Source organism: Mya arenaria, chromosome 7 (genome assembly GCF_026914265.1).
Source record: "Mya arenaria isolate MELC-2E11 chromosome 7, ASM2691426v1".
Taxonomy (NCBI): domain Eukaryota; kingdom Metazoa; phylum Mollusca; class Bivalvia; order Myida; family Myidae; genus Mya; species Mya arenaria.
Genome location: NC_069128.1, coordinates 17,104,613 through 17,173,928, shown reverse-complemented (window position 1 = coordinate 17,173,928; position 69,316 = coordinate 17,104,613). Strand labels below are relative to the sequence as shown.

Sequence of the window (69,316 nt, the reverse complement as noted above, 5' to 3'; positions counted from 1 at the left end):
AAAATTTGAAGGAACACTACCATATCGATCCAACATCGGAATCTCTGAAAAGAATTCCCTTTTGTCACTTTGCTTTGCGATATGGCCATTTTGTAAAAAAATCGAATTATTGATTTATTAATATTTCTTTTACATTTTATTTAGTTTATATATAGTAAATTACAGCCTTTGAATATATGAGCGATTTCCCCAACGCAACACATAATCGGTGTCTTAGTAAAGAGACTACTTCATACTTGAAATACACTGAAATATAATTCATAACAGACTGGAGAATAGAAAATTGGGTCGTTGGAAACATCCGTTTCCTCGAGGTAACGGCTCGGTCACCCACGACCTCGAGCGATTGCAGTTATACTGTCCTATGAACAAACTTCTTCCTACAGCGGAACATTACACTATGAACACAGTTCCGCCTTCCATGGAATGTTACATTACTTTTCCCCTCAGAAGACTCATCCCAAGTTTTGGCCTGGGAACTTGTGGGTAAGGCAACTCCGATTCAGCAATTGTCTTTATCCCACCGCTGCCACCATTTGTAATGTGCGCGGCCAAACACACAACAGATCCCTTCAGTCTCATATATATAGTATATTCTCCATACACACGGAGACCGGGTTATGCTAATTTGCATATTTCCAAACAAGTACACCGACATACTATGAACGCACTTTCGTTTACACACAACGTTACAATATCAAGGAAAACGTTCAATAAATTGGGTGCAGTATAAGTGTATTACCCTGCAATTTATCCGCATTATCTGTTACAGAACAGTAACGTCCATTTGTATTGCTGCCGTTCCAATATTGGAATTAATATTAAGATGTAAGCAAAGAAAACCCTCTCAAACAGCGTACAACGATAGTTGAAAATGTAAAACAACAACGATTTCTTTTCATTTAGTGTATTATGCAATTTTAATTACTACAATCTAACAACAAAAAGTATTTTCCATATAAAATTTTAAAGGTAATGTAAGTCACTGACATTGGAATTCATATTGTACAAAAAAGAACCATCATAGACTGTTGATATGTACAAATAAAACATTCACAAATAAACAAATAATTATATCACCAGATAGCAAAGATATGGAATAATTTTGTGAACATGAAAATATTTGGTTAAGCATTTTTACCATTATAATTAACCAAGGTGAACAATACTAAAATTGTTTGGATTATTTTTCAAAATATATCACAGAACACATGTATTTTGATCTCAATGAATACTGATTATAAGTTTTTAGTAAAACATGAAGCATGGATTGTCATATATACATATTTATACTTTTCTGAAAAAGAAATGTCCCCAGTTAATAAAAAATATCAAGTAATGTACGCAACTGAGAACATTATCTAAATCATGTGTAATTAAAAAGTAAAGATAAGAAAACATATATATGTTGTTGTTTTCAAATTCTTATTTATTTGTTGTTGTTTTTTATTATTCTTAACGAAAATTCCAAGGTAATCTAGTGTAACAAAGATTGTTTAATATGCCAAAACCAATTGAGAACATTTTTTACCTAACATTTCCGGATAATTGCTGCAGTATTTTGCCTTTATATAAAGTTATTGACAAAAAAAGTAACAGTTAAAACATACATTAGATTTTGCATCCTTGCTAGGCTGTGAGTTGAGCGAGTTATTAAGTGTTTACCGTATTGAATTTTTGAAACAACTTGGGGCTTGGTGATTTCTTGCAAACATTTTTTGTAACAATTTTTTTTTCTTATATTCAAAATTTGTGTAAGATAACAACGTAGTTTCAACTAATAAGGTTATAATTAATTACGCTTGATTTTTATGGATAGTTTTTCTTCCTTTTTATCAAGTGTAACCAACCATTTACTAATTATAGCATCAACTGCGTCATTACTTTAACTATTTAAAGAAAAGCTATTCAGCATTAAATTTTAGTTAAGAGTATTTTAGCATCATACTAGCAAACACAATATTTTCCTATAAGGATATGAATAATGTCCTAAAAATTGGCCAATAAATTGTAATAGTGAGAAAAAGTAATAAAATATGACATTTAAATATCAAACTTGGGAGTTAATCAATTAAAAAAACAGGATAGGAAATACTAATTTCTTCAAATAATTTCTCCCACATTTTATTTGTGAGTAATTAAATACGACTATTTCTAAAAAATTAAATGCACGTATATAGAAAAACAACATTTTTTATGAGACCCTGAAGTTTAAAGCAAATGCACACAAATAAAAAATTGCACAATTTTAACAATATTTTACAAATATTTAACAAGTGAGCATTTGTCATATACTAAAAACAGAAAACTACATGTGGTCATTCGATACGAAATTTATTACACGTTTTCTAATATTAATAATAAAATGCTTGGCTGCCATGTTATAGATTTTAATATGAGTTTTAATCAATCTTAGAAAACATGTTAAATAAATTGCGTATTGAATAACAATGAATGTGTTTATATCATAAATACTGTAAACTTGATGAATAACAGCGCTACACGAATGAAAGTTGCTGTATAGTGGGTACATTTTCAACGCTATTAATACATGACATTACATCACAAGCTATTACGCTAGTTATTTATGAAAAATATATAACAACACTTTTTCATTATAGCCATGTCATTTATGATATAAACAAAACAAATTTTAAAACAAATTTGTAAATCACAGGAATATGTACATGTAATTTTAAAAACAATGTATTGCATTCATATTGATCCAAAGCAAACTATTTCAATGATATTAAGAAATCGGACCCACAAATATTTTTACACATTTTTTTCTTAACATAAAATCCTTTCAAAAGATTTCTAAAATCATATGGGTTCAAGGTTCACACATTTGTGTATCCGATAACTCTTAGATAAGTCAATAATTGAAACATTTTACTTTGAATCACTCTGACCTAAACTTTAAAATGCATCAAATAAACACATAATCTTTTATTAACAAAACAGTTTTAATATCAAATGATATGTATATATTATATATAATACTCTGTATATTTTGATTGTCTATATGTTAAAGCTAATCAAGATTATAAAGTCTGTATACACACACCTTGCCATGTAAAATTATTCTGTATTTATGTACAATGTATAGATTTACAACATCTTACGTAAACAATACAAGTTGAGTGAGATTCAATTCACATGGTCAAACTTGAGTATTCAACAAAATTTCATATTTACAAAAAATAACAAAATGTTGGTGTATCGAGTCTCAGCTATGTCAAAAGTGACGTAATCATTAAAATGCAAACACAATTTAAAAACTAGTGATGAAAACATCCTTAGAATGTTACAAAACGAAGAAAGTATTTAAAAAGGGAGATAACAAAAATGATAGAATTAGTACAAAACAACTATACCAAGCATTACCTCCCTTTGAACATGTTGGTGATTTATGTGAATAAAAGATTTGGTTCAATATGTCAAAAAGGGTCAAATGCTTTGGTTTAATATGTCAAAAAGGGTCAAATGCTTTGGTTTAATATGTCAAAAAGGTTAAATGCTGTACAAAAAATGTAAGTCAATTTGGAGCAATCAATAAAATCGCAAAATCAATCCAAAAAACATTCTGGTAAATTAATCATACACATTATGTTAAATGAAAATGAAAAAAGAACACATTTTTTATTAAATCCTTGAGTTTCTCATATGAGTGACAATGATACACATATATGGTATATATAAAAAGAAAATATTTCATTCCATTTCTTTTTATGACAAATATAAGTTCTTTTTAGCATGAACATTAAGAACAGATTTTATTAAGGTCTAATATTCTTCACCTTAAAAAATGTATTTTAAATAATATTGGACAAAAATAAAAAATGCTAGCAGACCTTTTTATATATCACATGAATTGTAAGTTACTTTCAGTATTCATTAACACTTCCAGATCTCAGCTACCATAAATCTGACAATATATATTCATTACAATGTCAAATTAAAAAAAAATAGTGAAATAAAAGAAATATGAGAACATTGCGTATTTTCCATTCTTTGGCTGAACAGCTCAACACTTACTTAAAATTTACAGGCTGATCTGATAGTTTTGCCTAAAACTATACAATCTGATTTGAAACATGCACTCACTATTTAACTGAAATTATTTGATGTTAAAATACAATTATTTCATAAGCATACAGGGTCACAAGGCATCGGAAACTCACACATCACCACCTTAAAATAAAAGAACTCAATATCTGCTCCTATTCATGTATTATATGCACATATTGAGTTCTTGTTCTAAGCTGATAATATTTGAGTATCATATACCTCAAGTTCGGAACAATAATTTACAATTAAAATGTAAGTATCTTAATAAAAATTAAGCGATTGTTCATGCTCCATACTCTATGATTTTATCATCGGGGGGCACACCATGACCGCTTGTCCGTTGATGATCGCGGGTGGGGGGTAATCTACATCTCCAGTGGAGTGACCGCCATTGCTTGACCCTTCAGACTCATCCAGGCTGACCTCTCCTAAACTGTCCACTGACATGTCAGTGTGATCTTGACCACTGGATACTGGCGAAAAGCTTGGCATGTGGTCACTAGGAATTGGAGACAGACTTGGGAACTGGCTGCTGGACATGGGTGAAAGATTGGCCATCGCATTTCTGTAAATGTACATAGAACTTACATTAATTATATGTTGAAATATTATCGATATGATTTATACTAGGGATGCAAACGAATATTCGAATATTCGAATATTCGATCGAACGTTTGGTATTCGAATGTCAAAATAGGTATTCGAATATTCGATGTTTTTGTTGAAATAATAAATTAATACACTTTTTGCCTACAACTGTCATCTTCGTCTGTCTTGTTTTTACAACGACCCCTAATGCCATAGGTGTGAACTTGATGACACAATACACGCGTCATATCGGATATATCGCCGGGAACTATAAACAGTCCCCGTAATTTTGCATTTACTGGCTGTTAGACAAGTGACATAAAACACATTCCAATTATTTTGGGTACATTTAAATGCCAGAACGAGGCTGCAAGTCCCACGTTGGCGCATATCGTCATTTAACCGGGACAAACGCAATTCCCTGATCTTATTTTGCATTTTTTTACAAAAATGAACGCAGAAGTTTGTTTTCTTTGTTAAAGATATATTGCTTTTTCTTGGGATATATTTTGTAAATGGGAAATTCAGAGGCTAATTTGTGGAACAATAAGGGTCCGTCGCGTGTACCGAATACGACCAGGAAGGGTAACAGGGCCCCCACTATTACTTTAGTGAATAATAATAGTTTACTACAATTCTTAAAGGTTCATTTTGGTGTTCGAATATTCGAATATTCGATCGAAAGAATTACCGAATATTCGAATATCACTTTTGCCATTCGTTTGCATCCCTAATTTATACTAATTCATTTTTGCTCAATTGTAAAGACATCTGAAATCTGATATGAAATCCTCTCAAGTCTTATTTCCTGGACCAAAACCTGTGTGCTTTTTGAAAGCCCATTAGAAAGTATCTCTGAAGGAGCTCAAACCCACAACCTTTATGGTGAGAGGCAGACACTTATAAAAACATGTTCTAAATATAAAGGGAAGATATATTTCACAGTGAAATGATGATGCACTATCTTTTTTTACTCTTATCTCCAAAAGTTTTAGCTTAACACCTTCATCAGTAGAGCGTAGGCATTTACATGTATTTTTTTTTTCTTACATATTACAAATACGCTAAAGCCCTAAAATTTGAACTATATACTTACATGTCCATTTTTCCAACCATGGAGGCGGCAAAGTCTTTCGCATGGGTCAACATGTGTGAATCTCGGATCGACTTTCGACTGTATGATTTCCCGCAAACCTCACAGCTGAATGGACGCTGCTAAAAAAAAGAAAATCATCATAAAAATATTGTTTAAGTTTATAATCTTAACCCATAGCATTCATCAAAATTAAACTATCCAATAAAAAGAGCCTCAATTCTTGGCATCAAATATTTCAACGAGTCTTGCTATATAAAAATAAAATCCAGAGTTTGAGCAAGCCCAGTATTGGTACCCAAATTTACCCAGCTTCAACATTTTATCTATCCTAGCATATTATGTTTAATAAATTTGGGAAAAAACATCACAAAGATCACAAACTAACCTGAGTGTGTTGGAACAAGTGCTGTTTCAGGTTTGACTGGCATTTGAATCTCATGCTACAGAACTCACACGCGTAGGGTGTTTCGCCCGTGTGTTTGCGCATGTGCGTCTGCAGGCCAGAGGATATCTTGAACGTCGCCTGTAAACCACCAAGGTCAAAATTGTTATTAGAATTATTATATCATTCTAAAACTTTGCATTTAAAATTGAACCTATACATATTGTTTGTGAGATTCCTGGACAGAAAAAAAAGAGTTCAACACATGCTTATAGCTTTTTTTAATATTTTAATATTGTAGATCAATTTTGGCATAAACTGTGTTAAGCTCTAACTTACCCCGCAGACTTCACACTTGAACGGTTTCTCGCCTGTGTGTATTCTCATGTGAACCTTGAGAGTACACTTGTGTCGGAATCTTCGCTGACACGTGTGACACTCAAATGGTATGTCGCTCTCGTCGTGAACCCGCATGTGCTGTCTAAAGTTGCCTGCGTCATGGAATGATCTGAAAATATATAGAATTTTAATTATCACACTGATTATTTTCTTTTTTTTAAATTTCACAGACCTTGAGGCTTTAGACATATAATGGCCACATACTGTTGTATGTAAGAACAATTTAAGATAAATTTAATTTAATTAAATAAGTTTACTAAAATTGATATTAATTTGCCCAGGCTCGAATGATCTATTACAGAAATCATGTTAAATAAATTTCGTAATAAATAACTACTCTTCTGATATCCTCTTCTTAAAGGAAGATTCACATAGATTCTTTTCGTGTTCACTTCTTCATATTATAGCAGTTATCGCATTAGCATTTGTCTTTTGGATGGACAAGCTTGCATTCATATACTTCTGCATGGCATTACATTTTTAAACAATATCTGCTGTATCAAACCAAAATTCGAGAAAGCCTGAAAGCGTTTTACCTGTGCAGGGCTTGCAGGCTTGTGCTAATTTCGACCACCATGGTTAAATAAAATAAGCAATTCTTCTGCACAGCGTTAAATAAAGTGACAGAGCAAGCCCCGAAAGCATTTTACTATTGCAGGGCTTGCTGGCTTATGCTTACATTTGTATTTCAACCACTGTAATATAGATTCGCAAAATGAATGACATCTATCATAATACCATTTTATTTATACATACCTTTCACATTGGTTGCATTGAAATCGCTTCACGATGTGATCTTTCTTCACGTGTTTTGTCAGGTGCTCGATGTGGAAGAATGCTGAGTTACACATTCGACAGACGTTCCGGTACTCCCCACTATACTTTTCAAACTCACCGGGCTGAAATTGTAGAAAGAGATGAGGAAATTGTATTGGTCAACTATGTAATGTGCATGTGATCGACGTTTAAAAATTTATTTAACAACAAACAACTAATATCAAATGCCAAATTTAATCAACATTTCTGCCATATTAGTAGGTATAAATAGACCGAGTGATGTAATGCTTATGTTTATAGAGATTTTTCTAATTAATAAATGAAATAGAAGTAGTGATAATAATAATAAAAATAATAATATTTTTGTCAAGATGAAATACTCACAACAATCTCACAGCAGACAAGCAGAGAGTCAACAATGGTCTGGATCTGTTCATTGTCTTTGACGAGAAACTTCATAGGGTTGTCTTCTGTTCCATATTCTGCCTCTGTGTCAGTAACTGGTGGTTGGATCGGAAAGAGTTTCTTGAGCGTATCGATGATTGCGTCTGGCGATGCCGTACTTATGTGACTGCGTAGAGCCGGAATATCATCCAGGCTAGGAATAACTGTTCTGTCGACGACTTGACCTACCGAGCTTTCTCTACCTTTCTTTCGTCGCCCAGGCGTTGGTTTGGGGTCTAAAAGTGGGGAGGGAGGTAAAAAGGGCATTCCTGTTGGGAAGCCTTTGAATCCTGCCATAAATGGGGACGGCATCATTCCACTTTTTGAGAAGTAGTCAAGAGCTGAGTTTGGGAATTCCGGCACACGGTAAGGCGATCTGATCTCTTGTTTTATGTCAGGGGTTTCTTGCTTTACTTTTACAAGATTATCATTTTTGTCATTTGTCACTGGAGTTACATTGTTATTCAGGTTTTTCATTGCCATATAGCTATTGTTCAACATTGCGCTCTGCATTAAAGCATGGAATTGCATCAACTGTGTGTTTGTTTGCATTAAATTCGGGCTCGGAAATTGCGGCTGCTTCTTCATCATCATTTCATAGAAATTTTTCAGTTGTGGAGTTGACATACCGGCTAGCAAAGGATTTGGCAGAAAACCGGACGGTGAAAACCCTGGTTGTGTTACAGCGGGAATTTTCAAATTCAATGGCGTAAACTCTTTCCTTTCGTTCTTGGGGAATGCACCATTTGTCAAATTGACTGGTTCAAAACTCATACCATTCTGGACTGGTTTCACTTTTTGTTCTGGACTAGACCTTGCACTTAAATCCATTGGACTGTCTGTTTCGAAAGTTTGCTTACTTGAACTTGATAGATCTAATGGTGAACAGTCCAAAACTTCCGACTTGACAACGTCTGATCTCATCCTTTTACTCGAGTATTCTTCCACATATTCATCTTCATCATTAACGTCAAGTTTTTCACATTTTATTGGAACATATTTTTTTCTTCTGTTTTTTCGTCCACTGCCGCTGAAAGAATTTGGTGGTGTTGAATATGAAGAGGAATTCTGAATTTTTGGTGTTGAAACTAGACCATGTTGTGACAAAGTTACAGCTGTGTTTGAAGATAAATTGGCAGGAAAAGGTGAAAATGGAATTGGCGAAACATGAGTGTTCATATGGTAACTGCTTGCAGCTCTTTTCAGTATTTCTGTAGCAGAAATTGGAGAGACTGATCTTGCACCAATTTCAGAACTGTTCTCCAATTTATCTGTAATCACCATCTTCACTGGTTGTGCGTCTTCTTCGCTATCCTCTTCACTTGTTTGAGCTTCATTCACTCTCAAAGAAAGATCAGTGGCTTCGCAAGTATCACTGTTGACCCTCTCTGTTGGACTAGTCTTATCATGTAGAATTGTCGACAACACATTGTTCATATTTGACCTCTTTCTTTTACTTGCCCCCTTAATCGGCGTTATATCCTCTGTTCCGCATTTCGCCGTCCCCATTGACAAATCAATGACTAGTTTATCTTCCTCATCATCTTCATCATAATCGATGTCTCCAGTCATTTTTTCTTTCTTCACATCAACATTAAAATTCTTACCACCAAACCTGTTTGCAAAATCAATCATCCCATTTTCGGGCTCAAGAATGTAGCTATACTTCATAGAGTCATATTCCTTTTCCTCCTTAACAACCCCATTTTGTAATTCCATCTTCAGACTCATGGCAACATTTCGGGCATTTTCCTCTTGCACCATTTTGTCCATCTGTAGACTGGTTAAGTTTTTCAGACCAGAATCCAATCTAGGAATTGCCTCTAGTGTGTACTGGTAGGCAGTAGACTGGTTTCCCTCCATCAGTCAAATCCAGAAGAAAAACTAATTGTTTGGTTTAAGTTGATCTATCTGAAAAATAAACAGAAAAATAAAACTTTATTTCATTTAATCTTGGTCCTGTGATTTCATGAGCACCAACCGAACTGCCTATGGGGTACAATCATTAAAAGCTCTTTAAATCTTAATAATTATAATTATCTCAGTGAAAAGGCTCAGCCCAAGACGATGGGCTTTATCTATGGAGTTATGTCCCCTTGCGCAGAGCCCAGTCTGTTATATGTACCTTAGGCAGTATTCAATATAATTCTTATCCTCAGATAAGCCTCGGTGATTCCATTCAGTTATTTTTAAGTTCAAACAAAACACTCTGATTCTACTCTCAAACTTAAGTTCGATCTAATTTGATATTATAATGATTATATACTAACCAAGATTAATTTCATATGAACCGAGCATCACCATCAAATAATATAGCTTAAATGATTAGGTATCGAAAATAATTACTAGTCTCAGAATGACCATTTTTAGCTTTACCTTATTTTATGACAGTGTAGAAGATAAGCCTAATTAATTACGAGAAAAAGCTTTGTGTCTTAAAAGTACATCAACAGAAATGCCATGAGTTCTAATATAAATATTTATATACATATTGTGTAATGTCTTTTATTCTTTCTTTCAAAGGCAAAATATTCACCACTGACCATTACAAATTACAAATAAACAACTTAGTTACTTAATTAAGACATTCTTAGACTACAATAATTTAATAATAATTATAAAATATAATAATAAAATATAAAAATAATAATAATAATAACAATATGTAGGAAAAGCTTGAATATGTATTTTAAGAAATAAGTATATAAAACCAACTATAAAATAATCTATAATGTTAATAATTTTGGAATAATGGTTCAAAGTCATGTATATTGTATCAAATTACAATATCAAATTAATATTTTTTTTTAATAATTTCATCTTAGAATGATGTCTTACTTTCACAATATCTTCAATGAATGTTAATGTTTCAAATAGTTAAGTACAATATATTATCAAAAACCAGATAAAATATATATTATTATACCAAAAATATATTTACCTAATTAAAAAAGTTCACTAAGAGCACAAAATTGTAAATATATATCCACTTCTTTATCTATCAATTAAATGACCAGAGCACAAGTTGTGATGGACTTTCATTGAGTTCAAAATCTTATATGGCTTCAAGTAACATATGCTTCAATATTTATCCTTAGGTCTGGATAGTGAAAGCTGTGAACAACACCTGTTATAACTAATTTCGAAGTAATCATGACTTAAAAAGCTCAAAAATGACTGTTACAAACAATTCACATTGGCTTGAGTTTAAGCTCACAAGATCTGCTCACTGATGTGTCATAAATACATAGATTAACTTTTCTAAGTAAATGTCATAACTCATAAAAGATCATATTGAACTCACAAATCTACTCAGATTTTATAATTGGTGGAGTTATACTGTTAGATGGTACAATTATTTTTTTTAAATTTAATTTTGTTTGATATATTCTGGTATTTACCTTAAAAATAACAGTAAAGGATTAGTTTGATTTCTTTTATTAAGGTCAGCTTCCTCATAAAACATGCACCTTTTAAGTCACAAGTTGAAAAAAATAAAGATTAGCAAGTGTAATTTGCAAGTAGGTATCTAAGTTTGTAAAATAAACATTCAAAGGACTGTGTGTAATAAATCCCAAATACTCTTTTTTTTTTTCTTGATGAATTCAACAATTTTTACAAAGAAAATACCATTAAACACATTAAAAACTGCAAAAGTTTAAAAAAAAAAGTTTTAGTATAATGTCAGAAGCTGGGTCGGTCTTGGTTTATCCAGCATTTATTGCAAAAAATATTGAACAAAGTTAAATAAGCATTTGAGGTACAGAAATGCGTAATATACATACAAAATAAGGAGAGATGAAATGCATAAACAGTCAGTAAATCACAGAATTGAGAATTAACCATAATTGGTTTTGCTAAGTCTCTCTTCTGAGGGCCGGTTTTAAGTCATTTCCTATCTACCTAAGTTTAGTTTGATCTCACTGAACAAATGGTATAATAATTAAAAAAATATCTTAAATAGACATTGGTTTGATTCAATATTCATACTTTTATTTTTAAAACACTTCTACATTCCTTTTAATTTGACTATGAATAAAATAAGAAGTCAACTTAAGTAATTGGAATTGACTTATGATGCTTTATAAATACTGCCCCAGGACTACTAAAATGCTCACTATGGCTTCATATATTTCAAGATTTTAGGAAAAAGGCTTTATAACTCTTTCCAGCTCAATTCATTATTTTAATATTTTGTTTATGACTTTGCAAACCTTGGCAGTGTAAGTTTATTTTTATTTTTAATTTGAACCAAAAATCTTTCAGGGAAATAATCATTTAACTTAAAACATTCTTCTTCAATAACAAAAAAGTTGTGGTACTGTAGTTTTCCACTGTATGTATTCCTTTATTAAACATTCTTTAAATTTATAATTTCACCTTGGGGTTAAAATACAAAATTTGTTTCAATTGTCATTCTCACAGTGGAAAATAGCCTACAGACATTGTGAACACTATTAAACGAGGTCTGTTATTTGTTAACAATTTCAAACATATAAGATATAGATCTATAACATCATTTCAATGTCATGTTTTTTATCATTTGACAAAAAAACAAATTTACAAATGATGAATTTTAACAAACCTTGATGATACAATGCAACATGCAGGCAAACTATTCATTGACAAGATTTAGCTCAAAACCTATTGAAATATACTTTTATACTGATTTGGAAGTGATTTTTTAACAACTTGTTTTGAAATTACCTGTAATATACAGTAAACGATACATCCCAAATTGATAAAGAACTACCCATCAGCTAAAGAGTAATTTATGATATCATAAAACCAAGTTCACTTATATAATCCAGTAGTTTTGCTAATATATATTTTCATTGCAGCTTCTTTTATTTATTTTTTGCCTCTTTTAGGATCTCAATTATAATTTTATGATGGGTCGATTGTTCAGAACTAAAGATAACAACATGATTTATGACATCATTGTTAATTTTATTCAGTTGAGGGTTTAACTCCCTTTCCATCTTGCGAACCAAATATTCCCTTCATTTTCACCCTGAATCCAGTATAACAAATAGTATTTAATTTTATTGTCCGAATAATCGGCCTTAATTGAATAATGCCAAATTTTGAGTTTTTGCTCACAGCTAGCTAGCCTACCACCATCTCAAGCCCTCCTTCAACAGGTCCAAAATACAGCCCCCAAAAAGATTGGCTGAGCTCTCTAACTGTACAGACAACTTAACTTTCTACAATTCTTATTATGATGATTAATACAATAAATTGTTATATTAGAAATAACTGGAATTAATTCTTTTGAAAGATCAGCCAATTTAAATTAGAGAATACTTTGTGCCTAGGAATTTAAAAAAAAGTTTTAATATGAACGTATATTTTGTGCGATGTACCTCCTCTGTTTACATAGTATAATGCAGATTGCAGCTTTTTGTAAAAATAACAAACTGATTAACATTATAATATCAAAACTAATGAGGTGTTTGCATAGTTTATCTTCATGTATCGTAGTTTGCAAAGACTATTTAACATCTTGCGGGCACTACTAAACAATTACATATTATTTTTATATTACTTAAGAAAAATCCATATTTCATACAGAGCACCATATAAATATCATTCGTAATTTCCAGTAATATGAACACTCCTCAGTTCTTGTATAAAGGCCTCTAATTACCCACCTATTTACAGGAAATTTGAAATGCGATACCAATCCATATATATATCTGCAGACAAATCTATATTTCATACCTGACCATCATAATAATACTCACTTACAACCAGAAACCATCGTAAACCCAATAGTCAATACTAACTCCATTTTCCACAACATGTGTACACTCGAGGTCAAGTCCTTCTTTCATAAATGTTCCAAACAGTATTTATTACTTTGAGTAGGATATTCATACGAGAAATATTATGTTTAATAAAAAAAAAAAATATGTTAAAATATACATTAACATGTGTATATGCTTGAGGTTAAGTCCTTTTTTCATAAATGTTCCAAATTGAAACAGTATTTATCACTTTGAGTAGAATATTCATCCCAGAGTGTTATGTTTAATAAAAAAAATGCGAAAAAATAAACATGTTGAAATAAACAAATATACATTAAACACTTAAAGGGACTGTACACCAGATTGGCACCAAAAGAAGTTATTTTTCTGTAACGAATCTCAGGACAATTATTAAAAAAAAATGTTTAACTCTTTCATATCATAATTGTAAAAAAAATACCAAAATGAAAAAAAAAATCAAGGCGGAGACCGGGTTCGAACTGGTGTCGCCAAAATTGCAGTCCAGTGTTGTATCCACTGAGCTACGAAGGCTTCCCCTAAACAGTTGGAATATTTAAACTATAAACCTAACTTGGTAATATCACGTGATAACAACGACTAGCCAATCACACATGAGGAATGCATGGACATACCTAGTAATCTTTTTTTAATGGAAAAGACTGTGAAAATAAATTAATTGTAAACTATGTGGTTCTTCAGTAAGTAAGTTTCAATGCATTGTACACAACGATACCAAGATTATGTCAGTTTTCGAGAACTTTTTTTTTTTTTTTTTTTTTTTTTTTTTTTTTCGCGATTTCATTATACAGAGTACAGCCCCTTTAAGTTCCAAAGTTCTTTCACAAAATGTCTAAATATTATTAAATAACTCAAAATCTGAATAGGTAATTTGTTTGTTTGCATTTAATTCCTAATTATTGAGAAAAACCTTATAAATTATACACTTGACCTCAAACGTCCTTTTGCACGAAATAAGCAAATATGATTTATCAACTCAAAATCTGAGTTTGCCAAAGCAAAAATGTATAGAGCTCCAAACTCCTTAAGCACAAAATAACCAAATTATAACTAATTTGAGTAAATAATGCTTACCATCAAAGCAATAATATATAATTCCTAAACATACGAAAAAAGATACAAGCACTGTGAGTTGTGTTGAGATTTAAACTATTAGACAAATATAAGGATATTATTCACATTATTCATTGTAATAGGATATTTTAAAAATGTGTCTGTCTTCTATGGAAGGCCATATATTGTACTACTCACAAAAACTTGAAGATGAATTATTCAATCCACGGTCGCCTTACAATTGTCATTGCGTACATTACAATTTATCTAAAATGAGTTGTTTAAGTATAATTGTACAGCCATTAACGTTTAAGTCATGGTGCTAAGGGACAAGTTTAAGATTTTATCTTAAGTACAGATTGGTCAGATGCACTTTAGCTATAAGTTTTGAAAAAAAATCAAAATGAGAGATTAATGATGTTTTAAGTACAAATATTTTTTATGGCAGTTGATGTTAAAAGAATTATGTTATATTATAAAATGTTATAATATATTGTTAAAATGTAGCAAAAATTGCAAATAATAAATATCAAACAGTAACAATATTCTTAAATTGAACATTTTGCAATATAAGAATACTACATGTAGAAGAAAATAAAAAAAGGTATGCCGTTTAATACATTGAGAGACCAGGATGAAGCAATTACGTAGGCGAAATATTTAAATGGTACCCAGGCAGTTGTCAGCCCTCAACTCGCTGTCTTTGCATCGTTCGTGTGCATACATCCGTAGCCAAATTCTATCGCATATTATACTCACAACGAAGCACCCATTTCTTTTGTACGTCTAAACAGATTTTATAACAAAGACTGAATAGTGTATCATTAGAGAATTGAAACTCGGTATTCCCTAATTTGGATGAATATGCGTTTTAATGAATACAGCTAATACACTTGAAGGTTATGAGTATACTTAAGATTTAAAACGCAAAAATGTTATACAATATCGCAAACAGCTTTATTGCTGAACGAAAATCAGCTGTATAGACACAAAGTGTTTAAAAGCTAGATTTTAAAACCTCAGCGATCAAATTTCTATTTTAAATATATTCAATGAGTTTATACTACTGAAATTTTTTCATGATAAAAACACATGTATTTTATATCCGTCTGCCATTTAAGATATCATTTGCTGCATATTATTCATATGTTAAGTAAACTTAAAGTATCATAATATATATTATTGCAAATAATGAGTACATTTAGCCAATTATAACAATAATTCATAAATGAAAATAAATAACATCACAGAAAAACACTACATACTATACATGGATTTATATAATTATAACTGTGTAAAAATAAAATCATAAAAAAATCTAATAAAAACATTTTTTAAGAAATCTTAAAATCAAATATACAAGATCTGTCACAAAATATATTAATCCACACTAAGCATCATCTTTTAAAAACACAGATGCCAAAGCAAATATTTAAAATTTACCTATCAACATTAACCAAATATATAATATCTTTTTCACAAAATGCAGAAAACAATATAAATTTAAATCTAATTCCAAAACAGAAATAACAATCTACAGTATTAGTATTACCAAAATAAGTTAAAATAAACACATACCCATCCCAAAAGGCTTCAATCTTCCTTTCAGAAAATTTGTTTTATTAAATGTTTATTTTCAATCAATGCGTTCCTCTACGACTTCTTATACAAACTGGCATGAAATACTCATAAAAATGTCCAGTCTGTGAACTGACCATTAAGCATATATTAAATGCCACAATTCAAAAGCCCTATAAAATCAATTTTGTAATTCAGAAAAGAAATTGCATTAGCAAAGTAAACAGTAAAATAAATATTCTATACTCACAATTAAACCACTGAATAGTTTTCTTCCAATTATTCAATCCCTGGACTACCCGATAATAGTACTACATGTTATGGTCAAATGCTGACCAGAAGACCATATCACTAAACAATGTTATTAGTTTGAAGATTAAACAATTTACCCCCAGGCCAAAAGATTGGTCTATTCAAACTCATTCCAATGTATTGTTCAGTCATGGACTTGGGAATTGACCATTACAAAGAAAGCTGTGAAAAATAGTGTTAAAAACATGACCATTGTGTTTCGTTGTTGCGTTACCGTGGTGAAGCAAGTTTAAATTTGCTTCAATATGAGTACAGGTGCTAAATATATTGGAAAAACGCAGACTGCTCAGTCGCAACAGTGTCAAATACGGCCATAACTGGCGTCAAATTGCCTCAGTGGTCAAGTTAGCTGAGACTTTGCTGCGGCCAGTACTTTGTTATAACTACTATTATGTATTCTTGGTAACAAAGATTACAGTTTTAGCAGATTTGAAAAAATGATATTTAAAACTCACTGGCAAATAGCACTGTTCATGAAGGCAATGAATTGTGGAAAAATCCCGATAACCAAATTTTGTGAAGCCAAACAAAAGCCCCCAAAAATTGTTTTAAAATTACTCTGTCATTTTAAAGGTTATTTACCATAATATAATTATATATATATATTTTGTTCATCTATTTGATATTTGAAGTGGGAGATTTAAAATTTGATGGGTGGGACTTAAAAATTGTCTCTCAGTGCAAGATTTGATGGGTGATTTTGTCCATCTATGTGATTTGAACGGGGTACAGGGGAGATTTTGTCCTTTAATGTGAAATTCGATGGGAGTGATATTGTTCCATTTACTATTACAGTCATGTTGTCACCATGACATGATACATGAAAAATTTATATGTATATGTAGACGATGTACTTGGTACAAGTCTGAATAAAATGACTGTTCTGTTCTGTCTGGTAAACAGACATTAGCCCCAATGTTGAATGAGGTATTTATATATATGCAGGGGGGCTATTGTTTGGGGGGGCTATTGTCTGGGAGGGCTATCATCCGGGGGGGATATGGTCCTAGGGGCTAATGTCTGGGGGGGCAATCATCCGGGGGGATATCATCCTACACTCATGTTGAATATGTCCTATGTACTTTAAGCATGATAATTGTGCAGTCATTCTTAAAGCTATAGCTCTATTGTTGGATGTCAATTTCCTCCTCGATGACACTTGAACTAAGTATTCGGTGCCAAAAAAGTGTAATACTCTAAATTAGAGTGAACAGATAGAAAATTGTGGCAAAGAGCAAGAAAATTGTGTACCCACTAGCCGGGCTCAAACCAGAAAACCTTAGCATGGAAAGAAATGGCCATTCAAACCATTTTCCAAGTTCATCAAGAGCTATGCCCCATTTCATTAAAACTCAAAGTCTTTAGATCGTAATTTTTCAGGCCGCCAGGTGTTTTTGGAATACACTGTCTGCATTTCAATAAAAATATCATGAGGGCATTTATCGCGTACATTCTGCCTTAGCTTTAATGATGTACCTGAGCACTCTTCAGCAGCTATGTATAACATGATTTTAACATTAAAAGATGTTTTTTCAATAAAGATAAAGAAAATGAAGTAATTTCCGAAAAATATTGAGTGGTCATTTCATGACAAGGAAATTGCCTAAATTAATATACCATTGACATTATGATAAAAAAATACTTGAGATGTCTTATGAATACCTCCCTAGATTACATCTGCTTGTTCTGGCAAGTTTTAAGATGAAAAATACTGTGATTTAGCATTCATTGCCAAATCTTATTCAACAATATCATTATGAATCATGCATAGCCCAGTGGTCAGTTTAATGACAACCTCTTTGAGTCCAGGTGATAATTGAGCTTTTCAAAGCCGGAATAAAGGAATTCATAAACTTGTGAAATTCTTTCAATGGCTGACAATCAAAGGCTAGTAATTAAAGTACTTCGGTTTAGCATATCAATAGAAATCTCTCAAAACAACAAAGGTTACAAAACATGTTTCTTTGATTACATAACATTAATTATTCATGTCATTGCAAGATCACGGAGTCCTTAGCTCTTCATAACAAAAGCATTATTGAATACCAATGAAGAGAATAGGATAAAAGAACATAATAAATCCACCTAAAACAACCAAAGCTTGACCAGTCAGCCATAACAGGTGTGAATACCAGAAATTCAACAGTTATGCAATGTTATCTCAGTTTATCTGAGGTAAATCAAAGGTATTCATGTAGACCATTGCTTGATAGACCCAATGGCTATATGACTAAAAACACACTGCTATAATGTGACCATTGACTACTGAAGCACAACACTTTGAAAACAACAACATTTTGCTCACCTTTTACTAGAGTTATTAGCATGTAATCCTTGTTCCTTATATATCTTGTACATTGAATTTGTGGTCTAGTGTTAACACACTTGACTGTCAATCCAGGGGTTGCAGGTTCCATTCCCCACCGCAACACTAAAAAATACAAATCATTTTCCGGCAGCTACTTTAAATGGGGGTCCCTTGTGCAAGTGCTTTACGCTGGTGCACATTAAAGAAACCTGCATATCACGAATAAAGTTTGAAACCAGGGTAGCTCTAACCAGGGTCACATTTTGTCTAAGCACTATAAGGCTCCAAAAACATAAAATGGCTAACCATCATATCGGAGCACTCGTCAAATGGGCAAAGCGGTAGTCGAGAATAAATAAGCTTACACACCCACACCAGGTACTGCATTTATAAGGCATCTTAAGTCATTTTCTTAAAATTTTCACAGTAAAAATTAAAAGATATGTATTACTGTTTTTAACATAAAAGCTGTTCAATAAGGGGCTTGGGTTGGCTGTTGAGCTTATCTGACCTCACCATGGGCTCTGACCATTCGCCCAGCAATCCACCATGGATGATTGACAGAGGACAGGTTTTTCCATTCAATGATAAGGTTGCCTGTTTGGTGAGCAAAATTGCTACCTCCGAAAATGCCTGAGAAAGAAAAAAGTTAATTTTTAGTACTATGTCAGTAGCTCATTCTTTTTAAAGAACTCAAAGCAATGCATTGAAACACTGTTGTGATTATCATTATAATCATTTCCTTTAAAAGTCTTAAAACTCTTCAATATATAAATATTACACAGTTTATACCTATATACATGTACAAATAATAAGCTTAAAGTAATCCTGTCAAAGGGATTGTAATTTGTTTGAGAAACCGGGCCCAGGCAGGTACCGGTAAGAGTGCAGTCTATAGAATGAAAACACATAAACATCTAAGAAATCTTAATTAAAAAAAGAAATATGCTTTTTTAGAGTTTAATAAATACTTTAAACATATTTAGTTTAATTTTCTAATCGTACTGAAACATCAAAAATAGGATATTTGTTTGTTAACTCGAAATATATTATACAGAATAAGCACCAAGAGCTATATTTACCTTTCAGGTCTTCACGAGGTGAAATCTTGCACTGAAACAAACAATTTTCTTTTTATTAAATGCCTTAAAAGGATATATGAAATTATGGTTGATTGTATTTTTCAGGAAATCATGCGTATTGTATGGGAATTCAGTTTTTATTTCAATGATAAATCTTTAAATATCAGCGGATAGCATAAAATAAAATGTTTTCCTAATGATTTAACTCGGTGTAATCTGCTATATACTTATGGCATTTGTTGTAGAACATTATATTTTTTCCCTGCGAGGTAAGAAGGTTTTGAAATTAGAACCTGTCACTAAACAATTTGCCAAGCCATAAGTTAGACACAATGTTTGTTTTCTCTAACAGGTTGGAAAGTTGAGAATTTTGATTTTGAACGTGACACAAAACATTAAATCAATAAGGTATGGCCCAAGATAGTTGAAATTTGAACGGGATGTTAAACTATCAATAAATTCACCATGGCACTTAGTTTGGTGTTACTGAGCATGTAGGTAAGGTTTGAAACATGAACGTGATGTAAAACATGAAGTAATTAGTGTATGGCCTGTAGCTGAAATTTGAACCGGATCTTAAACAATCAATACATTTGCCACAGCATTAGTAAGATCATAAACAAGACTTATAGATCAGACATGAACAGCCAACAATTGCTATAACAAATAATTTAATTACTGAAAAGGTATTAAAGATTTCCTTTGAAATATAGGTTCCCATTCAATATTTATTTCTCCATAAAAGCTTTGAACGCTGATTAGATCAGCACAGAGCAGGAAAACCAATTTAACGACCATAAGGTTGCCGGTGGTCAGGTTGACCATATCTGGCCGCGAAATGATATCTGAGTTATATGCTTGGCTGGTTATTTAGTAATACTTACTCACCATAAGATCTTAAATAAATTGCTTGAGGATTATACAAACCTTTGAGGCATTGAGGTGTTTCTAATGAATTCAGACAGATTGGTTAGATGAATGTATTGACCAAATTGCCCATGTCATTTTCATGATTATCTAAGATTTTGTTCAAGTACCACAAGCACTTATTTAATTTCTTGAACAGTTTACCCTTTCCTTCATACAAAAGTGGCCATATTTGCCACCCCTAGTTTATCCCCTTGTTATAAAACTTAGTGTTAAAAGCATATATATATAAGGCTTTGGATGAAGGAAAATGTTAAAAGAGTCTTGAATAGACACACAATATAATATGATCATCATTTTAGATACAGAAGGTTTACATCAATATCTGCCAGAGAATCTTTTTCACACACACGCACGAAGCATGAACGCACACACACACGCACGCACACACACATTTTATTTTGTCATAGTAACATTATGTTACAAAGAGGATTCTTTCTAAAAATGATCTGAAATACGAGGCTGAAACCGTAATTTTCAGGATTTTTTGGTTCTCTTATGCCGACTGATATAAATCTTACACATTTTGGAGTATTTCTATGATTTTGCTCCTTTTTTCATGTTAGGCTTGGTGAAAAAGGATAACAGTGTTATTGAAAGCTTCTTTTCACAATATACTACTAATAGGTACTTTAATTTTTATTTCCTCCATGTTGGTGAACAGTATAAATCTCACTCTTTTTCTGAACCACACTCACACATGACCTCAGACAATCTGCGCTTATTAACAGTAGTGTGATATACCATTCGCTATATTTTGATTCTGATAAACTAATTAACAAAACTGCATAAAATTACAAAATGAGTTCCTCATTACAGGGAGAAAGTTTAGACAAATAAGGAAAGCCGAAATTCTGACATTTACTGTTTATGTTCCTCAATTTATGCATTTTTGTTTGAAACAAAAGTGTCCTTTAGTGTCTTGATTTCAACCTCCAAATGTACTTATTGTTTAATGTAACCGTATATCATATACATTTAATGTTCGTAAGCTTAAAACTGTAAAAGGAAATATCATTACAAGTACATGGAATAAATTTTTGTGTATATTATATTCACAATATTTTGTGATTTATTTATATTTCATAATTTGCCTCACTCTTGTGTGTAAAGTGTTAATCCGAAGCCACTACGCTTGCTTTTAAGTTTCTTTAGGCATACTTATAAAGAAAAAGACAACAATCGGTTTAAAATAATTCGAATCACAAATGTTTGAAAATTAGATTAAAGATCTAATATCAAATTTAAACTTAAGGTCACAAAAAGTATATAAGGATGGTTAAAATTCAGATTGAAAAGAAACAATGAGGTTATTATTTGTTTAATTATTTATTAAAATTGTACAAAACAAGTCATTGTTCATGGAGAAAAGAAGAACAAAAGGAAAACCCATCACGTTTTTTTTTTTTGCTAAACACATAATCATTGTTGTTTTTTGTTGAATTTCAAAAGGAAAATTAATACACATATTTTTGTTAACCTAAATTTGAGGTGTAAATGAGAGACTGTCTTTCCGTTGTATTTTTTTTCTTTTAATGTTTACACATCAAATTACTACGTAAACCATATGTTGCAATCAATTAATAATAATAAACTAATTTACCGTTAGCCTTGCTTCTATTGCTACATGTCACCAGTGAGTCTCACCAAGTTCCATGCAGTTTTGATCTAATTATCTAATAACTTCTGTACATTGTCTGCTTCTGCATACTTGTTGGCCCTTGCTAAGGCGTCACATGACACATTAGGCAATTTAGCCCTATCAGCTTGGTGTCATTTATGAATACATGGTTTAGAAGAGTATGTATTTATATTAAGCCTGTTTAACTATTTATAAAAACATCCTAATTTGTCAAAAGTGACACAAACTTTCCCTTTTTCAAGGGTATAAGTTTTGGCAAGAGTTTACAATTGTTCCACCACTTAAAATGCTGATATTTTTCCGCTCATAATTCACTTTTTTGCACCTGATATTTATATTATTCTATACGGTAAGAGATAGGTAAGCATGATTTATTATGATGGTATTGGTAAGTTGTTTTTTTAAATTATTAAGAGGCAGATTTGCTCTGGTAATTTCTCAAAAAAAGTTTTGTGGCTATTTAAGTTTGGAATAATGAGCTGGTCATTCATGATTGACCCTGTGGCTTCCAAATTGATGAAAAAAAATGGGAAAATTCAAAATCATGCAAATATAACTTATATTTTAATATAAGAAACAACAACATTTTCTGTTTTGAAGTAGCTTATTCTGCAAGTGTGAAAACAGTATTAAGGCAGATATGACACTAGGATAATTTCAAGTAATCTGTATGACTTTGATTGTTCATGAAACAGCTCCCAGGGCCCGGGGGTCCTACATCGTTTGACTGTCTTCATGTTAATGTTAATAAATAATATAAATACACAGTTTTGCCTGTCTGCTATACCATGCAGCACCGTGTCTGAAAGTAAAACTGAATATATAATATGTTCAAGCTGACAATCCATGAAGTTATTTAATACAAGGGAGGCAACTAAAATACATTCATCAATCATGCAGTTGAACGATTACTTCCCTTATTTATAAATTTGCCATTTCATTCAAAGAATAATTGTAAACAAACAGAACGCTACGCAGGTAAGTTTTCAAAGTAATTTCAGTTAGCTGGACAAACAATGGATTATATTAGCAGTTCAGAGTTCACATCTATTTTCATCCGACCATGATTTATCAATTGTCGTATTTTTTTAACAAATAATGCAGAGTTCAGAAATGAATAAAAATCGACCACATTCGTTCATTATACTCTATACCTATACTGGTTGACGGTACATTTCCGAACAGGGCACAAATCCCGAACACCTGCTGAAATACGCGTTTGTCTACCGTGATCGATTATTCGATTATCTAGATCAATACAGAGGCTTGCCTTGGTCACACTTGCGAAGTTTCATCTTGTTTTGTTAAGTATTTTTCTAAAAAAATGCCATTCAAAGTTTATACGCTTAAAGATCAAAATGTAGCACACGGGAAATGACGTCAGATGACGCACGCGCCTCTTTAGGTTTTGCAGTTATGTTGACCTACATTCAAGATATTTATAAATAGAAATCACGCTTTACATTTGAATTGCATGTTTTAAAAAACATTGGAAGCAATAAATAACTTCGCAGCTAAGTGTTTACTGAATATAGCATACTTATTAATCATAATTGTATGACCATTTATTTTCACGTTGCAAGTGTTCAGTATTTGTGCCCTCCAAAGCATAAATTTAAGGGTGATTTACTGTCCATAAAATGAATGATTTTTGACATAAAATTGATGAGATCGTGACTATGTACTTTGACAGATGTTGTGACATTAACCAAACATGTTTCATACGAAATTTTAACTTACTTCAACAAAAACTCTCCAAGATAATTGTGAAAAACCTCAAAAAGTGTTCGGATTTGTGACCTTAGCCAGTAGACTATATAGGGTTTAAGCCAAAAAGAACAGGGTGCTTAGTGTTAAAAGGCACTTTGTATCGAGCTATGAAGAATTAGAATTTTGATAGCCAAATATGTAACGTTTGTATGTAACCTGTATCTTGGACCAATAATACACCTACTCCCAGCTAGTATTCGTTAGATGAAAACATAAGAAATATTTAATGTTCTTAACAACTAATCTACATGTATATAGGCCCAAGAGTGCTATTCAAAAAGACAAGGTCAGGGTGCCTTCCAGGGAACGTTCCATAACTATTTAGTTAAAACCCTTAATCAGATGCAAATGGAAATTTTGTTGTTTAAACCATTTTGATCAGTGATGTTCAAGACGTAAACAATCAAGCCAAGTCACTGAGCTTATCAAAAATCCCCCTGTTGGAAGCATTATGTAAAAAAGTATCCCCGCAAAAAACATTAAGCAGACTGCAAAACTCTTCGACTTTATGATTATGTACATACTAAATGAGTTGGCTTAAACATTGTTTACTGAAAAAAATGCCATTTTTAATATTGTCTGTTTCAGGTATAGGCTTTTATAAAGAGGATGGCAGATTTTATCGAAAGCATGGAAGACTGGCAAGGAGAGAGAAATCTGGTTGACTGTAACCGCTTCATGTTTCAAAACCAGATCAATTGTGATGTTACCTTTCTGCTTGGCTTGAAGCGGGAAGCAATCTCAGCACACAAGTACATGCTTGTGTGTCGCAGTTCAGTTTTCCAGTCCATTTTCTGTGGAACCATTGCTGGAGACAAAAATACTATACCAGTGTCGGATGTAGAGCCGGACACATTTAGAGGGCTACTGCTGTAAGCTTGTGTTTTTATCCTAGGCCACATTTAATAAATAGCTTCTTTGGCATAACGCCCCAAAAAGTATTCATTAAGTGTGGCCCTTTCTCTTATAATTGAAAAACAGTTTTAACAATAAACTTAAAACTTAACAAAAATTCTGTATAATAATTGGCTTATTTATTTTAGGAAGAAAACATATTTTCATAGCTTAACGAATGCTTACTAGCAGTTTTGCTTTGTTGTCATCAATGTTGTGTAAAAACTGAATAAAGTTTACCATACATGTAACTCATAAACCATTGATCATTATGAAATAAAACTTGGTACAAAATGAAAATATACATATGTTATCTGCAGCATAAAATGTATTTTTTCTTCCAGGTTCTTCTTTTTTTTCCCCTACATCATGTGACCATATTATCATGTAACAATTGGCAGATTTTTCAGAACTTAGTTAAAAATAACAACATTGTTAACTGTGTTGTTGTAATGTTTTAATATCATACCCCATTCATTATAGTTATAACTAATATGTCTTATTGTCTACAGATACATTTACACAGATGAAGTAAAAGTTGATGACAGTAATGTGAAGGACTTGCTGTATGCGGCCAAGAAGTATGCTGTCAAGGGGCTGGTGGAGCAGTGTCTTAACTTCCTCCATTCGTCAATAACAGTAGATAATGTCTGCACAATACTTGAAATGGTATGTCCTATTGTGTTAAAAAATTGACCTGATTTATTGGCTTCTCTGTTTTCCTGGAAAAAAAGTTGTGTTATTGTGATAGGCATTATTGTGATAGGCGATATTGTGACAGGCGTTATTCTGATAGATGTTATTGTGATCGCTGTTATTGTGATAGGCGTTATTCTGATAGATGTTATTGTGATAGACGTTATTATTATAGCCTTGGTGTCGTTGTCAGCGACAGCCATGTGTTTGTGCAAACCTTGGCTGTATTTCAAAAACTTCTCAAGATATTCAATTCAAACTTGGTACATATTATTTATGTTGTCAAAGACAATATGAATGTACAACAAAGCCAATAGCTCAACGGCCCTTTTGTTTAATCTCAGTTATGAAAGCAGCTGGAAGCTGATCTGCATCACTCATAAGTCTGATTCTTGGGTAGAAATAGTACATTTTAGAGCAGCTAATTAATATACTGGGCCCTTGGTGGTGCACAAACATACAATGTCTGATGAAAACTGGACACAGTACCTAACGGTAATACAGGTCTCTACTTCTCAGTTTACACATTTGCTGTATGACAAGAAACATTGTGTTATACTGTATTTATGTGATATTTATCAGTTTTCTGGAGAGAGAAAAAAATCTAGGTATTGTCACAGCCTAGGTGTGGTTGACTTCGGCCTCGAATCTTTGACTTTGACAAATGTCATCAAGTTTGAATCTTTACAGAAATTCATATGAAACTTTAAATAGAAGCAATACAAACATGTGTTCCAAGGTTTATAACTTGGGCTTTATTTTTTTTCAAGTTATGACACTTGCTCAACTGAAAAAAAAAAACCTGACAAGCATTAGTGTTGCTCTGTTACACATTGTTTGCATACCAATAGGAAGCAACATAATAACAGTAAACAAGTCTACAAACATTTCACATCCAAAAATTTACAATTATAAATGATAACATAATTTTGTATACTTTTTTCTTTCAGGTACACATGTATAATGGCAAAAACATTGAGGGAAAGTGTATAAGCTTTGTTCATGAACATGCCAAGGAGGTTCTCAAATCCCGCACATTCACAAAACTGTGCCAGACGTGCGTGCAACAGATTATTCAATCAGACGAGATGATACTTGATGAGAAGACAGTTTTGGAGGCAGTGCTGAAGTGGGCGGAGTTAGAGTGTCGGAGGCGGAACTTGTCAGTGAGTGAAGGGAGATATTAAATTTTTACATTAGCCCAACATGTTTTTGTAGGACCTCCTCCCCATCAACTCCTCCACCCCACCAATGAAGCTTTTTCAAGGTTATCTGCCTGTATAACGAGGAACAAACAAAACAATCTTTGACTACATTTAACTGTTTAACATATGAAAAATGCAAGTAAAACCTTTTTAAAATAATGGGAGTTTCATAAACAATCATAATTTGGGTTGAAAAAAACAAAAAACAATTATATATAATGTAGTAACATTGATAGTGTATTCCTAAAAATTATTATGCAAACTTTTTTAATGAGAGTTAGTTTAACTGTGATAAAGTATATAGAAGAAAAAGATACAATTTGTATCATATTATTGAATTATGAGTTCTGATTACGATTCAAATCTGTTATATTTCAATTTTTCTTTTGAGAAAATTGACATTTATTTTACATGAATTGCTTGGCTTTATGACATTATTGGTTATTTCAGTTCTTACTCTGATTGGACAAGTACAATTTGGAAACAAAATTTACATGAATAAAACATGAATATCCGCTGTTCTTTTCACTAATGTTAAATGCCGCTAACAAATTTTTCTCCATGATTTAATCTGAAATATACTTTAAATTCAAAAGAATAGAAACAAAAAATAGATATATCATATGTAAGTATAAGGAGTGATTTGTATCTTTCATGCGTTCATGCAGATGCAGTATGAATTCTCAGGTGCAATAATAATAATAAAACCAGCGCACAGCTCTTTGTCGAATCCTTTATCACATTAGTCCCGCTGCTTGACTCTGTCTGATTAAAGATGCACTCAAACAATGGTTCTTATGAAGGATACCATGTTTAATTCGGAAGAAATGTGCAGCAAACATAGTTTTTCTACCTTATGCAACAATAAATGATCACTGTTAATCTTTTAGGACCTATGATCAATGTTAATCTTTTAGGACCTACCAGGCATTAAATATTTGTGTGTTTTCAGCTATTTAATACATCGTAACACGGTTACAATCTTGTTATCAGTGATGAATATTTTCCATAGTTTTTTAGTAAGTAGTTAAAAGTTTATCACTCAAAAGTTATGTTTGTTATACTGTTCAAGTGTATGTATTGATTTGATTGTTTCTTTAACAAATTATTGTCTATGTACTGTAGGTAACTGACGAAAACCAGCGTACAGTTCTTGGTCCAATCCTGTATCACATCCGGTTCCCGCTGCTTGACTCGGTCTACTTTACGAATTCCGTATCATCACGAGATCTTCTCTCAGAGCAGGAGATAATTTCCATGTACCAGTTCTACAATGGTCGAGCTCAGCAATCCAGCTGGAAATTTAGTGCAAGGAAGAGGAGGGGGTTTTCCTTACACAGTGTACTCAGGTTTGTGTCCATTGGTGTAACTGTATAATTTATAAAAATATGTTTCTAGTATAGGTAGAGTTTAATTAAAGATACAAGCAAAAGGTTTTGAACCTTTCATTGCATTATGCACCAGTACTAAGGTTTTTGTCCATATGTGTTTATGAATGTGATATTGTTTGAAAACTCCTGATACATGGTGTACTCTATTTATTTGAGCAAAGGTTTATATAATTATAAATATGAAAATGTTTGAAGCTTTAAAAATGACATTTAAATACGAGAAAATGGGGTTTTTGGTTGCTCAGTGTACTCTGGTTTGTTTCCCTAGGTGTTTATGAATACGAGACTCTAACAAATATTTACACCTCAACTTCCATTCCTTAAATGAACTGCCTTTCGGCAATTGCATTCATCAATCGATGAACGCAACATCTTCGGATATGTTCGGATTGTAATTCATTGCATAACAATATACCTGAAAGCGATTGATCTTGTTATTGGTTGTATTGTGTCTGCAGGTCCCGTAAAATATAGATCAACATTTTTAAAAGTGTTAGTTTATTATATTTTAAATATATTGGTACCAGAAGTGTTTCAATTTTACGTTTTAAAGTGATTTTAAGTGGTTGATCTTTTCCCGCGTTATTGTGACGACATTTGAAAAAAATGTTTCCAGTTATAGTTGGGTCGTTCTATTTACAGAATGGGTAAGAACGGATTACTGAAAGGTTTTCTTAAATGAAATGAAGTATTTTTTTAACGTTTCTTGAATAAAATAATGGACTATTGGTGTAAATATAAGGAATGAATTGTGGGGTTGATGTCATTATCGGGGATATGAACTCAATTGGGCTGGTCAAAGTATGCATGGAGTCCTTCGGACTCCACACACTTAGACCAGCCCAATTGCGTTCATACCCCGATAATGACATCAACCCGGCAATTCATTCCTTAAATAATTTAGAAAAAAAGAAGATAAACGATATTGTTTGTTTCAGTGTAAGAGTGCAATACATTTTACTGAGTAAACACTAAAAGTTGTATTTCACAAGTGGGGAAGCCACAATTGGAACATTTACTTTTGGTGTTCATGAAGTGAAATATATTATGTGATCTTACATTGATCTTACTTTTCAACACCAAAAAAAAGGTTTTTCACTGTTTGAGACTAATTAATGACCGGATAGCAAATTATGTTTCTTTCCTTTCAAATAATTAATTATGAGGATATTGTCAACAGCAAAAATATAACAAAAACATTCCTACACTTACATACTGTATGTACATGTAGATTAATTGGCGCCGCTCTGAAGAGCGCGCCTATTATGGAATGGGAATTTATTTAAGTTAGTGGTAGGAGCGGTTTTTAAGTTGATTGACAGTTGGGTTTTACTGTTATTTTATTATGATTAAAAAATGCAAATGGATGGCGATTGCATGGGTGTTAAAAATGCTATTTGTGGTTGAATAGATTGTCTTCAATTTATCTTCAAAACATTATATTTGAAGAACGACAAATAAGTTTAATAACTGTTCCTGTTTCGTTTACGTTTTCCGATTGGTTAACTGTAATATCATGTGCCGGAAATGTAAATATTCGGAGGAGTTCCGAATGAAATGTAAAATGTGTGGACCGGTAATTATGTGAATGGGAATAATTATGTTTTATGTTGTTTTGTTATGTTTACTGCATTAATAAACAATGAGGTAAGCTGTTTTCTTTAATTTAATCGATATTGGATTAAATGTTCACCTAACTTTATTTTTTAATGTGTTGAAGGTGACATTAGTAAAATTGTATTACGATTGCCCCCGAGTTGTCGTATTTTTAGAACACTATACATATCCGGATGTTGCTATTTTTAGAACCAGAAGGTATCCCCGCTATTCATAGGTCAATAATGGAATTTCTACATCGTCGATTAATAGTTGAAAACTCGGTTTTGTCATGAATATACGTTTAAAATAAGTAAACGCTAAAAGTGCACACTGACAGTTGATTACGATACATCTAACAATTTGAGTCATTACAGTAAAACATGGATTATAAGTGAATTATACGCGTAAGAGAAGATTTTCTGTCGAAAAAACTAATGTCAACAATCAGCATGGAATTGGGATATTCGTATCAAAGGGCTATTCATGTAAGTATCTTTGAGTAGTTGTGTAAGTTTATGTGTTCAAAAATGTTTGTTTTTTAATTTCTTTGGAATTCTTAAATCATTTTTATTTGCTAAACGTTAAGACAGCGTTTTAATATTTCTACATGTACTATAAATATACATGTTACATACTTTACATCTACTTATAATGCACCAGTCAATTGTAACCAAAGCCCCACCAGGTCCGAGGAATAGCTGGGACTTTGACTTTCTGTCAAGCCAACCCCGGGTAAAATCCTCGTCCTGCGGGGACGAACTGATGGTCAAATCCTCGCCATATGCCCCGTACCCCAGGGAGCCTAGGTAAGGCATATTCCCTGCTATATCTGGCTCAAAGACAAAACCACTGTATTCACCCGGCACTGCGAGGCCACCTGAAAGTTAAAAACACAGCCCATTTCCCCGGCATATCCCCAGACCTGGAGGGCCGTGGTTACAATTGACTGGTGCATTATGTACATGTTACATATTTTTAAATGTACTTATGTACATCATTTATATATATGATATGAGTATGTAATCTTTTATTTGATTGTTTTATCTTAGAAAAATATTAGACTTAAAAATACCCATTATTTGTTTACAAACTGCATATTTTCAAAATAAACCTGTATTAAAAGATGTACATGGTTTCGGGCTGGAAGCCACAACAGCTTGGACACAAGTGACATTCATTTGCTTGGTGTAGGTCTCGTTGAACGCCATACTGTTGTGAATCATTATCAATTATATGCACAACATCTACACATTTGTGCCTACCAACCCTTACTCTTGGCTAAAACGGATATTAGTGCAGAATGTATAATTAATACATGTGCATTTGTATTTTACGGTTGTAGTTTCTGTTGGTTGATAATCAGAAGTCTAATTTCTTTCAGGCATGAAAAGGACTGAATATTACTATTATATGAAGAATTCCAGCCTGCATTAAATACTTTGTTGGATCATTGAGACAGATTTGACATCCATGTCTATCCACATCTGATAGAGATGATGTGAGTATTTCATATAAAACATATTTGAGTTGGTGTTTGTTGTTTTATAAACTCACTGTTTTTAATAATCCAGTGGTTGTGGTGGTGGTGATGGTGGTGATGATGAATTATATTTATTTAGTAATTTTCTTTATATATTATATACATGTATGTATCAGCTTGTTGTTGTTGTTTTTAAATAATGTTGAGAAATATTAAACTGTTTATATTTTATTTTGTATATGTATGGCAGTATTATTATCTATACAAATTAGTTAGAAAGTACTTTTTTTTCTTTTACAGCACTAAACATTCTAGATGGGTAAAGACCTGTTAAATCAGCATTGACTCAGCATTGAGTAATTTTCATCTGTGCAGACACTACAAGTACAAACGCATGGGAACAAACCAAACTTCAAATGTTGAAGAGTGAAGAATTATTGTGAAAAGTTCTAAATGTTAGAATACCATTGACTAAATAAAACAAATAGACATCAATTACCAGCAGAGACTGTTTACATGTTATAATATTAAAAAGACATTAGTTGAGAACTTTCACTCTGACATTTTTGGAGGGGCATTACCGCCTACTTAGTGTTCTTGTTTCTTTACATATTTTAATTTAAAAGTACATTCATTGTTTTTAAATCTGAATTCTGAGTTAGTATCATAAGTAAAATTCATTTATTTGACATTTTATGAATAAGTCCAATTGAGCTTTTTACAAGAAAAAGGTTGATTTTTAAGCATTTTATTAGTTATAAAAATGTATAGTTACATGACATTATGTATATTTTCTTCAAAACTGAACGGTAAACTATCATAAATTGTCTTTTGAATTGTTCATTAGACATCATAGAAAATATTTAAATGATTTCAGCAGGTTGTCTTATTATTAACTATTTTTTATGAATTTATAAAACTGCTATATATTTTCAAACATCGAAATACTGCTCTGTTCCGAAGACTCACAAGATCAATCAAAATGATTTTTTTCCATGTGTATCAATAATATGTTCGGTTGAACGTAATTTTTCTGTTAACTGAAGTTTATTTTACCAGAAACTGTTGTGTTTATTTCATAATCTCTGATAATGTGAAAAAAAATCGAATAAAGACAAAATATTTTTAATTAACAGTAAAAAATCTTCAAAATTTGGATAAAAGTCCCATAGTGTACCATGATAATAACTATGTTGTCCGTAAAAGCTTTATAAAAGTGTGTATTACTTAAATTATACCTTAATTCAGTTCAAATAATTATGGCCTTTAAGGATTTGTGTTTTCATAATATAGATTTCCTGTTATATTGAGCTTTGTCAATTTGTGTTGATGTTTTGTTTTATGTACAATTACTACTTCTATTTCCTAACTTTTGTCTCATTTGTCAAATTGAATTGTTACATATTTAAGTGAAAAAACACACACACTATTTTTAAAGATGCACTCTTACTCCCCAATAAGACTTATGATAATTAATATTATTGTTTTCATTTTTCAAAATGGGTTGATAGATGTCAACAACAATGTTTCTAATGAAGGAGTTCAATTTGCTAATAAGAATGAACTTAAAACATGGTATTTCTGCCTTGTAATACTATAGTAGACCACAGTAAATCTTTTAGCAATCACCAATTGATCATTTAATATTTGTCATGCATTCTGCTATTATAAACAGGGTGACAAGCTTGTTATCAGTAAACGATATTTCAGTAAATGCATTATTTAGTAAGTAGTTTGTTTTTTTTCACTCAATTTGATGTGTGTTATATATACAATTATATGTATTGATTTCAAATAAGAGTTTCACTTTAAAGATGCTCATTTAAAGATAATGAACAGACACACAAAACTAGACACATTTGATACTAATTATACGAATGATTATTGTTTTATATATAGGTGACCTCTGATTTGTTTTGGAGATATTCATAAATGGGTGTTATTCTTTATTGTCTTCAGTTTCTTATACATTTAAGGATTTTTATAATTGCTTTTCTAGTATATATTACAATGTAATTTAATGCAAATGAAAACACACTTTAAACTGGACACATTTGATACAAATGATATAAATGATTATTGTTTACATGTACTCTGATTTGTTATGAAGATATTCATAAAGGTTTTAGTATTGCTTTTCTGGTATATATTCATTTAATGCACAAAGAAATTATTTTAAGTGTTCAGTATCACTTTCACACATTGTTTACTATTTTTTTTTTGCATATTTGGCCTATTTATGCTTATATGTGCATTGTTGTATTTCAAAACCTTTGTGAAAAATAGAAACAGTATTATTTCCTTCATACATAGTCTGATACATATTCAGTTTGAATCCGTTATTTTTATCATATTTGAAAAAAATGCCATTGTCCAATAAGACACATGCTGTTTTTGTGTTAATATCAACTAAAACATCCATTTTCTACTCTTCTTTACTATGTAAATGAAGAAGTTAACATTAGTATTATTAAACAGCTAAAAACAAGGCATGTTATGTTATAAATGCATTTCATCTAGTAAACAATGTTCACTTTTTATATAACAGTTCAATAATTATGTTCTATTTATGTTTGCAACTTTACAGTTCAATAATTAAGTTCTATTTATGTTTGCAACTTTTGGACGAAATGATAATGTTTATTAAAGTACTACACAAATTGTTGAATTGTTATTTCATATCACTTCTTCATGATGAATGAGGTAACTTATTCTTCCCTACAAGTTTTCATTCCAGAATGTTGACGTTGCCCCCTCCCTCTATATGATTAGAACTGCAGTGTACATGAACAATAACTCTATTTCAGCTTATTGCAAGAGTTATTCTCGTTGTATCTTTTCCTGTCCGGAGCATAACTAGAAAACTACTTTTTTTGGAATTTCATTAAACATCATTCAATGGTATTTAGCACAACGAGAGGAAGTGCAGTGCACAATGACTATAGCTGTTTTAAGCTATTTACATAATTATTGCCCTTTGCCGTTTTTTCTTGACCAGAGCATTACTTTAAAACTACTTATGGTATTGAAATAAAACTTGGTATATGGGTATGTGGCAATGACAAAAAGTACAGTGCACAAGCACCCTAATTCTGTAGTGTTCATTAATGTACCCCACCCCTAATGAAATGTTCAACTTGAAAATCTTCAATTTCAATGCTTTTGCCTATGTTGTCATGCAGAAAACTACAAACATTTTGAGAATTTCATAGATGCGGTTCAATACACCATAATATGCTTGTTGGCCTTGACATTCCTTGTTTTTCAACATATAACAAGTGCATAAACTATTAAACGGCGCCCTTTGATGCTTTGCATCAATGGTCTTTCTTGTTTGTTTTTGAATGTAAGATGTCAATTAGGCTTGTAATTGTAAAGGAACAACAGTAACCGTATCGATATTTTATCGTTTAAAAGTCTTCATTTAAGCCTTTCAATTTAACAGTAAAAATTCTTATAAATACTGATAAAAAGTTGACTGGTATGCAGGCACATATCAAGAACAGTTTACGTAGATAACACAATTATGCTTCAATATCAAATGATTTATTTTCTTTTGATTTCAGGTACAGTTTCATTTCGATGGAGGGGTTCCATAAGTCTTCAACGGAGGAAAAAGATGTGATAAGATTCTCATGCTCTGAGCCCATTCTTCTACATGGAGTGATCGTTTATGGCTCCATTGATGACAATGCTGAGTATGATGCCCGCATTGAATTGTCAGCTGATGAAGACAAAGGATTGCTTGATTCTTGCTTTAATCGATTGAGCACAACAAGAATGGAGCACACCTATGAGATTATGTTTTCTAAACCGGTTTCACTACAGACAGGAAAGCAGTATATGGTGTCACTTCAGATGACCGGGCCGCCAACAAAATTGGGGTCAGGGGGAAAAGTTGACTGTGTCTCCGAAGGGGTTACGTTTCATTTCCTGAGTAAGACTGGTTCTCGTACGACAGTTGAGAAAGGGCAAATTCCTGGTCTACTATTTACAGCCTTGACAAAGCAAAAGTCTACCAGTAGTGTTGCTTCTAACAAATGAAGTGTCCCTCTAAAAAGGACTAAATTAAGTTGATCAGTGTTAGTATTAAACTGTATTTTAACATGTACTATTAGAAATCTAGTTCTCCACAAATATGTTCTAAAACCATTGAGAAGAAGTTGTCATTATTTTCATTTTAATATGAAAATATATTAGTAACAAAGTTGCAGAAATTCAAAGTCCCGTCTTGGAGTGTTTAAGAATTGCACAAAGGTGGGACAGTCATGTGACAGGAATCTATTTTTAACTCATGCTATTCACTTCCTTAGCAACAGGGGTTATGGAGTTCATCACTATGGATACAATTTCTGACTGAAGTGCATTCGCTTACATTAACTTTTCAAGAAATGATATGCAGTAAGTGATACATATTGTCATGAGATATGATATAAATGACTCATATTATACTTTGCACTGTTTATAGTATATATTTTTTTACATCTACTGTGAAGCATGCATTATATTAATCACTCTCCTTGGCACAATGTTACACAAAAGTGTGGTCTTGTGTTGTGGGGGAAAACGGAGTACCCGGGGGAAACCCACTTGTCCGGCTTGGTGGGCACAAACCAAACACTAATTTAATGAACAGGTTTAAATCACTTACAACAGATAAGCTCACTATTTGTAATAAGGTATAAATTGTGTTATATTTTTATATTGAAGAATTTTAAGATTTCTAAAGGAAATTGTTATGATGATAATCTTGGCAAACTATTTTTTTTTGGTGAAATAAATATAAAGTATTTTGACTGAACGAAATAGAAGATGAAATAGAAGAAATTAAACTTTTTACGCTCAATTTTTTGGAGATGAATGTCATATATTAATAACTTGTTACTTGTTAATTTCTTGTTACTTGTTAATCATATAAAGATTATTACTTGTTTCATCTGTCCATGCCTGTAATTTTGCGACATGTTACTAGAAACACATATTATTTTTTAGGGCAAATGTTCATCACTGTGATATTGACATGTATGTTGTGTAGAGATGTATTTTCATATGTTTTGCTTGAGGATGCACTGTTACTCCCAAATAAGATTCACCACAATTAAATTATAATTGTTTAAATATTCCAGAAAGGATGAATAAATGTCGAACACAATGGTTCTTATGAAGGATACCAATTTAATTCGAAAGAAATGTGCAGAAAACATGGTATTTCTACCTTATGGAGATGATCGTAGATCACTGTAAATCTTTTAGCATTCACCAATCATTTAATATTTTGGGGTTTTCAGCTTTTAAATTCAAGGTTACAATCTTGTTATTAGTAATAAATATTTTCCATAAATGCATTATTCAGTAAGTAGTTAAAGACTTATCACTCAAAAATTTTGTTTGTTATAAATGTGAATGTATTGATTTTGAATAAGAGTGTCACTTAAAAAAAGTGCACATTTAGACAACACATTTGATAAGACTAAAGTTTGTCTGTAACAGTACACTATTCAGTTTACATTCCAGGAAATTTGCCTCCCAAACTCCTCATTTTGAGAAAAGGGCTTATCAGTCTATGAAATTGAACCAGTCAATAAATGATCACTTAGTATGTCAATCTGCTGGCCTATTTACTGTGTGTATTCCTAGATGTTTCATGTACTGACCAATTTCAGTATGATAGCAGTGAGTTTGTCATGAAAGAATTGCATGTATAATCAAAGCACTGATAGTGCTGAACAGCTTGAGCAATGATTCCTTTAATGTGATAATAAAAAAGATCATATGAATGATAGAATGGCACTCGCTTGCTCGCTCACTCTCAACCCTGCGGGTCCATCCATCCACCCAAATTGCTGTCACACCCACCTGTTCACGCACTCACCACTCAAAACCCACTCACAACCCAAACCACCCACCAAACTTAATCGGTGTATTCCATGAGCAGCAGAATAAAACGGACATCAAAGCAAAAGGTTGTATTACGATTCAACTAGACTTTTATACTAGTGTGTTATTCTATTATGCCTATCAACTACAACTTTAAGAGAATGTGAACACAATTGTACTATAGAAAATACTCTTTCAATTCTGATCACAGCTTAAAAAAGAGAGTATAACAAATATTTGACCAATTATCCATAACGGCAGTATATGGAAATAAGAATCATTAGACTGTACATAAGCATATGACTTACACACGCAAGGGAAGATATTGTTTGAACCTACACACAAAAACATAAATGTATTGAGGAAAATGACCCAGTCTACCATAAAATTGGAGTATAAACTCCAATATACGTTTGCAAAATCCGAGTTATATATTAGTGGATAATATAAAGGATATGTTCTTCCATCTTACATACAATGCTGCTGGTATATTCATCTAATTTCACTTCTAGAACAGTGCAGGCAGGAGGGAGAAACCCGCACTGAATTAATTTTGGATTGTACCCACTTCGATGACGGGATTTCTGATAAAGTATTGATTTTATTTGGAGACGTGGTTCATTGTTAGAATAATATACTAGCAAAATAAAAGTAACACACCAAATTCGACAAGATATACAGCGCACATAATTGATTTCCTGTAATGTGCAGCGATAATCAAAGCAGAATTCACCGTATCGGGAAGTTTTAAATCATCAAACTACGTCATTTCCAGTAAGGGGCGCAACTCTTATGTGTCAATTTAGCGATTAATTGAAAGGGTGTATGTATACACAGACTCTTATAGAACATTTCACCGATTCAATCGCCTACACAAATTGGAGAAATAAAGTTAAAACATGAACTCACAATGTTTTCTTTACGGTTCTTGTTTTTGATAAAGGGTGGAATAGGCATAACTTTGCTGCATTTTTTGTTATGCTTATTTTTGTTTGTACTTTTTTTAAAACCAATGCACCTGAATTATTTTAAGGAATATATTGCGGGATTGGTGTCATTATCGGGGGTATGAACGCAATTGGAGTGGTAAAAGTGTGTGGAGTCGGAATTATCGGGGGTATGAACGCACTTGAGCTGGTCAAAGTCACAGAGACTTGAAAGTATGATGCAGATCACAACAGCTTCCCCTGGCTTACTTTAAATAGTTGCCTGTTGCCTCGGTAGGGTAAAATCAGTCTTGACCCTGAAAATAAAAAAATACAACATTTTATGGGCTGTTTATCACGTCATGGGACACAATACAACTATTTATCATGATTTGTCGACGATATTTCAACATTTTATTAAAGCTCAAAATCCACATAACCTTAGTTGATTTTTTTTTTTGGATGATCATACTTTCAAGTCTCTGTGGTCAATTCATGACTTATATTTACATCAATAATTCAAGAATTGTTAAAAAATACTTTATTGTATTTAAAAAAAACTTACAGTAAGCCTTTCTCACACATTCTGTAAATAGAATGAACTGTCTGTAATCGGAAATATTTTATCAAATGACGTCACAATAACGCGGGAAAAGGTCAACCTTTTGAAATCACTTTTAAACGTAAAATTTAAAAACTTGTGACAACAATTCATTTAACATATCATAAATTAACACTTTCTAAAAAAGTTGATTCATTGTTATGGGGCCTTCTGACACAATACAAACAAAAAAAAGATCATCAATTTTCATGAATATTGTTTTGCGATAATTCGCGATCGGAACATATCCGAAGATGTTGCGTCCATTGGATAGACTGGTACCCTCTTTCTCTTTTTTCCAAAAAGAGACCGGTATCAGCTAAACCAGGTGCCCGTCAAGTGTGCATTATGTTATAAGAATACGGGAACCAAATTAAAATGGCGGAGTAAGAAGTAAACAATCACGAACGCTGATGTAATAAAACGATTTTGTTATACCTTCTTTAGTACAGTATGTTGGTATCTTGGTGTTAATTATTCCATTTCCGACGATAAAACTTTAACGGTGTTTTATTTCTTTATTTACCAAAACGATGAATTAAGTTGAATAATTACTACTAAAGTCGGCACCTGTCTTTTTTGAGGACAAAATTTGCATGTCCCCTAAGTGCATTTTTTACTTAAATTTCGTAGTAATAACTATGCATTGGAAGTCACATAGCGTTTTATATATCCATAAGACTTCTTTCTTTGATTATATGCTATAATTATCGGAATTTTTCTTTATTTTTGACTTATGTGCCATCACCTTTTTAAAATATTTTAAGATTATCAAAAATCATTTTACCGCATATGTACAAATTGTTTTGGATACTCAATCATTGAAATTAGACTTTTGGATGAACAAGCCCGAATTCAAATACTACAGCTTGGCATCAAAATTTTGAACAAGCCCTGCTATATAAAATTCAGAATTTGAGCAAGCCCGCAAGACATTTTACCAGTGCAGGGCTTGCGGGCTTGTGTTAATTTCGACCTCTGGATACTTCTTTCATGTTTGGAATATTGTCAAATCAAGTCAAGTAATATTTATTTTCTGAGTTACATAAAGAATTCATTTTCCATGGACAACTGTGGCAACATAATCAGAGCTTTTTCTGCCCATTTTGGGAAAAAGACCCTAGACATTTTGGGAAATTTTGTGTCGTGAAAATGCTGAATTAGGGAAAATTTTCAGTTAAAAGAAAAAGCTGTCTAGTCTCCTGCAAATTAGGAACTGATTAAGACCCAAAAAAATATCAATCCTTGGGGTGTATTAATATATTTATTGCAATAAATCGTGACAGATAATATTTCATACCGATCTCTAAATGTGATGAAAATCAATATTTCTGAGTTCAATTTTTAAAAAAACTTTACATCACAAAATTAATTAGGATGTTGATAATGCACCTTTAATACAGATAATAAATTTCTAAAAAAAAAGTTATTTAGTTTTTTTATGATTGGGATTTTTTTATAATTATTGGGAAAATATCTTATATTTTGCTTTGGGAATGGGTCCGATAGTCGGGGTACTATAGAAAAAGCCCTGATACTGGATATATCTTTTAGCCTTAATAGTAGTTACTTAAACCTGCTAGCCTCTTGTATTATGTACCCATAGTAGCATGTATCTTTGTGTGCTTGTCCATTACCCTAAGTGTTGTTACCTATGTTGCCTATGCTTGCTGTGTTTGTTTTACTATTTATGTGTAATTTATGTGCTATTTATGTGCTATATATATGTGCTTTTAATGTGCTTTTTAGTTGGCTGTATGCTACTTAAGCTATTCGCATGTGATTGTTGTATGCCTTTACTTTAAACATATAACTTAGGCTTAATTTTATATGACTCATTTATGTATTTTTAGTAACTTAGCTCTTAACTTGAACATCAATATAACTTGACGATGTTGGTAGTTATTCTTCATTAAAATACAAACTGAATTGAATAAAGTTTTGCCATGTACAGAACATGTGAAAAAAATTGAGAATAGTAATACTGTTTTGTTTTTTTAAATATTTGACATTATTAATATTTGCATAATTGTTCACATGATTTAGGTTTTTGCCAATACAGTATATAGTATTTTCATTTTGACTATATATTGGGTATCATTTTTCTAGAGACCCTGTGAAAATTGTCATTGTGTTTGTAGACTGTGCACATTTTACAGGTGACAAGTTGCATCTTTATAATTACAAATTGGCCCACTCTGTAATTCACCAACATTATATAAATAAAGATGATTTACTGTTTTTTCCATGTACTTTGTAAACCATGTCTGACTATCAATCACACAGTAACTCTGATGAATATTATTCTTTCATTTTTTTCCTTGTATCAGTATAGCTACTGTTGCGTAACATAATACTAGCATTATGATTATGTAGTTGTACATGTCATAGCTTTTCATTTGTGTGTTTTTGTACTTTTTATATGATATCAGATTATGAATACATTTGTAATAACAGTTATTTAATCATTTTTATCAGTTTTAACTTGTATTATTTTGCATTTTTAGAACTGTTATTTTATATTTTACCTCAATAATCATCAAGACATCAGTTTTCTGTACATAAAACAAATTAAACCAAACCTCATCCCTTGCACATTTCAGAACAGAATGACATGGTGGAAGCTTAGTGAAAGTCAGGCATGAGTTCTGTGGTAATTGTTCTTTTTGTATCTTTTGTCAGTATACACAAAGTAGATGGGATTTCACTTACAAGTTCTTTCAAACATTGCACATTTTTTATAGGAATAAGAGCAATACATGGAATCATGTGATCTTCTGTCTTGTATTAGCAAAAATATTTTATTTCCCAGCAGCTGGTTTAAAATAACTTTGTCATTGGTATGTTTTAGGTAAAGACCAGGTCACCTGGCAAGAGGAAAAAACGAAAACGTCTTACTGCTTTGTCTCCATTGCTGCTGATCAAGGTTTGTTTAAGTAAATGTTAATGGTCAAGTACATATTAGTATCATTATTACGGTTTAGTTGTACAGATATGGAAAAAGAAAATTGACATTAAATAAAGAAGAATGCTATATGTTATTATTTTAAGGGATCATAAAAGTTTTTAAATCGTATATGAATATGTTTTTTTTTTATCAAGAACATTATATACACAATAAATGATTAATGAATAACTTATTCAAGTTTATGGTCTAGAGTTGTAAATTCTGGTATCTGCATAATTTTAGCAAATGTAACAGTATTATGTCTTTTTGTACTGATCAGCAATATTAAAATATCATTTCAGAAGTGGTCAGATGATGAGCGGGGTTTCATGTGTGATGCAATGAATAAAGGAGCGTCTTGGACAGACTGTGTGAGAAAATTAAATACCCGATTTCAGTCAAACAGATCAGGTAAGTTGCTTTACAGTAGGATAAATAAATCAGTAACATTGAAGGATGCTTCCGTGCAGACGGACTGGAGCCTCGGAGTGAGGTTTGTTTTATTATTTTAATTTTATACAGATGATCATCTTCATGTGTGTAAATATTGTATCAAATATTTATGTTCATAAACTGCTTATAATATACTGCTTATTATGTATATTTCCCTGAAGACAGGTTCAACAACATTGGCCGCTGTGTGTTTGAGTTTTTTCACTTGGGAATGAATTATTTGAAAAGAGCCATATTCGATCGCCTTTGGAATGAAGATGGTAAGGTTGAAGTTGGGACAATGCGAGGAGAGTGTGAGCGAATCTTCAGAAATAACGTTGATCCCAATGTGAACAAGAGCTATGAAGATGACAACAGATTTGTTGTTGGGTTTGTAGAAGCTCGTGGAGGCAGCGATAGAGTTCTTCAATTTAGAAAACCTTGATTCTTCGTTGGATGTTAGCATTGAGAGTTCTGAAGATAAGGAGGAATGGGGCAAAGAAAGATTGAAGCAGTTCGTGGAAGAATACATTTTCCCAATCTGGACACATAGCAGGGTAGAGGAGTATGTATCTGAATGTAGGGAGAACAGTTCACAAGATGTCAATTTATAATTCTTTGAAAATAATAGCAATTGAAATATTCAAATTTAACATAAAATAAAAATATTGTAAAGAAAATCAGAATTGCATTACAAAGACTAAGGCATTGAACTACTACTATTTACATGTCATAAATGAATCATTATTTTGCTCCTTTGATTTCTTCAGAAATTCAATCATACAGGAATGTGCAATTTACACAAGTTCATCTGGAAAGAGGATTGACATTCCCATCATACAACCCAAAACAGCCATGTTGAGACCTAAACTGCCTGACAAGAAAAAAGACTATGGACACTTTGTTTTGGAAGTAGGGATGACCTATCTTACTTCCTAAAACTTGTAAAACAGCCCAGTCGAGAAAAAATTCTACCTTTACTCAAGATGATGATGCTCCAGTTAAGAGGTTCAAACGAAAAATCAAAATATGCCCGAGAAATATCAAGAATGCTCGTACAGCAATATTCTGTGATGGGAATAAGAGAGGCATTTCAAGTGTTCCAGCAGCTCTGGTCTGCCTGACCAACATGTCCCTGCAGGTCTGGTGCAAGAGTGGAATGTAAAAGCACACATAAAGCACATGTTTGCAAATAAAACAGAAAATAATATAACATACAGAACTGCAGCATTGCCAGGCATTAACCAGATTTGCGAGAAGGAAAAAAATGACCAGTCAGACATTTTAACAGTCACGAATGATCTAAGGAGAATCAGATCATTTAACCATACAGAGCAAAGGAAGTATGATGCTTTTCCAAAAATTAAAATGTCACCCACTGAGGATGTTGACATGGAGAAGTTTAAGGAATGGTTTGAGTTGAAGAAGTGGTCATTTCGACATTAATGTGTCAAATGCCTAGAGGGTTTGCTTTTGGAGTCTTTGCAGAGAAACATCAGATTCCATAAATAATTTGGGTGATGATCTAGGCAATATATCTAACTATCAACTATTTTGCATGCCTAGGGGGTATTTATAAAATGTCTTAATTCATTCAAAAACTTAAGTCAATTTCTTAAATTTTCTAAATCAAATGAAAAGAAATGTTTTTTAATAAGGTCAATTGAAATAATGTATTTTGGAAGTTTTTATTTCTTATGATCAAATTTTAACAGGAAAAAATATAACAAAGCAACATTTTTTACCTGAAATACTGGTATTGCACAATTGGATTTTTTAATTTTGATTTCAATCTTTGCATTGAACGGTGCATATATAGAACTATGAAAATTCATGGAGTGCATTCAAAATTGTTATTTGAGTTTATCATTTCTCATCATTTTCTTACTGGCTGGGCAATGACATAACATTAGAGAAAATGTAACATGCACATATTCGTTCAGTAAACTTTTGCACAATTACTGCAGTTATCACAACAGTCAATATTTTGCTCGCTGACAACTTCATCACTGTGCCCAAAGTAGTTTAGAATAAACTTTCTCCTACAGCTGTCCAGGGATAGGTACTTCCTCACATGGTCACTAAGATTGACTTTGTTTGATGCAATGTCACTTTTGTTGAAGTACACACAACTTTCACTTCTTCTTCCATCCCTGCCACATCTACCAATTTGCTGAATGAATGAATGCTTAATTACATAAAAAGAGCAGTTAGCACAAAAAGTAACTATCACAAACGAAATAAAACAATGTTAACTTGCATTGGAAGTACATTGGTGTTACAATGCAAACTACAGATCTATCATTTAACAGAAATTGAATGAATTAATTAAACAAATACAATTTCTTAAGCTTTCCGATAAAATTTCTTTATAATGTCATGTAACAGTCTTTGAGATTCAAGCATCTTATTTCGATCCCATTTTATCCATTTAATTTTTGTAATACAAATACTTAACTCACTTTCAATATTGTTCAATGGGGTGAGGTGTACTATGCGTCTTACATCTGGAATATCAACTCCCATTCCACAGGCTTCTGTAGCTAGAAGGAGTCGGATTGAACTGTCAGGCCTCTTCAGTTCATCAACAATGCTTGTTTTCATCTGTACATTAGTAGCATATTTGAATAATATGTTGAATTAATTTATTGCATACAGTTTATAATGTCTTTATATGTGTTAAGTTTTATGAATTACAATACTATGACTCTACTGATTCAAACTAAAATTAACAATACCATTTAAATAACTGAATTCTAAAGTTTAACCTTTTGTGCCTGAGGAGCATGGTATTGAGCCACCATGCACCCTACATCAAAGACGATTTTGGCTCTAAGATGGACTAAGCCACACCATTTCAATGGGAGGTAAACTATTGTTTTCTCAAAACTCTGTTTTTTAAGTTTAAGTTCCTGCAGAAATTTGTTCAGAACTGCATACACAGAATCTTCGGTACTGTTTTGACCCCCAGTTGAAGGAGACCTCTCCTCAACTTGCAAGAATACATTTCTCCTGCAACAAGATAATTTAATCAGAAAACAGATGAAAAGAAAATATCCATTCCTAACATATGCATGTATATTTCCATGTCCATGTTGTTTATATGTTCTAGGGATAATGCCATGCTGTAAATACTTTTCTGAAATAAGTAACATTTTCATGTTTCACAGGTTCACAGCAGACAACCTGAGGTATGCAAAGTAGTAAATGTTATCTTAATTTCAGAAATAAATAACTTCGTACTTAAATACTACAACAGACAAAACATTGTTATTATCAAAATTGAGGCTTTTTTCATTAAGAATGCACAATTACTCCTAAATAAGATTTAACATTGAGTAATTGCATTGACTGTAATACAATTGTTTAATTATAACACAAAGGATGAACAAATGTCAACAACAATGGTTCTTATAAAGGATACCTAGTTTAATTAAAAAGAAATCTGCAGAAAACATGGTATTGCTGCCTTATAAGACGATAGTAGATTGCAGTAAATGTTTTTACATTCACCATTTTTTAATATAATTGCTTTTTCGCCTATTAAATACAAAATTATAATACTATTATCAGAAATTAGTATTTTCCATAAAATTAATGCATTATTTAGTAAGGAGTTTACATAAATGCATAATTTAGTAAGTGGTTGATGGTTTATCACAATATCTATGCATGTGATACCTGTGTATGTATTGATTTCAATAAGTGTCACTTTAGGTTTGTTTTAATTTTTTATTGGAATATTATAAAAATAACTTTACAGAAAATATAAAGCAGCACTCACAGATTTAACGTTTTGCCAACTTTTTAATTTCATGTCCTGGAATGAGCCAAAATATGCGATGAAGTGCATGGTAACATAAAAAAATTGTCCAAACGGTAAATTTGTGAGAGTGCAGCTTTAAGGATAACATCTTGAAATAAAAGGGAATGAAAAATGGTAACCTGCATTATTTTCTATATATATAAAAAAGGTGTAAAGCCATATAGTTATTTAATGATTGACGTGAAGTAAAGTTTCAGGTGGAGCTTTTTTGCACTCACTGCTCTAAAACAGAGGTTGATTTTCACACTATTGTTACAGAGAAATGCTTTACTTTATATGATGTCAATGATGATGATGATGATGATGATGATGATGATGATGATGGTGACAACTTTGATGATGATGATGATGATGATGATGATGATTTTGATGATGTTGATGAATCCTGAATTCATTTCTATAGCATCAACATACCTATCTGGCGATTCGGTTATGATGTTCACATTTGACATACTCAGATTTGACATTATGAATTTTTGGGCTTCCTCCGTCGCAGTAGCAGTTAAAGCTAAGATTTTGGCATCCGGGAGGATTACACGAAGAGTTCCAATTTTAAGAAATGCTGGACGAAACTATGAAGCTCCCCATGACAATATGCAATGGGCTTCATCGACAATAATGTGTGACACCTGTAATAACAATACAGAACATAAAATATTTTATAATTTTAATTGTATCCATTAAGAAGGCAATCATCACACTTGTGTATGATATGCAGACATTCTAAAAACTGTCAAAACATTTGTTTCATTTCAATTTTTGAAATAAATGAAAAATACAATATGGGTTCTTATGTTTTTGTCTCACTTTCATTAAGATACCTTTTTAATTATTGTGTTTGACAATCAAGATGCCCAATCATGTAACATCTTTTTCAACTTGACATATACCATTACTAAATAAAGAGTCAAAATTCTTTTAAAAACATAATGTAAATGTCAATAAAAATATTGTCAAGCAAATCGAAAAGTTAATTATTATCCCTGACCAGACTTGAACTGGTATCTCTGACTGCCTATGAAAGTCAGTGTATTTCATTGTACTACAAGGATTGTAAAATAATCTCACTTCATACATTTGCTTGAATCACTAATAGAACTTTCATCTGAAGAAAACACAATGAAAATGAAACTAAATGCTAACTGCATGCATGGATAGACAAACAACAAAATGGATTGTCAAAGTGAAAGTTACTAACAGCATGTCAACACTGACTTATAACATATTTACATTGACAACCGTCGAGACATCCATCAGAAACTTCTTAAACACAGAGGTGATTTATTGTTTAGGATGAACAAGGATGTATCGTATGGTACCATGTTCAAGTCCATATCTGGCATGCTGAAATTTATTACACCACTTCATTTCAAGTTAACTGTAACGGCCAATATATTTTCAGAGATTGAAACAAAAAACATTAATCAACACAGAATTCACAAGTCAAACATTTTCGCACATTAGTTCAATCGTTCTACATTTAGAATATGCAGTGATATTATGCATTCCAGGCTTGCTCATTATCAGAAGTGTATATAGCAGGGCTTGTTTAAAGATTTGATGCTAAACAGTATAAGAATTCAGGCTTATTCATCCAAAAGTCTAATTTCGATAACTGAGAATGCCTTAATTTAAATATTGAAAGACTAAAAGCTCACATTTTTTTTGCTTTCAACAACTTGGGGATATGTATTGAAAATAAAATTTTAAAAAACCCATAACACTCGGAAAGTAAAATGCACATTCAGAAAAAAATAATGACTGCATCATCTACAAATACTTACTAAAAACGGCTAGATAGCTACATGTAGGAATAAATATACACAGTTTATCCAGATAATATGTTATACCTGGGTATCTGCTCATGTTGGGTTACATAAGTTGAACCACCTTGAGGCCCTAGTTTACACCTAAGGGGTAAGATTTACATGGTATATAAATTTACTGAAAAGTTAATGTGCTTTCAAAAATAACACAACTCATACGATATTGTTTGATAACATAAAAATGCATCGCATTCAAAAAATAAAACACTAAATTCCGACATTTACCGAAATTTCCTCTTTGCTTAAACTTTCCAACTTAACGGCATTGGGAGAGAAAGTATGCAGCTGTTGCTCTATAATACAGTTCAAAGGATTTATAACGATCGCCACTGAGTTGTTCTCTTTCGGAACATTCTCAATAATTCTTGTTTTGCCAAACCCTGTCGGTAAGACACAAAGTGTATCGCGAACAACTGCTGATGCTATTGCTTGTCGTTGTTTTGGTCTTAGCGGAGCCGCCATCTTGTTGACACTGACAACAAACGCGCACCTGTCGATCCGGATTGGCGCATACCTGTCGTTATATTTTTGTAGAAAAAGTAACGTAGGGTACCAGTCTACCATTTAATGCATTCGGAAATCCTCGGCTATTTTTATCAAAAACAACCTCGGATGTATGCCGGTAAGTAGTTCGTAATCTTTTGAATTATATCATTAATTAAATGTAGTGATTTAGAGTTTATTGATCTAAGTTAAAATTCATTGCCAGTAAAGTTTATTATTGCAAACATAATTAAGAATCCCAAGAGTTAAGTCATAAAGATTAACTGCTAAATAAAATTACTACGCGATCTACTTGCAGCGGACTTAAACGTACCGCTTTTTGAGTATGTAAACCGTCCAAATACATCCAAGCTTGTTTTCGATAAAAATGGCCGAGGAGCTCCGAATGCATCGATCGGATGATAACCCAAATTGCCATTCATTTAAGGAATGGAAGTTGAGGTGTAAATATTACGTTATGGTTAAAACAAAGTGTATTCATTATATTCCCGCTTCACAAGGTCAGGTGGGGACTATATAGGAATGTCTGTATGTACGAGATTCGGTCCCTCCGTTTTGTTTTGTCGATTCGATATTCTTCTCATTCATGTCCTGATGTTTTGGCAGGAGTGAACACCATATCATGAGGATGTGCCGTGCTCAAGATCCGTGCCCCTAACTTAATGGTCAAGGTCACAGCAACCTCCTTTACTAAGTATGTGTCCGTCAGTCTGTCCCGTTTTTGTCAATACTTATGTGAAAAACTACAGAAACGAGCTCAGTAGTCAACAATTTAAACATAAACCCGGTTTAATGGCACCGCGAAAGACATAGAACACAAAACAAAAAATCACAAACAAGAAACATGGAATAACAGCACAAAACTCCTCACATAGCACAGTGCATATATACTATATAAAATAACTAGGTATGTTTATCAAGGATTGTTAGGTACCGCATTGGAACGGTCAGTAAAATGAAAATTTACCTGGGGGGTTAAACCAGTTTACGCGCACAAACCTCACTCTTATCCCAACAATCCTTAATTAAGAAAAATCCGTCAAAGGTAGTTCTCATCAAAGTATGCATTTACTTGAGGAAATAAAAAACTCTGCCTGCAGGCGGAGGAATACAATTCAGAGTACCTAATGCAAAACACTTTTAAAAGATATTATGCAGTAATTGTTTGAAACTATGATAATCGCACACAGTCTGCCTTAGAAAATAAAAGGTTTAAAACTGTGTGATCATAGATTTTCATAATATAAAGCAAGTCCATATTTTGATGGTTGGATTTGAAAAACAAAATGTTTAGCAGAAGTGACCAGCATAGTATGAGGAAGTGTCGCCATTAAAGCCGGTGTCCCTACCTTCGATGCCAAGGTCACAGCAACCGTCTGACCTTAGTATGGTTTGCTATAAAAGACTTACTGATGTGGTGTAATTGGCACTGAGAATGTTTTTTTTTGTCTATAACAATCCGTTTATATGTCATAAAATATACAAAAAGTACAAATAACACCAACAAACAATGTGGTAAATGGTACAATATTTGAGGTGATCAATATATAGCAATATATTTATTGACAAATTCATTTAGAAAATGAATTGCCTTTATTTTTAAAATGAGTTTAAAGAGTTGTTAAATCATTATATAAATGGTGCATACTATTAATCTGTTTCGTTCAATATTATATTATTTTGAGTAATTTTAAACCCAGAACAATGTGCTTAATATTCTTGATATGTTTCTGTATTCCACATCTTTTTAAGACTGTCTGAATATCACTCCAAAAATTTGACAATGCCTTACATGTAACAAAAAAGTCCTCATAATCTTCTACTTCATTGCAATATATGCATAAAGGACAATCATTCACTTTCCAGGTATATAAATTTAAATCTGTCGCTATAATACTATGTAATAACTTTATTTTAAACTGTTTGACTTTATTGTCCACGATCGATTTATGAACTATGTAATACCAAAAGTTCCAGCAAATATGCTCATGTAATCGTCTTTCCCAATAACCATGAATATATGGCTTTTCATAAAACTTTTTAATATAACTTTGATATATCTGCTTATTTGTCATGTTTTCGAGTGATTTGTGTTGAAAACTAGTGAAAGTTTTGTTTTAACCATAGTCATTGTAGATACCTTTCTTCTTAAGGTTTCTTTCCAAGTGTCAGGTATTGCTTGTTTTAATATATTTACTTCTGCTATCCAATTGTGTTTATACTTTAGCTTATTAAGAGTAGTATTTGTGTCGATGTTGCCCGAATTTTATATAATTTCATTAATTTAAAGTATGTTTAAATCGATTCAGTTCTTAAATAAAAACTTTTATTTTTAAATTTCATGAATTTATTACCCCATATTATTTCTTTTCTAATATTGTAGTAAGTGTCGGGCCTTTTAGTTTGATTAACTGGCAGTTGTTTAAACTGGATCCATAATATAAGCAACTGTTTATAAAACAAAGTTATTTTGTTTATATTCGGCAGGGATTTAATAATGTCTACATTCATATGGAATATGAGAAACTTTTCCTTTAATTGATCTAATATTAATGATGGTATAACTTTCCAGTTTGCATTTAAAGTGTAAGTAAGATAGTGTATCCATTTTAATTTCATTGTTTGAGAAAAGTATCAAGTATAGTAGGCTAAACCTCCTTCAAGTTTGATTCCAAGAATTGCTGTGCGGTTAATTTTGTCTCTTTTACCACTCCAAAGAAATTCAATGATCAAGGAATTAACAATCTTTATTATTGAATCAGGTGTTACTATGCTAGATATACAAGTTTTGGAAAAAGTAAAGATTTTATGACTGTTATTTTGCCAGAGAAGGTGAGTTTTCGTTTATTCCTATTATTTATCAATTATTTACATATTTCTAATTTTTCATTCCAGCTTAAGTTCGTACATTAATTTTATCATTTCCGAAATATACACCTAGTGATTTAACATAACTCGAAGTGAACTTAATTAATAACTACTATTCGCTTTGTTTCGTTTGCATTTGCCAATCCAAAGACCTTGTGGTTTTGCCTTATTGAATTTCAGTACTGAATATTTTAATATAATATTTAATAATATTTTATTAATATAAGTTAATAACTTCGAAGTTTTTAGTATTTCTTAATTTAGATGACAACACTTCAACTACTATTATAAAGAATAATGCAGAGAGAGGACAGTCTTGTCGTATACCACGTTGTAGTTGGAATGAATCTGAGATCCATCCATTATTATAATTTTTTGCTGTTATTTTACTATATAGTGTTTTCACCCATTTTAGAATTGACGGTTTAAATCCAAATATATTTAAAATATCGAACAGAATATGCCACTCAACTGTGTCAAATGCCTTTTAAAAAAAATAGAATTGCACCGTCTATATCGTATTAATACGTGTAATCAAGTATATGTTGAAACATATATTTATATTTTTTAAGTATCCTTGTTGATCTTGACTAATTATACTAGGTAAAACAGATTGCAGACGTTTTGCTAAGATTTTTGCTGCTATCTTATAATCAATATTTAACAAAGCGACAGGTCGCCAATTTTCCAGATTTTCAGGATCTCCCTTTTTATATATTGAAGAATAAAACACTTTGGTTTTGCGTCAAGGACAATGCACCTTTTGCATAGCCGTGATTTAACGCCGTGACAACAAGTGTTCCAAATATTTGCCAAAACGACTGATAAAACTCTATTGTAAGGCGATCAAGCACAGGACTCTTGTTTGGTTTCATATCATTTAGTGCTTTTGTAGCTTCCTCATCAGAAATTTCTCCCTCACAATTTTCAGCTAATTTTGAATCTAAAGTAAATTCTAAGTCGACTTCATTTACATACTTGTCATATTGCTAATCGTCTTTAAACCCTGATGTACACAAATCAGCTTGTAGTATGTCTTGAGTTTGATGTAGACTGGCTTTGTTTATCATTAATGAACTGATGACTTTCTTACTTTGGCGTGATGTTTCAAGGTTTAAGAAATATTTAGAACTAGTTTCCCCCTTTTCAATGAAATCTACTTTTGAACGAATTTGGGCGCCTGTGGCTTTATTTATATATCTACTATTTATTTCTCTCTCAAGTAAGGTGATATGCGCGGATACATCATTGCCGGGGTTTTGATCATTTGATAAGTATACGCCTTTAAGTTCTATTTCTAGTTTACTAAGCACTGATAATGCTTAATGACGGCTGCACATGAGCTTGTTTGGGTTTAAATGGGCATTATGGTTCCCAAAATGTGGTCACTGAGTAGAACTTAACTACAGCTACACTTGCGTTTGTTTGGCTCTGAATGTGATTTATTGTAGTCATAATGAAATTAATAGGGAACTTGACTGGCTAACGTTAAGACCCTCTTAATATTTATGGGGAAAGCTACAGAAACAAGCTCAGTAGCAAAAAGTTTAAACATAAACCCGGTTTAATGGCACTGGGTAAGATTATGTAAACTAAAGACTACCGTTCTCTGTCTCTGTAAAGCTGGAAATTATGACAACATTAAATGTAAGTGCGGTGCGACTTTTTACAGCTTCCAACTTTCTTACTTTGGCGTGATGTTTCAAGGTTTAAGAAATATTTAGAACTAGTTTCCCCCTTTTCAATGAAATCTACTTTTGAGCGAATTCTGACGCCTGTGGCTTTATTTATATATCTACTATTTATTTCTCTCTCAAGTAAGGTGATATGAGCGGTTACATCATTGCCGGAGTTTTGATCATTTGATAAGTATACGCCTTTAAGTTCTATTTCTAGTTTACTAAGCACTGATAATGCTTAATGACGGCTGCACATGAGCTTGTTTGGGTTTAAATGGGCATTATGGTTCCCAAAATGTGGTCACTGAGTAGAGCTTAACTACAGCTACTCTTATTTATATACTTTAAGACAAGGTTTAAAACATAAACCCGGTTTAATGGCACTGGGTAAGATTATGTAAACTAAAGACTACCGTTCTCTGTAAACTGGAAATTATGACAACATTAAATGTAAGTGTGGTGCGACTTTTTACAGCTTCCAAGTTTGTTTATCTATGAATATGCTTGACTGCATCGAACAAAAAAGGAATCGTCAAACCCTGGAAGGGTTCGTGTAGAAGCCTTTTGTGGTTAAGAAAACCGATTGTTATGCTGCTTAGGTGTTTTCTTAACACATGATGGACTTAAATGTAGCTGCATTTGAGATTATTTTGAACTGAGTTGAATGTAGAAGAGCCCTACTGTCGTATGCTTGACAGTAGATAAACTTCATTACAGCAGAATTTAGATTTATAGAGCACTGAATTGAATTGATTTCTTTTCATTAAATGGTCTCAAGTATTAGTATTACAAAACTATTGTCAATTGCACACTTAATATGTAGAGCTTTATAGAGCCCCTTTATTGTTTGTTTGGCACAAGAGGTTTATTCGACACACAGTGGACTTCAGAGCAGTCTGTCTATGGAGAATGTATGGCATATATGGGTTGATGGTAGCCATAATGAGGTTGAATGAGCTCTGCTTTGACATTTAAGTGCCCGTCTGGGGCTTGTTTGATAATTGGTCGGCTTGTCTGTAACCACAATAATGATGCAGATGGCTGCTGAAGGCCTATTTTGACTACAAGACACACTTTGACATAGCTTCCTAATGGGGTTATAGGAATTCAGTGGACACGTTTTTGTTTTCTAAATACTGTTTTGACCTGGGGGAAAATATTTATTGGGTTGTTTGGTACAAGAATATTAACACATTGGATTGGAAAAACACAAGCTGGACTTAAAAGGTGATACTTCCGGCTGAATGGGCTTACATGAGAGAAAAATCATATGTAGCTTGTTTTGCACTGGATGCGCTAAAGTAGGGACTTTTAATCTGGAAAAAGAGATGAAATATTTATTAGCTGTATTGTGATTGTGCTAATGTTATGACTTTTTTCAAATAAAACGATGATTTTAGCTGTCGATATTGATCAAACTTGCATTTTCACATTCAAATGATTTTGACCTACATTTTAAAATGCGTAGTATTGTATGTCGGTATGAAGTGCATTATGAAACAGTTCTATCATCTATTCATAACGATATGCTGCATTTTATGCCACATGGAAATTTGAACCTGTGGTATGTTTTGGGCGCGTTTTTATGGTATTTTATAACATTGACCTTTTTTAATAAAATGCCATTAGTTTGTGTTGAAAAGAACATCAGACCCAATGATGAAGCTAAATTTATTCACGTAAGATATCAAAATCTGTATTTATTACTATTTAACATAAGACATAATAATGAAGCTAATATTTTATACGTAAGACATCAATATCTGTATTTAATACAACTATTTTTCACTAATGCAGCCGTCACACCGGACTGGCGTCCTTACTGCGTCCCTACGGCGACCCAGGACGTGGAACGGACGCCATGGACGCCGTAGGGTCGTGGTGAGAACGCATCAAGACGCCGTGGGGACCCCAAGGACGCCGAAGGTCGCAGAGCGACGGCGTTTACTTTGGACATGTTCAAAGTAAACGCCGAGGTTCGGCGTCCTGAGCGCGTCCTGGCTCAGGACGCCGTGGGATCGCCCTGAGGTCGCCATGGTCGCCGTAGCATCGCAGTAGGAACCCGAACAACGCCAAAGGAACGTAGTACAGATGTGGTAGAGTCGCCATGTAAACGCGGAGAAAAGGATCGGGGGAACCAATGGCGACCTTACTGTGTCCTTACCACGTCTATGGGGTTCTTACCACGACCCCATCACGTCTATGGCGTCCTTACCGCGATGTCAGGGCGGATATTTCGGGATTTGAGCTATTGTCCGCGACCTTACAACGTTCTCAATGCGTCCCTGCGGCGTTAATGGCGTTTCTACGGGGTGCCTACTACGACTATTGCGTTTCTACGGAGTTTGCACTGCGTTCCTTGCGCGTTCCTACTGTTCGCCCTCGAAGAGCTATAAAACCCAATATTTCATCCTATCTTTATCAGTGTATTTCTCGTACTCACCATCATCAGGGCCGAATAAATGATGAGGTTGCTCGCACTGCAACATATACTTATTGTCCAGCAGCAGCAGCAGGCAGATGATCATGTCATAGCTGTAAAACTGATCAGACGGCGAAGGAGAAGAAGGGCAAGGTTAAGAAGATGCTGGATTAGACCATGGCTCGGTGATGTCCGAAGAGAACAGTTTGGCCACTTCAACCGCCCTAATACTAGTGTACTTACACTGACGAAGGTTCTTTGCCGGACCTCATAGATGTGCGACTTTAAGAAGTCAAACTTGTCCATGATCCATATATCACGCTCGGTGCGGTCGCCAGTCCCAGCCCCTTCGGCCTTGCCAGTTTCCCATACCTGGTCCGAATGGACCGGTACCACACGGTAAGGAGGACCACTTCCTTACCAAGTTTACGGGCCTGCTCAGCCCAGAGCGCGTCCTTCTTGCCCTTATCCTTGTATAAGGATAACTTCTTGTTGAAGAGCAGTGGGTGCTCCCTAAGCCAGTCTACCATGCCTCCTCTTCTTCGGGCGTCAGATCACTACGCACAAGCCTGCTCCTCTTGGTTTTACGGCATTGACTGTCACATTTTGTAGCGCTGGCATTGGACTGTGTGGACTGTGTGTTCGATTCCGCTACATCATCGACGCTGGAGTCCCTTTCAGGAGATGACGCTGGTGCTGGAGATATTGGGGCTGTTCTGGCTGCTATACCTCGCCCACGCCAACGGCTTCTGGTTTTCGGCATAACGTTGCGTATAAGTTTAAAATGCGTACACGTTAAAATGCGTGACCCCAACGGATGAGAGTAAAATAATGAATGAAGCTTTCCGAAAGAACAGTGGAGTTTAATACTTGCAGCGAGGACGCCGTTGGAACGCCATGCACGCGGTAAGGTCGTGGTAGAAACGCTAAGAACGCAGTGGGGTCGCAGTGGGTTCGCCGATGATCGCCGTATGGACGCGGCAGTGACGCCGTGTAAACTCAATAGAAACTCCAAGGACGCAGTAAGAACGCGGTAAGGTCGTGTTGGGAACGCCGTGTACATACACAGATCGCAGAGCACAGAACTCCGGTGTGACGGCTGACCGAAATCTGGATTTATTTTAGAAAAATCATTGGCGTTCTCAATGCGACCATCGGCGTTCTCCAAAATATGACAGTTTAGGACGCGGTAAGGACGCCAGTCCGGTGTGACGGCAGCATAAGCGATATCATGTTGCAGTAATTTAAGAGGAATAAAAAATGTAATCCTGTCAGAAAACATTTAAACTGCACATATTCACAATGTTTTCATTCTTAAAATAATAACAATCAAGAATGTGTTAACTTCCAAAGTATCAGCTGAAATAAGAGTGCGATAGCTTTTACAATATAATGTATTTGGAATTTTAGCAATCAATGTTGATAGCATATGAGTCTCACAGAAATTACAATTAGATAAATAAACTTAAAAAGAAGAAAATAATATTGAAGAAAAATGAGTATTTTTCATACTCTGGCCTTGAAATGACCATTCCATGTACCTTGAAGTGTTCAATGTTGTATGTTAATTTTAATTGTCTAATATAAAGAAATAAAATTAATTCTTCCACTTAAATATTTCAAGTATATTAAATCACTCCAGAAATGTTCTGAGCGACAAAAACAAGTGAAAATACGATGTACAGCTCGGTTCTCAGAAACATGTGTTAGATATTTAAAGTGACACTCTTATTTAAAATCAGTACATACACATGTATAACAAACATACATTTTAAGTGATAAACTAATAATGTATTTATGAAAAATATTAAGTAGTGATAAGATTGTTACCTTGTATTTAATAGCTGAAAACGCAAAAAATACTTAATTATTGGTGAGTGCTAAAAGATTTACATTGATCAACTATCGTTTCATAAGGTATAAATACCGTGTTTTTACAATTAATTTGAAGTTGTTGACGCTTTCAAATATATATCTTGGTGTACCTTTTTCAAAAAAAAATTGGCGGTTAACCAACTGTAAAAACATGTTGTAGAACAGCTAGAAAAGCTTTATTTTGTCTTTATGTGAAGATTAGAAATTTATGTTTACCATTAGATTGCCAAATTAAATTATTTGACTATACTGTTGCAAGTTATTTGACAATTCTGTTGCACCTATTTTACTCTATGGTTGTGAAGTTTGGGGCAACGGCGATCTTAATTTGACAGAAAGGATGCATACAGATTTTATGAAGCATATTGAGAATGTTAAAAAATGTTTAAAAAAAAACACCCCTCATATAAGCATGATGATCTTGGCCGATATCCTTTAAGTATCATGGTAAAAAAAACTCAATCATATTGCTTGTTATGTTTACTTCTTTGTTCAAACAATATTTAGTTGATCTGGGGCCGGTTGCTCAAAACCTCCGTTAAGGATTTAACGGACTATTAAGGTAACGTAGCGTTATATTTAACAGAGGTTTTGAGCAACCGCCCCCTGGTGAATATTCATGCATTCAAATGTGTTCCTTAAATATATTCATTCGCCTAGAACATTTGTATATATAAAACTTGACCTTCATATCGGTATATTTACACCTCAACTTTCATTCCTTTAATGAACTACCTTTCGGTAACTGCGGTTATCAACCGATGCATTCGGAACTCCTTGGCCATTTTTATCGAAAAACAACCTGTTGATCTTGTTATTGTTTGTATTGTGTAAGTAGGTCCCGTATAATATAAATCAACATTTAAGAAAGTGTTCATTTGTGATATTTTAAGTGTATTGTTGCCATAAGTGTTTCAATTTTAAGTTTAAAAGTGTTTTCAAGTGGTTGATCTTTTCCCGCGTTATTTTGACGTCGTTTGAAAAAATGTTTCCGGTTACAGTCGGGTCGTTGTAATTGCAGAATGAGTAAGAAAGGATTACTGAACGTTTTTTTTTTAAACGAAATGAAGTATTTAAAGAAGTATTGAAGTAAATATAAGTACTGAATTGCGGGAGTGATGTCATTCACGCAATTGGGTTGGTCAAAGTACGCATGGAGTCCACACAGTTTGACCAGCCAAATTGCGTTCATTCCCCGATAATGACATCAATTTCGCAATTCATTCCTTAAATGAATATTGTGAATTTATATTCAAAGGGACTCTCCTATCAACAAATGTATCGTTTTATAGTATCGACGTTCGTTAGTGTTTTTTTCTATAATTGGTATGGTTAATAATGGATGGGTAGTTACATATTTTGAAAAAGTTCTAAAAAAAAGTGATAAGACAAAATGTTTTTTGAATTTACAAATAAAACCTTTATTACAATTTGTGATTATTTATCCTTGACGAACCATTTTTTTTATTTATCTTAGGTACGTTCATTTGTTAAGATGGCACCTTAGTCTTTTAAAGGTACTGATAATAACATATGTTAATATTGTTATAAATTGATTTCATGTCAAAGACAATATCAAATATACAATTTTTAATAAGAGAGACATATCATTAATTGAGAAGGAATGGTATTTTGTTATCATAATATTATTTAAAAAACTGTTGTTGTTTTTTAAAAATGTTTGCATTATAAAACTTTAAAGCTGCAATGCTATTTCAAGTATTTGTTTAATGGATAAATTAGTTTTGCAATAATCATGTCTTCTAAATGTCATTCTCCTTCTAAAACATCGTCTCCAAATATTTAAAACTGTTCAAAGAAGTGGCTTGTACACAAGTTCACGTAAGACATGCTTTTTCGATATTGCAAATGGATGAAGCGAAGGCCACGAAAGGTCGACTAGCTCATGCAAAATGAACGCAAATGCTATCGAACAAAATATCAGGTGCGTGCCAAAATATTCATAAATGAACATCCTCTTGGCAAAACAATACCGAGACGACGGAAACATTTATATCACATCATCATTGTTATAAAAAATATAAACATTTCGTTCCTTCTTAAATATGATATTTTTGGTTTATTTATTAATGTTTCCGCTACAAACAGTTGTAAGAAAATATTAAAGTGACACTCTTATTTAAAATCAATACTTACTCATTTATAACAAACCTAACTTTTGAGTGATAAACCTGTAACTACTTACTAAATAATGCATTTATGGAAAATATTAATTTCTGATAACAACATTGTAACCATGTATTTCATAGCTGAAAACGCAAAAACATATTAAATGATTGGTGAATGCAAAAAGAATGACGGTGATTTACTATCGTCACATAGGGAAGAAATACTGTGTTTTCTGCACCCTTCTTTCAAATTAAACTCGGTATTCTTCATAAGAACCATAGTTCAATTAATTATCCTTTTTGGTATATTTAAACAACTATTTCAAATGTGGTAAATCTTATTTGGGAGTAAGAGTGCATATTTAAGGATTGATGGCCGTGACGTCTTCAAAATGAATAACCAACTACATACTAATCACAGACGACAAACATGTCCGTATATAGTAAAAGTATCGCGCGATTTTAGACCTTCATAATAGCATATGCCGTGTGCACATGTAAAGATAGTGATGCCAGTGAAGTAAACATGCAACAGATTATGCAATGTCCATTTGACACATTGTTTTATGTGTCAACTAACTTGTCTGATTTTCGAAAACAACAACGTTTTCGATAAAGTGACATAGCGCTGTTGGCGATGCGCAGAGGTGGGTAGGAGTCTGGCAAAAAAGAAACGGCACATCTCAAGAACCGTTCAATGTATGTGAAGCAAGACCTATCGCTTTGGCTAAATAACTTAGACTTAACAACTTTGACTTATGATTTATGACCAATGAGGTAAATGCATAAGCTTTGCCGTTCGCTTGCTGTGCCCCTGTTTGTTTAGTGTGTGCGCGCGTGCGTGCCTGCGTGTGTATGCGTGTGCGTGTGCGTGTGTGTGTGTGTGTTTTAAGAGTAGCGTTGTAATTTATTTAGACTTAAACAATGTATACATATTTTGTATGTGTGTGCATGTACAAGGAATGGCATGACACTTGATCAAGAGTAGCATGCGTGTACTTCGGAATTCCATTTTAAGTATGACAACGAGTTTGAACCAGCCTTTCCCTGTTTGAAAATATGGCAAACATCCAATCGAGCCTGTGTAAGGCCACCTATAAGTAATAGTTGGTATTTAATTTTCCTTTGCCTGGCTTTTTTGACATTTGTTTGCCCTAGTCCGGATACAGCCAGGATGTTAAGCAAGAAAAATAGGTTGTCGCGATTTTCTTCGATACTAGACAGAGCGCATGGGCGAACCGCTAAAGAACCAACCCATTAATTTATTCATTGAAATGTAAGTGGCAGGAGATAAGTGGCTGCGGCCGCGTTAGGCAGTCGCCCGCTAAAAGCATGTACTCTATATAGTTAAAACGTACGAGATGAATAAGGAGTGGCCGGTTAGTACAAGTGACCACTTAATACAGGAGGCAGTCCGACAAGTTTTACAGTGCAATGGCCTGATCAAGTCATTTTTTTCGGTCTGCAAACAAACATTTTTAATGAACGGTCGGGCGTCAGATATATGTTGACTAACAGAAATTTCGGTATGGCGAAAACAAAAGACCACGTTAATGACTTACCATGAAACAATTTTTTGCCACAAATTTCGAAATCTGACATTAATGGTCTTATCTCTAGATTGTGAGTGTATAAATAGCCGTCGTGAAACTAGAGTTCGTTATTCTAGTGTTCTGAACTCTACAAGAACTATACTCAGCGATTTAAGGTAATGTGCTGTCATTTTAGAATTTCATGGTTAAAATCGATAAGTGTTCACTTGAATGAAAAATGTACTGTGCATGGCGCAACAAAATGATTGTTGTGAAATTCAAATTTTAAATTGCTTTACTAAAAATATAGTTTATTCACTAGCGGTAACTTATTATTTCTACACTTGGAGAACCTGCGCTATGTTACACAAGAGCTCTGTTTGGACACACACCTAGTTGCTTTAGGTTGTCCGGTTAGCGCAGTGGCTAGCGCACTCGCTTCTCACCTAGGAGACCCAGGGTCAATTCCAGGCTCGGGCGCATGTGGGTTTGATTCGTGGTCACCAAGCCGGACAAGTGGGTTTTCTCCGTGTTTCCCCTACAACACAAGACCACACGCTCGCGTAAAATCTGGCCAACGAGAGTGATATAATGTTGTAATAACTTGATTCACAATCGTTGTAAAATAAACATGCTTAAACTAAGTTACTTTAATGTAGCGGGCAAATAGTTGTGTACGGGCGTAGGTTGTGTCACCCTATTTTGCTCGGGGAACTATGTGGATAGAATACGCTATATTACTCACATCCCAAAAGAAGTGAAACGGGTTGCGAAACAGGTAAGTGGTCACCATATCGCCTGTTCTCCAGTGTGTTGCAAGATGACACTTAGTGTCCGAGCTGAACATCGCAGATATTACCAATAAAACAATGTATAAAACCGCGTTGACGTTACGTATTCATACATATAATATATACTATACTAAATACTTGTTCATTATTTGTATCGTTAGTGACGTCACGTCACCGCCTTATTTTCCTTGTATCCAACGACAATCATTTTTGTATACCAGTGATGATGCTATGCGTACTAGATTTATTATTTTTAGATTTATCATTATCAAACCTCTGATGAATGAGAATGACGACAATATATTAAACCATTCGGAACTCCTCGGCCATTTATTTTCGATAAAAATGGCCGAGGAGTTCCGAATGTTTGTTAAACAAGAAAGTAGAAATAGTCAATTGCGCTGTCCTCTGACAGCTCTAGTTTCGTTTTCTTAACACTAGTTATAACAATCGTTAATCAATGCGGTACAGGTAAAATCGACTCAACACAAGAAAATATGCTGAAGCTGATATGTCTGGCTGTTTTGGCCTGTGGGGCATACGCGATAGTGTGCCCGCCCAACATCTGCGACACCATGGACTGCGCCGCAATGGACAGTTGTAACGGATTGGTGAAAAAGAACGGAGGGTTTTGTGGATGCTGCGACAGCTGTATCACTCAGCTTGGTAGGTGTGTTTTTTGCAAAGCCAGGATTCGTTTGTACGCCAATGCTTACATGGATAAATGAGGCTGGCTTAGATTAGTTTACTACATAATAAATATGTAAATAGTCAAAAAGTGTTAATTTATCGGTTTCCCGATATCGTTTTTAGGTTATCATCCGTTATTAAACGGTCGGTGACACTATCGACCCGGTAGGGCAATATCGGCCCTCGAATGAACGGGTGTTGATAGAACCGGATGTGATCTATCGACTGAGCACAGCAACATCGTTTGAGATTATGGATTTCATGAAATAACATAAGCTTGCCGGAGATGACCGAATAGTAACCTCATAGATGGCAATCTTAACCCTAACGATTTACATTTCGTTAACATAGGTTCCATGCTTTACCAACACCCCGCCCCTTTGACTTCGGATACCCTTACTTAATATTATCTACGCCTATGCAAGTGGAAATGTGTGTTCTTTAAATTTCAGAATAAAAAATATTTATAAAATGCTTGGGGTGTTGTTTTTTTCAGTGGAAGGAGACGCGTGCAGTACTTTCCTCCTGTTGGGGGTGCCCTCCACTGAATCCTGTGGGGACGGACTGTACTGTGACCAGCACACACACCGATGCCACCCGATCGTTAAGCGGGATCTTGGTATGTGGGGCGGGGTTAGGGTTGGGTGTAAAAGTAGGTAAGGGGCTATTTAACAGTTATCTTAATGTCCCACCACCGACAATGTTGAGTTGACTCTATTATAACCAGCACACACACACGCACACGCGCACGCGCACGCGCGCACGCACACGCACACACACACACATTCCAAATCAGTACAAACACATGTATAACAAACATAGATTTTGAGTTGTAATTATATTAAAATGTCATAGCATAACTTTTTAAACAATATCAAAGGACTGAATGGTCATATTTTAGTGTCCAAGCTATGACACGAAGACCTGTGGATTTTGAAAAAAAGACAATTCAATATGTTAAAACTGAACATACTAGGAAGTCTATCAGTTTACATTTTTGATGCTTTTTTAAGGGGGCACCAAGTTACTCATAAAGGGAATTTCTGCCGAATTTTGACACGCAATTAATGGATGTAATCGACTTTGCTGATAGTAGCTATGTGCTACTTATTTACGAAGTTCGTGTCAGGATAAATGTTGACCTTAAATGCACTTATAAGGCCGTGGAACTTTATCTTATCTTTGTGATCCCTCATGTACGGATCGCACCATTTGGACGATTGTACATGTGTCATTGTGTGGAACAAGTTGCATGCATTTAGCACAGGTATTTTTAGCCTGCATGCTGTGACACAATGATTCCGCCACAAAAACTACAAACAGGACAGCCCGAGAACGACATGATACTAATGACGACGACAGCAACAGTAGTAGCAACAGCGACAACAACGGCATTGTCAAACAGCATAATTTAAACTGTACATTTATACACGACCATTTATTTATAACACAAACATGAACACCACGTGCATTACAATACATAAATCATGACTATGATTAAATTGACCTCTTTCAGATAAAATCCAAACCTTTCCCTCAATATATATTTCACACTAGTATTTCTCCCCATTTCCGTTCACCAGACCGATGCGCACATGAGCTGGCGGATATTAATGCACTTCTCCCTGACTCTCAGCATATGTTTCTTCGATTAGATATGAAATCCGCATTTTAACCTCATTAGATATTTCACAGTGTTGATGTTCCGTGTCCGGTCACCGGGCCAATGCGCAGAGAAACTGTTAAAGGGAATACACAATTCAAAATTGTCCAAGCGAACAGAAAATGGCGGATAGGAATGAACAGCTCACTGCTTTTCAGCATATGTTTTTTGGTTAAATATAAAAAGTACACACACTATTTCCCAAGTACACAATTAACACTGCTTTTGTTTTTCATTTCCGGTCACCAGGCCCATGCGCACAGAGGCTGGCGGAAGTAAATGCTCAGCTCGATGCCTCTCAGCATATGTTGCTTGGATTAGAGAAGCCACACTGTGACACCAATGGTAACTACCTCGGAATGCAGTTCTCTGGATCCCAGTGAGTACGCTGTATTCTAATCGTAACAACTCGGCCATCTCCGGCAAGGTTCGAGATGTATTATGTTGGATAATGGCCGTGGTGTTCCGATTGTTTGTATTCGACTAGCGTTGGTTTAGGTGGGATTTGGGAGGGGTGGCGGTTACTTGAACATTTGTAAGTCAATATCTGTGATAATTTTTATAAATACACGACAATGTACCATTAAAGATGCCCTCTAACTCCAAAATATGATTTACCAAAATTAACATAATTGTTTTAGTACATACCAAACAAATATATGAATAAATGTCGAAAACAATGGTTTTTATGAAGTATACCGAGTTAAATTTGAACTAAAGGTGCAGAAAACACGGTATTATGAGACTATAGTAGATCGAAGTTATTCTTTCTGCACCATGCATTTGATATTTTTGCATTTTCAGCTATTAATCTATTGCAATCTTGATATTAATAATTAATATTTTCCATAAATGCATTATTTAGGAAGTAGTGAAAGGTGTATCACTCAAAAGTTATGTTTGTTATACATGTGTATGCATTGATTTTGAATAAGAGTGTCACTTTAACCATTCTTTTAACCCTCAAGGGCTTACTGTGTGACGGAGGATGGCACCATGATTAACGGTTACATGGTCAACAGGTGGGAAACAGGGGATAGCATGACTTGTCGTAAGTGTAGTTTACCAACAAACTCAGTGTGTGTATACCACGTGAAAAAATACGTCGTAAATGCTACGTCGGAAGGCAATGTTATTATGAAAAAGAAAAAGAAAATGAAGTCTTTAAACAAAGATAACTTTACTATTTATTCACCATTTTTTTATGAAACATAGCGCAGTCTACGCCACTAACATAGCTCCGCCTTTGTTCTTTCCAAGAGTTTGATTGAATGTTCAATTTCTTAAAACACTTCGTCAAACCTTTTCACAAAACCACCGCCTGATGGAGCACTGTAAAAACATCATTTGGAAACAGTTGTTTCGAAGTGTTTGAGGCAACTAATCACCTCATCAAACCCAGGTAATTCAACGAAGACGGGTCTCTTTGAGCGGCATAGACTGTCCTTTGTTTCACTTTAAATGTTGAAGAAGAAAAGTTATCCTTGTTTTAAGTCGTTATTCGAAGCAAAATGTTGCCTTCCGAAGAAGGATTTGTGACGTAATTAATCATAATTAATATATATGAGAGCCCGGTTAGCTCAATCGGTAGAGCGTTGGACTGTGAATCGGACATCCCGGGTTCGATTCCCGGGCGGACCAGGTCATTTCTGTTGTGATTGGTTATGAAATCCTTTCTACGACCATTCGCACTGTACCACTGCCCCTGGCATGTACAGAAGTTGTCAGTTTCTTGCAGAGGTGAAGGCACCTAGTACTGGTTAACCGCCTGATAGTCTGCCCGGGATAGGTTTGCGGTGTTTGAACTGTCACTCTGGGACCCTTCAATGTGCTCACGCCGGGACCCGGAGTATAAACTACTAACACCACCAGTAGCTTGATAAAAATGTTTTTTGGAACCGTGCAGGCGCGTAGCTGCCTATACGCGAGTATGCGGCTGACTCCACATGATTCTGACAAAAAGATCAGCCAAAGTTGCACTATACGTACTTGACTACATGATCCTAAAACTGTCCATTTTTTCAGTACTAAATAAAGTACCTCAGAACGCCCAGAATGCACCAGATTGCACCATGGTTTTCAACATTTTCCGAGGGGGTATGCCCCTAAACACCCTAGCACAATTTAAATCCACATCAATAGAGGGCTAGCTTGTAAACTTTGTCTATTCGGAGAAAAGTTGGTATTTAAAATCAATGTTTTAAATATAGTCAGCGCTCTCGTATGCGCCGACTCCTGATACCGTATATACTCACCCACAAGGATAAGTATATGCTAGTGGATATTTTAACCTTTATTGAAAACATTGGAAATATCCCGTGGTAGTGTCAATCAATCAATCACATTATATTATAGCCTTTTGATGAAACGCGTTATTAACGATTTTCAAACTGTCAGACTTCAAAGACAATATTTGAGCATAAAGAGCTACATGTGTATCTAGTATCAAAATTTGTTTGAGAGTTCAAACCGTCAGTATTGTAGCGTAACCGCATATTTGCACGATTACCGCCCTTGGTTATAAATTGGCCATTTCCGTTAACAAATTAGTTTTATATTTTAGACTTGTTTATTCCATACAAATGTTTTATTAGCGACAGTAATAATTAAAGGAATTATGTTAAACGTTATATATTAATCGGGAGTTGTTTTTATAAAGAGTATTAGTAAAAATAAAGCTGTCTCCCTTCAAGTTTTCGCAAAGTGGAATATACCCGTTTTACCCATCTTAATAATGAACTCGTCCGCCCGGTGAGTATATAAGCGCGTCACTCAGCTGAAATAGTCATTTTGTGTTTGACCGCCGTCGGAATGATATCAAGCTGTAAACGGAAATCATCTTTTGAAGCCAAATAATTAGATTCTTGACCTTCTGGCTGTTAAGTATTGAACACAGAGCATCGCGATCTGTGGGATATAAAGGCACCAGAAACTTGACATCTATAGGGCTATCTAGCGTTCCAATTCAAGTAGCCAGATACATAGAGCATTGCTATCTAGTCTGGTGAACGGAGCTGGTGGCTAGAAACTCTAGTAAGCCTCATACCTTGCATCTACGTTGGCCACAGGGCATTGCGATCTGTGCGTTAACAAAGGTTCAGGTATTTTGCATCGCCAATAAACAAGCTCTCGTAAGAGAAAGTCATTCATCATTTAAGTGACTGAACTTTATATAAACCAATGACTAATCTTTGAACCCTGATTATTTGGTTGATTATGTTTTAACTAACCAATCATTTTTCGAATAATTTGTTTTAATCATAAGGCAAAGTAGCCTGAGGAAAATTTATATAAGAGCGATCCATATAAGCTTTACGACACCGATTGAACATACAGCCGGCACGTTACAATATCTTAGTTTTAACATTCCTAATGATGTGCCACACTTTATTTATTTATTTACACTTTTAAAAAAGTGTTGTGCATTTAAATTACCAGTTAAAGTTGGCAATTGGATAATACAACGTTGGCAGCATTGCCCTTATCAAGAGTATTGTGTTTTTTTATTCGATTGTTTTAAAGCTGCACTCTCACAGATTTACCGTTTTTCCATTACCAACTTTCCGTAAATATCTGCAAGCCAGTGATGAAAGACTATTGACAAAATATCAGATCGCAGATTTTCATATTTCCATTCCAAATTTAATGTTTTGTCATCAGTCTTTTATCACTGGTTTTCAGATATTTACGCAAAAAAACTGCTCGTTCCAAGACAAAAAAAAAAAAGTTGTCTAAACGTTCAATCTGTGAGAGTGCAGCTTTAAGTGATATTGTGGTCAATGTAGTACAATTGATCAGCAGAAAAATTATGCCATTAAGTATTTTATAATTCTCATAAACAAACACGTATAAACTCTCTTTTGCAATGAAGTGAGAAACATATTGAGTATTTATTTTCCCCAGAGTGCGCTCGTGACCAGTACAAATACATGCAGTCAGGGCTGATCGGCAAGATGTTCAACTGTGCTCCCAACGGTAACTACGCCTCGGTAGGATGTACCGGGTCTGTGTGCTACTGCATTGACCAGAGTGGAAACCAAGTGGGTGTCTCAACAATTCCCATTGGTCAACAGGATGCTCTTAACTGCTAGGTTTGTATGCACTTTGTATACATTTATCTATATGGTACCGGTTACTTCGCATCGGAAAGATGTACCGGATTTATGTACATGTATTACGGTCCGGACAAGAGTGGTAAACAAGTGAGTGATTGGTAAACAGTATGCGTTTTACAATCGTAACAACTCGGCCATCTTCGGCAAGCTTCGAGATAGCCAATTCCTGTTTGATACTGGTCGAGGTTTCCGATTGATGCGTTTTACTGCTATCTACATATGTAGATAATTGTAAATATTTAGCTATGGTAACGTCTAATACGCATCGGTACATGTAACTTTACATGTATGACCCAGTTAAATTATATGGTCGATGTGCTCCTGCGTATGCATTAAGCTTACTATAGTACCTTTATTATTATGTCGTACGTGAACACTTTATTTTTATTAAATTCCCACACACATTAACTGTTAAATATGTGTAAGATATAAAGAAGTTGCAAATGGCAATGCTTTATATTTATTTAGATTTGATAAATTTTGTTTCTGAGAACTTCTCAGTATATTGAACGGTGTAATTTCTCTATGACTTTTATATTATTCTCTTGAATTTCGCTTTCAGGGATAAGAGATAAAAGCGCCTCTGCAGCAATAAAAGCCCTATACAGTGGAATTTCGAAAATAAACTATACACTTTTACCTTGTTCCTTCTCTTTTGTCTAACGACTATTGTTTCAATCACATTTACGAAGGTTGAACATTTACTATAAATACTGGAGCGGGTCCAGGTGGCATTAGAAGGGTGGTGGGGTGGGAGCGACCTAGATCACCCCAAACCGCACCATTGCAAGCTTGAAATGATGTATACAAATTGCGTTTACATGCATACACGTGTACATTTTCAAAAACATTCATTGGAGCCATGCCCCGAAGTCCAGCACCATACAGCATAAACGGTAATATTTATTTTTTTATCAAAAAAAACAACGTTAGAGTTAAGAAAAGATGGTAAATGTTCCAAAACTCCGCAAAAGTTTGGTCAAGTTCAAAATTCGTCTCAGAACTCTTATCATTGAGACTATAACAGAAATTATACCAAAACAATCAAAGTACTGCAGTTGCTGAAGTGTCGTTTGTCCAGAAAATCGTACTTGATTCATAAATTTAATAAAGAATGAAATGTTATAAGG

General features: G+C 33.6%; 3 protein-coding genes and 1 non-coding gene across 5 annotated transcripts; 3 read left to right on the top strand and 1 right to left on the bottom strand.

Annotated features, from left to right (window-relative positions):
- Positions 1-991: 991 nt before the first annotated feature.
- Positions 992-14,669, bottom strand: LOC128240160 (uncharacterized). 2 transcript variants are annotated; one of them, XM_052956677.1, is made up of 7 exons: positions 14,621-14,669; positions 7,698-9,668; positions 7,293-7,435; positions 6,477-6,645; positions 6,141-6,278; positions 5,756-5,874; positions 992-4,636 (listed from the first exon to the last, which is right to left on the bottom strand). In XM_052956677.1, the coding sequence occupies exons 2-7, from the start codon at positions 9,618-9,620 to the stop codon at positions 4,369-4,371; spliced, it is 2,760 nt and encodes a 919-aa protein (XP_052812637.1). In that variant the 5' UTR covers positions 9,621-9,668; positions 14,621-14,669; the 3' UTR covers positions 992-4,368. The 2 variants fall into 2 exon arrangements, with proteins under 2 accessions (XP_052812637.1, XP_052812638.1); XM_052956678.1 differs by having other exon boundaries at positions 5,756-5,871.
- Positions 14,670-23,392: 8,723 nt separating this feature from the next.
- LOC128240017 (BTB/POZ domain-containing protein 6-like) lies at positions 23,393-36,963 on the top strand. Its single transcript, XM_052956493.1, has 6 exons — positions 23,393-23,426; positions 24,807-25,090; positions 25,625-25,781; positions 26,759-26,974; positions 28,139-28,362; positions 35,050-36,963. Exons 2-6 carry the CDS (start codon positions 24,828-24,830, stop codon positions 35,525-35,527), a joined length of 1,338 nt encoding a protein of 445 aa, XP_052812453.1. The 5' UTR covers positions 23,393-23,426; positions 24,807-24,827; the 3' UTR covers positions 35,528-36,963.
- Positions 36,964-61,007: 24,044 nt separating this feature from the next.
- LOC128240908 (uncharacterized) lies at positions 61,008-68,825 on the top strand. The gene is made up of 7 exons (XM_052957898.1): positions 61,008-61,103; positions 62,190-62,384; positions 62,905-63,027; positions 64,321-64,450; positions 65,040-65,122; positions 67,975-68,162; positions 68,749-68,825. The coding sequence occupies exons 2-6, from the start codon at positions 62,216-62,218 to the stop codon at positions 68,160-68,162; spliced, it is 693 nt and encodes a 230-aa protein (XP_052813858.1). The 5' UTR covers positions 61,008-61,103; positions 62,190-62,215; the 3' UTR covers positions 68,749-68,825.
- Trnah-gug (transfer RNA histidin (anticodon GUG)) lies at positions 65,641-65,717 on the top strand. The gene has a single exon. It is a non-coding gene; the product is annotated as a tRNA-His (tRNA).
- Positions 68,826-69,316: the final 491 nt, after the last annotated feature.

Bases quoted from the DNA above. Each gene is read 5' to 3' on its own strand.
- LOC128240160 (XM_052956677.1), bottom strand. From the start codon at position 9,620: ATGGAGGGAAACCAGTCTACTGCCTACCAGTACACACTAGAGGCAATT. The intron at 6,279-6,476 runs GTAAGTTAGAGC...GGTGGTTTACAG, and splicing joins TCAAGTGTGAAGTCTGCGGG to GCGACGTTCAAGATATCCTC. The intron at 5,875-6,140 runs GTTAGTTTGTGA...TCTTTTTTTTAG, and splicing joins ACTTGTTCCAACACACTCAG to CAGCGTCCATTCAGCTGTGA.
- LOC128240017 (XM_052956493.1), top strand. From the start codon at position 24,828: ATGGCAGATTTTATCGAAAGCATGGAAGACTGGCAAGGAGAGAGAAAT. The intron at 25,782-26,758 runs GTATGTCCTATT...TTTTTCTTTCAG, and splicing joins TCTGCACAATACTTGAAATG to GTACACATGTATAATGGCAA. The intron at 26,975-28,138 runs GTGAGTGAAGGG...TATGTACTGTAG, and splicing joins GTCGGAGGCGGAACTTGTCA to GTAACTGACGAAAACCAGCG.
- LOC128240908 (XM_052957898.1), top strand. From the start codon at position 62,216: ATGCTGAAGCTGATATGTCTGGCTGTTTTGGCCTGTGGGGCATACGCG. The intron at 64,451-65,039 runs GTGAGTACGCTG...TTAACCCTCAAG, and splicing joins ATGCAGTTCTCTGGATCCCA to GGCTTACTGTGTGACGGAGG. The intron at 65,123-67,974 runs GTAAGTGTAGTT...TATTTTCCCCAG, and splicing joins AGGGGATAGCATGACTTGTC to AGTGCGCTCGTGACCAGTAC.